Here is a 72,089-nt window from a genome sequence, read left to right as displayed (position 1 = left end):
ATGAGTACACAAATTATTACTGACATTAATAAACAAGCAATAGTCAAGGTACAATGAAAAAGATTAACAAGCAAGATTTAATTTAAATATTTGTGATCAAAGAAGATAAAATCTGCCTATAAAGGAATCTGGAGTTTAGGCAATGAGGGAATCCTTGTGAATTACTTTTTCCTTCCCATTACACTTTGTAAAACAAAGATGTTTGCTTGGAATCAGCATATCTGAAGTGTAGGCTGACCTTTCCTATTTATTAGCTAATACGATTAAGTTCATGTCATAAATTTCTATAAGCTTTAGTTTCTTGATGTGCAAAAAAGGGGTGATAATACCCCAAAGGAGTGAAATAATCTAATCATGCGAAAATGCTTTTAAGTGATGGAAAGTGCTTTAAAATGTAAATGTTGCTCTCTGATAAATTCAAGCTATTATAGTAATGCTTAATGTCTTACCACTTCCACAAACTATATGCATATGATAGGAGGTTTCAATGCCATAACAGGAAATAAAGACAGACACTGATCATTTTAGGCCCTATAAGACAGGGCGGGATAAGAACACAGAGTATCTCAGAATAAGGAAGATCTTTCTGGCATTTCTGACATAGAAATGTAATTTTCAAAACAACAGAGAAGAAATGGTGAGATGATATTGTAAAAATATTTTAAAATCAAATTATTAAAGCAATAATTTTTGAAAAATAATTAAAATAATAGTTTAAAGGAAATCCAATGTTACAAAAACAAGCCCACAAAGACATTTATTGCAAATTATCTTCATTTCCTTTTTTTTTTTCTTTTTCAAAGCAACAACAGAATGAGTAAGGTTTGCTTTAATGCCTTTTAATATGATGCTAGGATATTTTCTTCAGGATAAGTTAACTAAGAGCCAACAATGTATATGTTATACATGTATTTACGTGCAAGCGTATTCATAAGTAAAGCACAAATATAAGTAACAGAGAAGTATAAGGTAGAGATCTCATCTCTTTCTAGTCTTTCCATGATTAACTCTGGTTCACTCTGGGTGGCTTTACTGTCAGTTGGCCATGACTAGTGTACTTATTTCTTGGTCTTTGCATTAGTTCCTTCTGTTTGGAACAGTCTTCCCTCACATCTCCATGTGGCATACTTCCTCACCTCTACTAAGTCTGTATTTGAGCGTCATCTTTTTAGGTAAATTCACAAGGGCTGGTCCATTTAAATTGTCACTTTCTACCATCATATTCTCAGCCTCCCTAACACTGCTAATTTTTTTGCCCCTCAGACTAAATACTTTGAAATATTTTATATAACTTACTTTTAAAATTTTGTCCTGTCCAACTAGAATGCAAATTCTATTACAAAAAAAAAATTGTATCTTTTGTGCATTGATCTATCTATCCCAGAACCTGTATCTTGCTGTAACATACTAAGCGCATACTGTAACCTATAACATACTAAGCGCTCAATAATATTTTTGAATGAATGAATGAATCAATCATGGAGCTTTCGGTATATCATGATTTAAGATGATACTTCAGGGACACCTGTGTCGCTCAGGGGTTGAGTCTGTCTTTGGCTTGGGGCATGATCCTGGGATTGAGTCCCCCATCAGGCTCCCTTCAGGGAACCTGCTTCTCCCTCTGCCTGTATCTTTACCTCTCTCTCTGTGTCTTTTCATGAATAAGTAAATAAAATATTTAAAAAGAAATAAGATGATACTTCATGTTCTTATTCTCTTGTCCTTATCACTCCAGCTACTGAAGACAACTTCTTTTTCTCTGACTACAAAGGATCTTTCAGTTGGGGTAATAATAAAAATCTCTGAGATGTGAAATGTTTGCAGTTGCCAAAGGCACAGAAGAATCCAATTAGAGTTAATCTGGAGTCCTGATATATAGCTAACCTGAAGTCTCCCTCCAACCTCTTTAGATTAAGTGTTATTAAATATCAATAATTATCTCATTCTCCACTATATTTAATTCTATAAACTAATATATTCTATGAGCTATATGGATATTGCTCCCTAATTAATTTCCAAATCCACTACCACTTATTTGGACATCATTTAAGGAAAAATTAAAATTTTATTTAAATTTATTTAAATAATACTTAAATTTTTATTATTATTTTTACTTTCTCCACTATATATCATACATAATAATGATATACTAATGGATGAATGAAAGGCAAGAGTCATCTCTGTGACCAGAGAGGGGAAAATACTATGACCCAAGATAGGGAACAGCTTCATTAAAAGATTTTTACAAACATTACCTTAAGGCCAAAGCAAAAACTCCAGCCAGTAAAGATAGCTTTCTCCAGCCAGAAATACCTCCCAGACTACTGTAGAGCTTTATTAAAAAGTACTCATTAGAGGTAAAGCAGTTCATTAAGGTAATTTTTGTCATCCTTTTTTTAACTTGATACATAATTATTCTTTATTGCATAATTATATCTCAGATTACAGAAAATTTTAGAAATATATTTACTTTTGCTTTTGTTTGGGAATCTTATCTTTTTTTATCAACAGAGTAATCACTCCTGAGCAGATCTGAAACAGTTATTGATGGTTAGTGTACGTTATATATCTTTGCTAATGAAGGCAATTAATCTATTACCACAGATGGGTTCACACTATCTTTCCTGCACAGACAGCACCTTCTTCTTTCTTGCCACATTTAAATCTTCATGACCTCATTTTTCATCCAGGATGATAATTTGTTAGCTACTGACTGCTTTAAGAACCAATCTACCATCCACCCTCTCTATTAGGATTTACGCATAAGTCTCCTCAGTGCAGAGAGGACTGACACAGGAACTGAAGAGTTGTAGGCACTGTACCCATCAATGGACTGACGGCCTGGACTCTGCATCAACATTGAAGAGGAGCGGAATTAACCACCTGATTCTTTATCCTCCAGAACGTCATCCGGCTGAGGGAAAATGATTTTCCTTGCTTTGTTCATTGAACTTTCTAATTAAAGAAACTTCTCTAATCCTTTTCCTCAAACTGATTGAGCTTGACTTTTCCAAGGAAAATTGCCACTGATTTCTCAGGAGATGGCAACTTTACACACTCTTTTCCCTGCTTGGTTTTATCTGTCTCTGGCAATTGCAGTTCTGATCTATCAGTTCCCATGCCCAAGCTATTAGCTGACTGAGCCCAACTCTCAGTGAAGTATATGGGGCTAAGTGAAGTCGTGTTATTTTTTGAATGAAAAGTAAAATGTGTTGAAGCATACTGAATATGCATCCCTCATGTGTAAAACTTGCCAAAATTGTTCCTACTTAAAGCTTAAGTACATATGAGGTTTGCAGTGTCATTATCAAACCTAAAAATGTTTAGCATTTCAATGAATGCTACCAATCAATAAGTATTGAAAATAATTAAAACGAAAGCTTTCTTAGGAAAGCCATTGAGGTTTAATTAAAAGACCTAATGAATGAAGATGTATTCAAATACATGGAACACATGTGATCTTGATTACATATCATAGAATTAAAATAGAGATTCATGCTTAAGAGCATGGACTCTCAACAGAATATTTGGAATCAAATTCTGGTTTTGTGACTCACTAGTTATATGGTCATGAATAAGCTAATTAATCATCCTATGCCTTGTTTTTCTCAAATGTCAGATGGGTCCGGTGGAGGACAGCTGAAAACTGTCCATGTTCAGAAGCAGACAAGTACTCTGGAAACCACATGATTGTTTTCCTCGAGCCATAGCATTAATACTCAGCAACTGCATGAGTCATATGTTAAGGTGAATAAGAAATGTTTAGTGCATGCACTATGTGAGGGTGGATAATAAAACTGAGTTGTAAATAAGAGGCTGTGAGTTTATGCTTAAATGCACAATCAGGGCATAAGAGGCCCCCAATTAACTGTACCCAGAACTGAGAGAAAGATATTTGGCCAGTTATTTAGAGAAATTTTAAAAATATATTTTCACATCATAAAGTTTATTGCCCAATTTACTAAGAGAATAAAGATGCCTACCTATCATCAACTAAAGGCAATGATAAATGGAACAGGCTTTTAAAATTTGAGTTTAAGTTTTGTTCTTAAAAAGCAATATGCATCAATGATATTAAGTGTCAGACCAGTTTACCACGAAATCAGCCAGAATCCCAATGGTTGACTCAGTCCACACACTGAAACCTTGTCTTCCTAGAATACTGAATATATTCCCTTTCTTTTATTTTCTACTAATCTGAGGCACTGTTATTACTGCAAGTGTAGCAACCAACTACCCTATTTCTAAGGCTATTTCTTCTAGTTTTTCTGTAATGATTTCTCTTCCAATAATCTAAAATAGAATTAGAGCTAATGCAGGTATAGTCTGTATTACGGACTTTGTTCCTAAAGCCATGGGATTAATACTTGTACAAGACTCTAGCCATCATCATGTGTGTTAAATGAGATCATAGGTACAACATATTTAGCATAGTGCCTGGCTCTTTTTAAACACAAGTTACCCATCATCATCATCATCATCATCATCATCTTTATCATGATGATCATCACTATGCTCTAGGCACAGCTCATATGCCAGGGAACATAGAATGAACTAGATCGATTGGACATTGGCCACAGGGAGTTTATATTTTATTGGGGAAGACAAAAAACAAACATGTTAAAAATAAATACAGGTTGAAAGTAAATACACAGAAAAAAACTCAGAATGTGATAAATACTGTGAAGAAAATGAACATGACAGTGAGCTACAGCAGAGCTGGAGGTCACTAATTTAGAAGGACAATTAGACAAGATCTCTGAGGCAGTGCTGGAATTCAAATGTTAAAGAGCAAACAGGACTTCAAAAAACTCAAAAGAAGGACAACTTTACAAATTTGAAACCACAAAGGAAAAAGAATTGAGGCTGGAAAAAGCATGACTTACATGAAGAGAAATAACCCCAGCATGTACAAAGCACAGGAAATGAAGAAGATTCAATAAGAGGCTGCATGGGGAAGCAGAATCAAGATAATATGAAATATCAGTAAGGAAAAGAGTTACCATGCCATCTTGGTACAAATGGAAAGCCACTGAATAATTTTAAATAAAGATGTGTTATGCTTAGATTTATTATTATTATTTTTTTAATGATCAAGACCACTCTGGGGAGCAAAGGGCCAAAGGAGGAAACAGTGGAGACCACTTTGAGCGCTGCAGCTGAGATCATCTGCAATTTTGAAAATAAATTACTATTTGAGAATGCAAGAGACTGTGCTAGAGCTGTGGGAAGAATAGGAAGGCAGATCTACCTACTAAGAGTATGCTTCAGTCATCTGGGGGAGATGTAACAGCAACCGAAGCAAAAGCAATAGAAATAAAGAGAAATCAGTGAGTTTGGGGGCGGGGCATCTAGAGTGGAGGAACAAGGGATATTTTACCATTAATTAGAAGTCAGAAGTGAAGAAGAAAGGGTCAAAATTTGCCTTCAAGTTCTAGCTTAGGCAACCAACTAAATTTCAAGGCCACCCATTGATACCATGTACCATATATACACTATGACAAGCTGGGTTTATTGAAAGATTGTGTATGTGTGTAGTGGATGAATAATCAAATAGATATGTCCAGTAGGCAGTTGGGTAAATGGAGCTGAACCTGCAGAGACAAGTTCGAGTTAAAATATATATATATATATATGGCACCATACGATTTCACTTATTTTTTTTAATTTTTATTTATTTATGATAGTCACAGAGAGAGAGAGAGAGAGAGAGAGAGGCAGAGACATAGGCAGAGGGAGAAGCAGGCTCCATGCACCGGGAGCCCGATGTGGGATTCGATCCCGGGTCTCCAGGATTGCGCCCTGGGCCAAAGGCAGGCGTCAAACCGCTGCGCCACCCAGGGATCCCCCGATTTCACTTATATATGGAATTTAAGAAACAAAACAGATGAACATATGGAAGAAGGAAAAAAAGAGAAAGAGGGAAACAAATCATAAGAGACATTTAATGACAGAGAACAAACTGAGGGTTGATGAAGGGAGGGAGGGAGATGAGGGGTGGGCAGATGGGTGATGGGGATTAATGAAGGTACTTGCTATGATAAGCCCTGGGAGTTGTATATAAGAGATGAATCATAGAATTCTACTCCTGATATGAAAATTGCACTGTATACTAACTAAAGAGAATTTAAGTAAAATTTTGAAGGAAGAAAATTAAAATAAAGATCACACAGTCAGCTTTCTTCAACATTATCATTATGATTATAGAATTATTTAAATTAAAAAATATATACGGTATGTATGTGTGTGTATCTACTCCAATCTGAGTAGATTCTGATCATAGCACTGTAACCAGGTCCCAGAGGTTCCCCACCATCTAAGAAAATAACCCTTTAGAAAATTCAGAGTTCCATGAGGGCAAGGTAGCAAACACAGTGGTGGTGAGTAGTGGGGTGAGGAGAGAAACTTAGGGACTATTTAGCAACTGATACAAGATAATTTCAGTGATTTCTTAACTTGTTCATTCTTACTGGAACACATCACCTGAATGTTATTCCTGTTAATTATGTTAAGAACATCAGCATAATAAAAATGGCAACCTAAGCCATAGTTGTGGTTGAGACCTATTGGCATCAAATAAGAAATTTCTCTTATGCTTAGCAACAGTCTTCCATGGTTTACTGGAGAATCGCTGTACCTATTTTTCTTCATTAGCATAGAAAGGTCCAGACCAACCTAGCATAATAAGAATGAAAAGCTGCCCTATACCAGAGCTTCAAAAGACACCATGCAAGTAACAGGGATAAATTGATGTCATGATTAATCGCGCAACAAGAATCCATACTACAAGAAAGGATGCCTGGGTGGCTCAGCAGTTGAGTGTCTGCCTCCGGCTCAGGGCCTGATCCCAGGATCTGGGATAGAGTCCCACATCAGGCTCCCTGTGAGGAGCCTGCTTCTCCCTCTGCCTATGTCTAGGTTGGTGTCTAGATACTCTAGAAAACCAAGAGGGAACTTACTTTCCTCCCAACCTCCCTGTTTCCTCCACCCTAGTCAGTGGAAACCACAGGCTGAAGCTAGATTTTTCAGCTCCACCCAGAACACAATGGGATGCCAGCCTTCTTGGAAGTGATCTCAGAGCAGGCCTAGCAGGCCTTTACACACAGCTCAGCAGCAACAAAGCCATGCCTCTCTATCCACATCCACACTGCGAGCACTCTTCCTCAGCTCCCAGCCTGGTACTACCAGCTGAGCCCTGCCTGTCACCCCTAGCCAGTCCCTTTCCCCTCATCAGAAACTTTCATCCCTACCTGGCAGTAATGAAGCAACACCTTCTTGACAACCAGAGCTGGGTCACAGGAGGCTTGCCCCAAACCAATTTAAATAAGATCCCAAGTCTCACCATATAATTCCCCAAATGTTCCAGGGTTCAGCTGAAAAATCACTCATCAGACCAAGAACCACAAAAATCTCAAGTTAAATGAGAAATGACAACCAACAAATGCCCATAATGAGTTGACACCAATGTTAAAATTATTTGACAAACACTTTAAATCAACCATAATAAATATTAAAATGCTTCGATAAGCAACTGCAAATAGATTTGACTAAAACAAGTGAATACAAAATACAAACGCAGTAGAAACTAGAATATATTCAGAAAAAACAAATGGTGTTTTTGGAATTGAAAAATGTGGGACACCTGGGTGGCTCAGCAGTTGAGTATCTGCCTTTGGCTCAGGGTGTGATCCTTAGATCCAGCATCAAGTCCCACGTCGGGCTCCCTGCATGGAGCCTGCTTCTCCCTCTGTCTGTGTCTCTGCCTCTCTCTCTCTCTCTCTCTCTCTCTCTCTCTCTGTCTCTCTCATGAATAAATTCAAAAAAAATGTTTTTAAAAAATGTGATCTTCAAAATAAAAATCTCAGTTCATGGGCTTGACAGCAAAATGGAGAACAGAGAGGGAAAACAATCAATGAGTGTGAATTATCAGTGGAAGGGAAACAGCCAGTGTGAACAATGAAAGCAAGCCAAAAAATTAAAAGAACCTCAAAAAATACTATATTCATAGATATGGATAAGAAGGGGTAGTAAGAGAGATATTTTTGATGTGACAATAGTTTTCCATTTCAACTGAACTTATGACCATGAGTATGAATCTATAATTATTTCAAAACAAAAGTTTTTAAAAAGAGAAAAATACAGACATTTCTAGTCTTTTTAAAGGAAAAATTGAAGTGATTATCGATATATTTGGGTTTATTTCTAAAACTGTATTTCCAGCTGTCTCCTGGTTATTTTTGTTTTTGTTTTTTTTTCTATTTCTCTCCCTCCCATCTTTAAGATTTACTGACTTTTTCTTCATTTCTTATTCTTTATTATTTCCAAGTTATTAAATTTAGATTTATGCTGCTAACCATTATATTTTCTATTTTACATGCCTCTTAACTAACAAAGTAATACACTTAGGAAGGGTTCCATAATTCCCACAAAATATTAAAGGGCCTCTGAATACTTTTATCCTGATGCATAGGCTACTTTGTCCAATGTTTTAATTCTAGCCCTCTTTATTTCACAAGTAAGTTATTAATTTTTGCCAGGCAATGTTGGTCTATACTATTTATTTGTATTTATCAATAGCTCCCCTCACCCTTTCTTCCATTCTAGGCCTTCTATTTGATATAATATTTTTTCCAGGTATGTTGCTCTTCAGAAATTTCTGTTAGTCTGTGTCTGTTGATAATAAACTCTAGGTTTTTGTTTTCCTGAAAATATTTTTATTTCTCTTTAACAACTGGAAAGCATTCATTCTGAGTATTGAATTCTAGGTTGACAGTTACATGATCTCAGCACATAGAAGAAATTATTCCAGTACCTTCTGTCTCCTATTACTGCTGTTGATTATAAACTGGTTATCAGTTACTGCTATTTTATTTGCTCTGTTGGTCTTCTTTGGCAGCTTTAAAAATGTTATTTCTAGTTGATATTCTGCTGTTTAACTATGATATGTCTAGGTGGAGGTTTATTTTTATGTGTCCTATTTAGCTTCCTGGATTTCCAGAATATCAGGGTTATTGTTAATCAAAACTTTTGGAAAATTCTAAGCAATTCTGTTTTCAAATACTTTTTCCACACTGCCTCCTTCTATTCACACCAAGATGAAAGCAGCCAAGTTTCCTGTTCTTTTCTCATTCACGCCTTAAGGCCAAAATCTAGCTTTGATACTCACTTACCTTCCATGGTTTGCTTCACTGAGAGGTATGGAAATTCCTTATAAATACACTAGTTAATAATATTCTTAGATTTTTTTTCTGAATTTTAACTAATATTTTTTACTAAATGTACTAATCACACTGCCAGAATTAAGATCGATATTATGTGTTTTTTTCCATGTGTTTTATGCAATAAATTAAGTACTGTAATTGAGAATTGAGACATTGAATAAGGCCTTACTAAGGGACTCAGCATGACAGCACATGGAAGATGGTAGGTACTTAGCTTATAAAATGAAAATAAAAAATGCTGAGCTGGGAAATATTGATGGGGAAAATCACTTTCCTAAATTTCAAATAAATTTTAAACAATATATTCATTTATTTTAGGGGCATCTGGGTAGCTCAGTCAGCTAAGCGACTGCCTTTGGCTCAGATCATGATTCCAGGGTCCTGGGATCAAGCCCTGCATGAGGCTCCCAGCTCAGCGAGGAGCTTCCCCACCCCTTGCCCCTCCACTTGTGTTCTCTTGCTTGCTCTGTGCTCTCTCTCTCTCTCTTAAAGATCTGTTAAATCTTTGCTAAAAAGATTATTTCTTTTAGAGAGACACACAGAGAGAAGGGAGGGGAGGGAAAGGAGGGGCAAAAGAAGAGGGGGAGCCTTAAGCAGACTCCTTGCTGAGTGCAGAGCCCAAGGAGGACTGGATCCCACAGCCCTGAGATCATGATGCAAGTGGAAACCAACTGCCGGAAGCCCAACTGACTGCCACCCAGGCATCCCAAATTCCAAATAATCTTATTAAATAATTTGATTCAACAGTTAATTCAGTTTTGACTTGAGGTATCTTTACTTAACGTTTTACCTATTTTATATAAAGGGAAATGTTCTAAACATGTTATTTACCCTTTTTCATCTCTAGTTATAATTTTTCTTTGAAGCTTATGTGATTCTAATGAGTCTATTAGCTATACATAAAAGATTTATACAGCCCACACTTGAGGGAAATGGTATTTCACAAAAGTATGAATATTAGGAGGCAGGATCATGGGGCCACCTTCAAGTCTGTCTGCCACAATGTTAATTATACATTAATTGCTACTATTATTATTTACATCTCTGAAAGAAATAGAGAGAGGCTATATCCTTATGTAAAAATGCTTCCTTATCATTTTTGAAATGCAAGTCTGAGATAAATGCACACAGGCAGATCAAGCCAAAGCTGTGGTTCCCAGAATAATACCACTTATCTTACAGGAGATAATGGTCAAATGATTGAATCCATCTGAATTCTTCTCTTTTTATGACAATAGTATGGCTTGATTGAAAGTTAGTTATGGTTAAGAATCATGACAGAGAGAACAATTCTATAATAATTTGTTTTTAATATAGAGATAAATTAAAAAATGAAAATTCATTGTCAGCTTTTCATACTGTTAAACAGCTAGTATTCAAATATTTCTGCCCAAGACTGTATTTAATGAAATCAAAACAATATGGGTATGACAAGAAGGTGTTAAGATTAGGTTTTCATATGACTAAGTTATGACTATTATCTAGCTTAGATCTATTGTAAAATGCCATTTATTATAAGCTATACTCTGGTGTAGCAGGGTGCAAAAATGAAAAAAGTTTTTAGAATCAGTCCTGTACAGTACCTAGAAAACTCTCCCTACTGAAATGATTTTAATATGTATCTATTTTATTTAAAATAATATAAATTATATAAAAAATTCTTTCCTTAGCTAGTAATATGGTTTTCTTTATAGAAAATGGCTACATCTACTAGAATTTCACAAATATTACTAATATATTTATGTAAAGGGTTAATATCTATATATCAAAAATCTAATTTTGCTCCCAAGGGTCTGCAAAAATCCACTATGAGAAGAAAGACACTCTAAGAAGAAATCTGAGAAATCAATCTGTAACACTACACACCATAATTCATCATTCCTACACATTGGTCCTCATTCCAGTAAAGTGATGAAGCAACAAAATTAGTCCATAAATGAGAATAAGGATATCTGGAAAAAGGAGTTGGAATCATCATTGATGAAGTATTTCCTACCAAACCAGGAGTAAGGTCATCTATAAATAAAATGTCAATTATGGAAGGGACATTATAGTCTTCCATAATCCAATGATGGAGAATTGCCTACTCTTGAGGAAACTAGTTCTCTTATCAGGGATTCAAAGTGCTCCCTGTTAATATGAGCAAAGAGTGCTTTTAAGTGATTAATACTCCAATGCCCTATAGGTGTTACTCCTCTATACATCAGAAGTGGGTAATAACTCACCAGGACTTTCTTACTATAAGCACATTGAAAAGAAGAAAACAGAGTTAAGGGACCCTATAGTGAAAAAATGTCCAATATATTAATGAAAACAAAGTGTCTTCTGACAGCGCATTTAACTGAATAAAACCAAAATTTTTCACTCATACAAAATGGATGTTTGAAGATTATAATTATCCTATTAGTCCAAATCAGAAGACAAACAACATAAAAATTAGAAAATTTGTCTTTGAACCATTAACTAATTATTGATTTGGCATAAGTGAACAGGCTCTCCATGTAACCATTCTTTTTCTAATGAATATAAAACATAGACATATGGTCAGGCATATAATTTATTTCCTACCTTTTAATTTTTCTCTTTAAATGTTATAGTCTAATATTTTGCCTAATTTTTCCTCCACATATTTTTGTATTTAAAACAAAATGTTGAACTTCAACAGGAAACTACACCTCAGAAACATTATTTGACAATTCCCCTTTGACCCACACCCTCAATACAGGGTTGGCTAGAGTCAGCACTTGATTTTGTCAACTTTTTAGTTGTTGCCAATTATGAAAAATGAGATTTAATATTCAGTTACAGAAAACAATTCCCAGTCAACACTATGAATATATTTGAAAATATGGTTCATGTTAGGAATGAATCAAAAATGAAATATTTGGCTAAGAGTTTTCATATCTTGTCAGATTCTCCATGTCCTTTACCCAAAAAATATGCTTATATGTGTCAACATTAAAAAAAGGAATATAAAAAAAAACCTCAGTAACCTCAGGCTAATTAGCACAAGTGACAGAAAACAGATTGTTCAATTATGACATGACATAGGACTGTGCTGAAACAAGATTAATTAGAAAATACTTCAAATCAAATGAGTTAGCTCTACATAAAAGGAAAACACGACAAGCAAATGTAGAAAAGAATATAGAACCGTAGCCTCATACTCTTTTCAGTTATTTTCCCACTTTGCTTATGGTTGTGCATTGTCAGTCTTATGCTGGTTCTTTTTTCATATCTATATTCTAAATGTGAATGTTCTTTGCAATTCTGTTTGGAGCCTTTTTTTCTTTCACAATCCACCATACATTGACCTTGGCCATCTTACTCATGCCCATTGTTTCCTGTGTATATTTACCTCAGAAATAATTTTCTATTTCATTTATCTTCTCCCCCACTGGTACCAGCTAAATATATACCCTCCTCATCATATGCATGGACTATTGCTTCCTGACTCCAAGCTTTCTCTCTCTCATCCACCCCCAGATCTGCTATTAAAGTAATTTTGCCACAATGTAAATGTTAAGTCATCATCATCCTGCTTCAAACCAATTAGTGGTTTGCCATTAATTATAGGACAAAGCCTAACTTCCTTAGCAAGGCATAAACACCCTTTATGAACTGGTAACTTCCTGCATCTCTGCCCTCAGCTCCGATCATTTTTTTTCTTCCTACATTCCTAATCCAACCCTACTGAATGACTTTTAGCTGCCCATATTTGTGGTGCCTCTGTGAGAATGGAACGCGCGGGCAGTATGTGGTGGTAGAAATGCTTTCCTTCTTTGTCTGCTTGGTCAGTTCCATTTTTTGAAACCTTGTCCACATGATTCCCCCTCTACAAAGTCTTCCATTCCCTCCTACAAACACAGAACATAACAATCTCTTCTATTAGTTCTACAACATGTACATCTCTCATTCTCATTGTACATGAAACACTTAATTGTAACTGTGTACACATGTGTTCTTTTCTGTTATAGACTATTAAGGAAAAATAGCACATATTTCATCTTTTTTATCTTCAACTCATAGCAGAGTGCTTAAAACACAATAATGCATAATGGCCAGTTTATATATGGAACAAAGGAACTGATGTATGCACTTCCAAAAAGGGATTTGAAATGAACAGCAATTTTCCAATGTGAGAATCATTCTTGAGAACAGGTTCAAAGCTTATTTTTTTTTCTTTAAATTTGAAGCCTTGGAGAAAAACTTATAGCGTCTGATGGAGAAAATATATTAGTAGCTAAACCTTTCATTTTAAAAGAATGTCAAATTCTCGTGGAGTATAAAAATATATCCCTAAGAAAGACAAACCTCCTCTACTCTGTAATGTAGTGAGTTAGTTTCTCCCCACTAATCAGCATCAATACAGTAAAGGATATCTCAGCACTTTTGTAATGAGGCAGCTGTTCGTAAATACTTACAACACGATTATATTAGCTCACATTGGAAAAATGTTCAAAACATCTATTCTGTGCGAATCAGCTATTATTAACTTACAACACAGCACTAAATTAAGCATATGTGTGCACATTTAACACCTTCACACACATACCTGAGTTAATTCCTGAGTTTGGATATCCGTACCTGAGTTAATTTTTGTGAGATATAAGAAGTGGTTATATTAAAGCAGTCCCGCTGCAAAGAATAGCTCTTACATTTTTGCAATGCATAGGCTTGTGCAGTTTAACAGTGACAGCATATCAAGTATTCCAGAAGGAGAGTAAATGACTCCCAGCCTCGCCCCCAACACACACTCAGATGAAGACTGAGAGAATGGTCTGTATTTGGAATGACTACCATATTCTATAGCCTGATCCTAAGCTTTTATGGTCTGGCATTTTGATTTGCTATCTACATCCATTCTAGTAAGCTCTCAGGTATTGAATCAGGCTAATCGACATTACCAAAGAACAGGGGCACTTGGATGACTCAGTCAGTTAAGCGTCTACCTTTGGCTCAGGTCATGATCTCAGGGTCCAGGGATCTAGCCCTCCATCTGGCTCCCTGTCCAGTGGAGTGTCTGCTTCTCCTCCTGCCTCTCCTTCTCCCAGCCCCTGGCCCCACTTATGCTCTCTCCTAAATAAATAAATAAATAAATAAATAAATAAATAAATAAATAAAATAGTTTTTTAAAACAACAACAATAAAAGATTACCAAAGAACAGTGTATACCCAAGAATGCAAATTTACTGCAGGCTGTGTCTTTCTAGTGGTTTGAGTTCTCATTTCTTCTCAAGAGACAGCCTTCCTGAGCCATGCACCTGGAATGTTCAGTTAGAAATCCTAAATTTACTTGGTAAATACCTTCTCCATCCATAAAGCAATGAGAAGATTCCAACTCAAAACAAAACTCTTGAGCCATATTCTCCTAGGTCTAAAAATTTAATTGTTCATTCTATCTCCCCCTTGGTACTTCAAACTTCCACTCTCTTTGCTGCCATCCAGTTTTTCAGCTCCATCCTGGGTCCCTCCTCTCTGCCTGGCTCCTCCAACACAGTCATTCTGTGTCCTTCAAACACCCAGATGGTTCCATACAAAACAGTTTGCCTGAAATTAACCCTCACCACCCTTCTTCCCCACACTGAACACAACAGAATAGAAAGCTTGTGTTATATTCACTCGGTGATATACTATGTAGAGATAAGAATGAACCATCTACAACTATATGAAACAACATGGATGAAATCTAACAAATATAATGTTACATGAAAACACAAAAAAAAGCTACATTAATGCCCCTGACATTAAATACTCATCTGCCAGCAGCTATGAACTTGTCTTTCTTGTCTGGAAATGGCTAATATGGTGCAAAGTCCAGGTTATGGGATAAGAATAGGGCAGATAATGTGAAGGCTCTATGATATTTTCTCTTCAGAGTATTATATAAATCTTTAATTGTTAAGAAAATGTGTCCTTGAGAGCCAATGTTTTTCCCTTCAAATTTCATCAAATTTCTAATTCTAAGCTCTTTCATTTGCTTATTTGAGATTCAACAGACTATCTCTCCTCTCTTAATGAGCCTTTAACTCTGCTAGGCCACAACAAACACACTTTGGGTTTTTCATTGATCAGAAATAACTGGTCCTGAGTCTTCGTTCCCCAAGATTTATATTTTAATCTCCTTATTTACATGAGTATTCTCTGTTTTTTTCAACCTCATATTTAAAATAATTTTCCCCATCATAGGGATTAATCTTATCCATGTTGTGTTCTTAGTTCCTGATAAATGTCTCCCTATAGGACAAAGGGAAGGCTGGGATGCTGGGCCCAGCCTGTGTGGGTGTTCTGGGCAATATGGCACAACACTGGAAGTCCAAGAGCAGCTGTTAATACAGAATGTGAGCGAAGAGACATCTGGTAGAGAAAGCAAAAAAATAAACCTAGCAGACTGTCCAACTATAGCATCATTTCAAAGATTTAAGAAAAGAAGGTAAAAGCAGTTATAATTTATTAAATGATATCAAAGTTGATTTTCTAGCAGTTCATACTATCCAGCCAGAGAAATTTTTCAAAATAATGAGTATTTCCTTCTAAAAAAAAAAAAGAGTTCATAATCTCCTGCAACATGCCTATTTTACCTATTTACCTTAGGAGGTAAATATTTTTTTTATTATTATTATTGTGTACCTCTGTGTCATTCCATGGTGGGAAAGATGGCAACAGATACAACCAGCCCGTAATTCAGAGCCAGATTACACTAAGAAACATCCTTTCATAAAGAATTATGTCCTGAACTATCATGATCTTCTATTCTAGGGTCTAAAGAAGAGAACTAATAAGAAGAAATAAAACCAGATATTTCTGGTTTTTTAAATGTTGTTATTGAATAATTGAAGTGTCTTTAAGGAGACATTAATAAAGAATAATTGAATTTACTGAAATGCACATGTGGATTAGGAATTATTGCAACAGGCAGTCTATAAATGAGAGCCAGAATTCATCTCTCAAATTTTCTGTAATCGGTCTAACATATTTTGGCTTAATTACTTATTAAACTTCATAAATGTACTTACTCTCTTGTATTACCACACTACTTTCCTCATCTCCTAAATTTTCTCATTTTCCAGATAACTTAGCTAACTTACTCACTTTTAGGAGTTTCCGTAACACAGAATGAGTATATAAACAATATAAATACAATATATATGTTTTATAACATACTTATTATATATAACCTGTTTAAAATACATTTATATATGTCATATATGTCACAATATAAACTAAACAATATAAATATAAAGGCTGTTTGGTTTATAAAAATTAAATTTTTATACTCTGACTGGCATTATGCTAGGTACCAGTTTTGAATGACATATACAAGCCAATTATGTTTAGCTTTTTAAATGACTTTTTTTCTGTTGTGTGGTTTTTCACGTATACAAGGTACACAGACAACTGTACTATAAATTTCAGTATACATAAAAAATATTCATAATTTAATCTTTTAAAGGTAAATCATAAAATATTACCATCAATTCTCCATTTAAAATCCTAGTCCAAAGAAATTAGCTTAAGATAAATAAGCATATTTTGTTGAAATGTGAAATAATTGAAAATATTTCTCTTATTCTTATGACTGTAGATGTTATATTTTCTTTGTACAAAAATGACTGCTCATCTTTGAAATAAAAATATATTAAAAAAATTCCTTTCACATGAATACTATTGGAACATGTTATAACACAACTCCCAGACAAGTTGCATAATAGGTAACATTTTGAAAGACAAAAGCAAAAGCTAAAGACAGATTAAAAATAAATTACAAATAATAGCTTAACTTCAAGGACCAGGAAATAAAAAAGCATAAACAGAATAAGACAAAGGCAGAAAACTCAATTAAAAAAATGGGCAAAAGAGCTCAACAGATAATTCTAAAAGAGGATATCCAAATGGCCAACAAGCAAATAGAAATATGCACAGTTTTACTAGTTACTGAGGAAATGCCAATTAAAATTTCAGAGCAAGACCATCACACATTCACCATAATAGGTCAATGAAAAGATGAAAAAAATACCAAGAGCTGCGGTGAATATGAATCAATGTATGCCCTCCTATTGGGTTTAACTTGGTAAGCCCACTTTGGAAAGTGGTTTAGCAACATCTACTAGAGCTAACTATGTGTAAAGCTAAGTCAATGGCCTAGATCATCATCTACATTGTACTCAAGAGCAATGTGTACTTTCATTTACCAAAAGATATCCACTAAACATACCTACCAGTAATACATTTGTAATTACAAAAAAACAAACATAATAGAGAGCATGTTTTACATTCACTCAATGATATACCAAAAAGAGATAAGAATGAACAATCTACAATTGTATGAAACAACATGGATGAAGTCTAACAAACATAAAGTTACATGAAAACGTAAAAAAGCTACATTATGGTGCTGGGAAAATTGGACATCCACATGCAGAAGAATGAAACTAGACCACTCTCTTTCACCATACACAAAGATAAAGTCATAATGGATGAAAGATCTAAATGTGAGACAAGATTCCATCAAAATCCTAGAGGAGAACACAGGCAACACCCTTTTTGAACTCAGCCACAGTAACTTCTTGCAAGATACATCCACGAAGGCAAAAGAAGCAAAAGCAAAAATGAACTATTGGGACTTCATCCAGATAAGAAGCTTTTGCACAGCAAAGGATACAGTCAACAAAACTCAAAGACAACCTACAGAATGGGAGAAGATATTTGCAAATGACGTATCAGATAAAGGGCTAGTTTCCAAGATCTATAAAGAACTTCTTAAACTCAACAGCAAAGAAACAAACAATCCAATCATGAAATGGGCAAAAGACATGAAGAGAAATCTCACAGAGGAAGACATAGACATGGCCAACACGCACATGAGAAAATGCTCTGCATCACTTGCCATCAGGGACATACAAATCAAAACCACAATGAGATCCCACCTCACACCAGTGAGAATGGGGAAAATTAACAAGACAGGAAACCACAAATGTTGGAGAGGATGTGGAGAGAAGGGAACCCTCTTATACTGTTGGTTGGAATGTGAACTGGTGCAGCCACTCTGGAAAACTGTGTGGAGGTTCCTCAAAGAGTTAAAAATAGACCTGCCCTACGACCCAGCAATTGCACTGTTGGGGATTTACTCCAAAGATTCAGATGCAATGAAACGTCGGGACACCTGCACCCTGATGTTTCTAGCAGCCATGTCCACAATAGCCAAACTGTGAAAGGAGCCTTGGTGTCCATCGAAAGATGACTGGATAAAGAAGATGTGGTTTCTGTATACAATGGAATATTACTCAGCCATTAGAAACGACAAATACCCACCATTTGCTTCAACGTGGATGGAACTGGAGGGTATTATGCTGAGTGAAGTAAGTCAATCGGAGAAGGACAAACAGTGTATGTTCTCACTCATTTGGGGAATATGAATAATAGTGAAAGGGAATATAAGGGAAGGGAGAAGAAATGTGTGGGAAATATCAGAAAGGGAGACAGAACATAAAGATTCCTAACTCTGGGAAACGAACTAGGGGTGGTGGAAGGGGAGGAGGGCGGGGGGTGGGGGTGAATGGTGACGGGCACTGGGGGGGGCACTTGATAGGATGAACACTGGGTGTTATTCTGTATGTTGGTAAATTGAACACCAATAAAAAACAAATTTATTAAAAAAAAAGCTACATTATGTTATTTGTACAAAAGTAGGCCAAACTATGTTGTGTTATTGGGGTGGTTTTTTTCTCCCTTTTTTTGTTTCAAGTTTTTATGTATATTCTAGTTAGCTAACATATAGGGTATAAGTTATGTTATTGTAAGTCAGGTTGGAGTTCATCTTTGGCCAGAATTGGTGAGGGAGGAACAATAGATCTAGAAAATTTTGTAAGACAGACATAGGGCGTATGTATTTCAATGGTAAAACATATAGAAGAAAGCTAAGTACTGCTACATGGGGATATGTTACATTTTTTCCCACTTTTCTGTATGTTTAAGACTTCTTTTAACTTTTAGAAAAGCTTTGGTATTTCAAATTACAGCAATGTTTGCTATGGAATCAAAGAAAATTCCAAAGAATGAGTTATAATAGCAGTGATTGGGATCCTTACTTGTAGTACGTCAACAGGGAATAGTGAATAAGAGTCCTATGTTTTTGTTTTGTTTTGTTTTGGTTTTCTATTATAGTAAAGTAAAAAGGACTCCAAAATGATGTCAGTGATTGAGCATTTGCCTTTGGCTCACAGCGTCACCCTGGGGCCCTGGGATTGAGTCCTGCATTGGGCTCCCCACAGGCAGACTGCTTCTTCCTCTGCCTGTGTCCCTGCCTCTCTCTGTGTATTTCTTAAGGATAAATAAATAAAGTCTTTTTTAAAAAATTATGTGAGCTTCAGATCTCAAACTAAAAAAACAAAGGAAAGTTTACACTTTTTTGCATCTTGGCTTTCATCTAGTTATCAAAGAAATTTTTGCTCCCTCAGCAGTGCAATGTTTACAAGGACTTCAGATTTGCCTCAGGAAATTCTCTAGGGTCCTTTAATTCTTGACTAGTAATATATTTTCAAAATAGTATTTTGTTTATTTAAGCATATATTTATCAATTACCATATTTTAAATCTGTTTAACTAGGCTTTTATGCTTTTATTTTTTTTTTTCATTTCTTTAACAAGCTTCTCCTAAACCTTTGCCATACATCCCGCACAATGATGGACATAGTGCCACTGGTAAGTGAAATCCACATGCCCCTGATGCTCAGGTAATTCAGTGATTCTCATACTTTAGCACAGGAATCTCCTAAAGTCTTTCTAAAACATGGACTGCTGGGCTGTGTCTTCACAATTTTTCATGTGGTAGGTCTGTGGTCCCAAAATCTGTATTTCTAAGAGGTGGCCAGATGACTTCCACTATTTTTAAATTTAAATCTTGTATTACAAATGTTGGTTTTAATAGCTCTTTTCTCTTTTTTCAAATCTCCTGTTATTTAAATAATTTCTTTTTTTCTCCTTAAATTAGTGTTTGTTTTTAAATTTCTTCCATGATAAGTTATGTCTCCTTTTAAAACACACTGTTTTTGTTTCAGTTGCTTTTGTGTGCTTGAAATGATTTTTTTCTATGCCATCCTAACCACGGTGAATAATTCTTTAAGTGTACTGTTGGATTCAATTTCCTAGTGTCTTGTTGAGAACTACTCACCATGATTAAGTGAAATTTAATACTGGGCTGCAAGGGTGATTCAACATTTGTAAATCAATCAACATGATGCACCATATTAATAAAAGAAAGGATAAGAACTATATGACCGTCTCAATACATGCAGAAAAAAGCATGTGAAAAAGTGCAGCATCCATTCTTAATAAAAACCCTCCACAAAGTAGGGATAAAGGGGACATATCTCAACATGATAAAGGCCATATACAGAAGACCAGCAATGGGGAAAAATGGAGAGCTTTTCCTTTGGGGTCAAGAAAAGACAGGGATGTCCCCTCTCACCACTGTTATTTGACATAGTGCTAGAAATCCTAGCTTCAGCAGTCAGACAACAAAAAGAAATAAAAAGCATCCAAATTACCAAGGAAGAACTAAAACTCCCACTATTCACAGATGACATGATATTCTATGTAGAAAACTGGAAAGACTCCACCAGAAACTTGCTAGGACTCATACATGAATTCAGCAAAGTCACAGGATATAAAAAACAAGATAAAGAAACATGTGACATTTCTATACACAAATAATAAAGCAGCAGAAAGGGAAATCAATGAATCAATCCCATTTACAAGTGTACCCCAAACTATAAGACGCTTAGGACTAAACCTAATCAAAGATGTAAAAGATATATGTCATCCTAATATTCTTTATTTTATATTAATTTCTTTCAAATTTGACAAAAATCTCAAGCCTTCTCCCCCCACACATTTTTAACTCCCCAATTTTATAAAAATCTCCAAGTGTGAGAGGTAGAGGAGCCAGGCAAACTTTAAAGAGGGGAATATGGAGGCCTTCTCTGGCTGCCTCCCCATGCCTCCCCACAATTACCCTTGCAGACCTCCTTCCCATTCCAGTTTCCACATTCCCATTATAGGTGGCTCTCCAAAGAACACAAGACTCAAAGAATCAGTCGCAATCATAAATCCCACGATACCAAAGAACTATTTGATTTGGTGGACCAATATTGCTGTATCCGTCCTCCTGTGATGTGCAGGTCCTAATATCCATTATCTTCCAAAGAGGCAATAACAGACTAAAAACAAATTATACAGATTACATGACAAGGATCAAAGCATGGAAGCTCAGATACAGAGGTTAGCATAACGTCCTGATTTAACTCTAATGAGAAATACTTTGATCTTGAAATTCACCAGAAAAGATAACGTAGCTTGTCTAACCTAACCTAATAGCAGCCTGCTTCTCAGCAACAAAAATATAGCAATATTTGAGATAGCTAAATAGGGGCAGCTTGGGTGGCTCATGGTTTAGCACCGCCTTCAGCCTAGGGTGTGACCCTGAAGACCCAGGATCAAGTCCCACCATTGGGCTCCCTGCATGGAGGATGCTTCTCCCTCTGCCTGTCTCTCTCTCTCTCTCTCTCTCTCTCTCTCCCTCTCTCTGTCATCTCATAAATAAATAAAGAAATCTTAAAAAAAATAATAAAATAAAATAGCTAAATAAACTATAACATATTACTAAATTATCACTTTGGTTTCTGACCTCTAAAGTAAGCAGTTTTGGACAAGTGTACAATGCCACCGCCAGTAGGTTGCCCTCACTATTCCAACATTGCTCTGGCCTATGCCCACCATGGTGGTCATTTCCTAATGGATGTCAAGGAAACAGACTCACTTAGCGTTTACAAAGTACTTTATGTAAATTGGTATGCAATCACTTTAAATGAGCATTTTAAGGTCTGTACTGTAAATGGCCTGACTCAAAGCAATTGTAACTATTTTTATGCTGGCTATTTCTTTTTATAGTTGGTTAATTAAAACCTTCTGCTGAAGATGGCTTTGAACTACTCATGAAAATCCTTTCCTGGGCTCAAAACAGAAAGAAACATCTGAGCAAAAGCCCTAAATTACTCATTCTTCAAGGGCAATCTATATTTGTTTTTTATAAGCCATTTTGCCATATGTTTCTTTTTTCTTATCAATTTCATCAGTCAAGGATTTTGTTCTTTGCTTTTATAAACTGTTTTGATTAAATTTTATGATATAATCCAATAATCAAAATGATAATGTCCAAAATTTTAATTCAAATCATTTTCTTCACTCATGACCTAGGTTGGAAAATAAAAAACAAAAACAAAAACCTAGGGCAGCCCGGGTGACTCAGCGGTTTAGCGCCGCCCTCAGCCCAGGGTATGATCCTGGAGACCCAGAATCGAGTCCCACATCGGGCTCCCTGCATGGAGCCTGCTTCTCCCTCTGCCTGTGTCTCTGCCTCTCTGTGTCACTCGTGAATAAATAAATAAAATCTTTAAAAATCACACACACAAAAGAAAACAAAAACAAAAACAAAAACCCATACAATAGCAATAAAAAACCCTTTTAGTTTAAATTTCCCCTTCCCTCCATTCCTCTCCAGTCTTCTCCTTTCTTCCCTTGTTCCCGAGTAAGTATTCAAGACTGTAAATAAATAAATAAATAACATAAATTTGGAATTATAAAATTTAAACATCAACCTGATAACTTTGTGTCTATTCTTGCTCTATGCAACCCGGTCAAAAAGCTTTTCTTTTTTTCCAAATGTGGAGAAAAACCCACATCACATAAATTTACCTTCTCAACATTTTAAAGTTTTCGGTTCAGTAATGTTAACTGTATTCACAATAAATAACTAGAACTTTCTCTCCTTGACAATCTGAAACTCTACACCCATTAAGCAACAACACCCCATTTCTTCCTTCCCTGGCCCCTGGAAACAACCATTCTACTTTGCTACTATGAATTTGATTATTTCAGGTACATTTTTGTTTTCAGGTACCTTTCATAAGTGGAAACATACAGTCTTTGTCTTTTTTTAACTGGCTCATTTCATTTGGGGTAATGTCTTCAAGGTTTATCTATGTTGTAGTAAGTGACAAGATTCCCTCCTTTTTAAAGCCTAATATTCCACTGAATGAATATACCACATTTTTTATCCATACATCTGCCAATGGACATCTAGGTTGCTTCCAATTTGGGGCTCTTGTGAATAATGCTGTGCTATTTCTAGGTGCGCAAATATCTCTTCAAAATTATCTGCTTCCAATTCACTTGGATATTTACCTAAGATGAACTTGCTGGGTCATACACTAATTCTGTTTTTAATTGTTTGAGGAACGATCCTGCTGCTGTACATAGAGGCTACACCATTTTACATTCTCATCAATAGCACAACTGATTTTCCCACATCTTCACCAGAACATGCTAATTTTTGTTCTTTTGTTAATGATCCTCTTAATGGATATGAAGTGATTTCTCATTGCAGTTTTGATTTGCATTTCTCTAGGGAATGGTGATGTGGAGCATCCCTTCATTTGTTTGCCAGTCATTTGCTCATCTCCTTTAGAGAAGTGTCTATTCAAGTCCTTTGTCTATTTTTAACTGGGTTGTTTTTTGTTGTTGAGTTCTAGGAGTTCTTTATATATTCTGGTATTAATACCTAAACAGATATGTAACTTGCAAATATTTTCTCCCACACCATGTGGTGCCCAGTCGCTCTGTCATTTCCTCTAACGTACCCAAGTTTAATGTAAAATCTAATTTTACTTTTGTTGCTTGTGCTTTGCTGTCATATTCAAGAAATCATTGCCAAATCCACTATCCTAACGCTTTTCCCATGTTTTCTTCTGAGAGTTATATAGTTTTACACTATACATATAGGTCTTTAATCCACTTTGAACTAATTGTGTATTTGTTTTATTTATTTATTCATGAGAGACACACAAAGACAGGCAGAGACACAGGCAGAGGACTGTGTGTCTCCCTGCAGGGAGCCCTATGCGGGACTTGATCCCAGGACCCCTGCATCATGACCTGAGCCAAAGGCAGTTGCTCAACCTCTGACCACCCAGGTGCCCCTAATTATGTATTCTACAAGAATCCAATTCATTCATCTCAAGATAAATATCAATTTTCCCAACACTGTTGAAGGGATTTTCTTTCTGCATCGTGTGATCTTGGCACCCTTGCCAGGTAACATAGGATAGTCCACACAAGGGTTTATTTCTGGACTTTATCCCATTGGACTATATGTCTATCTTGATGTCAGGATCAGACTGTTTTAATTACTATATATTTATAATGTGTTTTGGAATAAGGAAGCATGAGGTCTCTTTTTTTTCTTTTCCAGATTATTTTGCTTATTCCAGTCCTCAACTCTTAATCCCTAGTCTATAGATTCTCCTGTGCTCACTTGGGTACAAGAAGAAAAGGGATTTAATTTTGTTTGCTATCATGAAGTTTATTTCTAAGTTTACAACAGTATGACCGAGAACTTGTCACTGCATGTAATGTCTGAAGCACAGTGTTTGGTATGAGTTAGCTAACTTCGGCATCTACTATGGATGATTAATTAAACTCTTGCCTCCTGGGTGGCAATTCTTTAGGGCAAGATGGCTCACTTCCTAGTAGTGGCTTGGAAAAGGTTCCTGGCAAACCATGAAAGAGATTTTGGATCAAAATCCTTTGATTTCTTTCTCATGGCTCTTCCTATAGTGTGGAAAACTTCTCCAAAAATCTCAGTCTCACGGTAAGATACAGCTTCTCACAAGATGGTTGATGAGAGAAAGATGTAGACTGCAACAAAAAAGGCCTCTGTGTGCTTAAAGTACATTCTTCTTGTAAGACAGGGCTATGTGGCAGTGGCAGGCATGTTGCTTCTATAGAAAACAAGGATGCTTTATGAAGGAGCAGAAGGCTCTATCAAGACCCGTTTCACAATTGCTGCATAGTCTTCACCCCAGTATTTTCTCTTTCCTTCCCTCCTGATTCAGGGCTAGCAATAGACTATTGGTTCCTTGTTTTAGTTTTAATTGTAACTTCATTTAAAGACCTTATTACCTTTCTCTAACAATGACCTTGATTAGGGCTTCCACAACTACTGTGAAAGAATTTTTAAGTATGAATCTCACCAGGAAACTGTCAGGGGCTGGGAGGGTAAATGGATCATCACTCCTGTACTCACAGAAGAGCTCTCAATCTCTGGATCTTTTATTTCTCTCTTTTCAGCACTCAGAGGAACTATTATCCTTATTCTCAACTGTACAGTAAAACTTGTAAGCAAACTTATTTTTAAAGTATACACCCATTGTGCTCTACCTAATAAATATTCAAGCTTATTTTGAATGATAATAAGTATTTGTCGGCATTATAGCACTGCATTAAAACTACATTTTTAAATCAGCATCTTCACCAGGCCAGAAGGATACACAGCTCTCCTGTACTCTGAGTGGTTATTCACTAGCATCTTCAAAAATATAAATACATTTCTTCATGCTAATTTACTCTACTGTGAATATAGAAGTAACAATTACACTGAGACTATATTAAGCCAAATAAAATGTGTTACTGATAAATACAAAACATGCCGGCGCAGAATTTTTTGTCTGCTTTTGAAACAAATTGTTTATTTTCCCATAGCAAACTAGCTTAATTTTTACTACAAACATAACTATGACCTCAGCAACTATGTTGACTCAATAACTGTGGCAAAGAAATTCAAATTTTTATCAAGTATGATTGTGGAGTTTTATTAAATTATTTCTTGATAGCAAAAGAATTGGCCCTTACAAATAATCTACTCACATAAGTGACTGTAAGAATGAGCCTTTATTGCCAGAAAATGGGTCTGTCGTGTTTGTGAGTAGGCCACGCTGCTCTTAGAGCATCTTCAGGGAATCAGCAGCTAAACCCATATCATCTCTCATTTACCAGAATGTGCATGGCAGGTTTCACATGACAATTAAAACACATTATAGATGCTTTTTGCCAAATGTTACTAAGCTTTCATCAAAGTGAAGATCTAGACTCAAAGAATAGCTTTCCAGCTACTCACATATGGCATGAATTCATAGTCTCTACCAAATCCAAGATGGCCCTGGAAGGAGATAGAGTAAATGTCAAAGATCCTTGGGTTCCCGCCAAGCTTGGTTCCCCTCCTTGAGCTTTGAAGTTTGGAATCAGTCTGAATTGTAAGGGGAATTTTTTTTTTTTTTCAAGATTATCCTTTTCAACTTGGCCTAGGTTGAGAAAAGGGATTATTACTTCCTTGAAGACAAAAGCTTTTGCCAGCTGCCAACACTAGCTTATTATAAACTTTGAGTAGAAAGTCAGAAAAGTTGCTGTACAATTCAGGAAAGGGGATGCTATTTCCTGCTTATCTTCTGAGAACAATGGTATCCAGCCACACAGGGTAAAGACTGACAAAAAGAGACAAGGGCTGCTCTTTATATATTTAAACAGATTATTTAAAATGTTTCAGAGAAAAAAAGGAGAGTAGACAACTCTGTTCCTATGTATTAAGTCCTAAATTGTTTAGTCATTTAGCTCCTTTCAGAGAGGCATCTTAGGAGTGAGGGGAATGCAACATCATGTCCCGTGAAGTTTAATATATTCATACAATTTAAATACATAACAAGCATTAAAAATAGATTTTTTTAAATTATGCTCATTTTGGGGATAAAGAAACTAAGGCATGGGGTTGGGGTGGGGAAGAGGAGGTATCTGCTGCTCCAGCAGTAAAAAAGCAGCTAGACTAACATTTGAGCCCTGCTCTCTATAATGCTAAAAACATGCTTTTCTGGCTCTACTAGAGATCCTAATTTGATACTCTGAAGGCCAGAAATGATCCGCAGACTGTTTTGCTTGGCATAATGATTTGAAACACTTTAGAATTGTATGCCAAACCTTTAAAAAAAAAAAAAAACTTAAGATTTTACAGAAAAACTGAAAATGCTGGCATTTCTCCTTGTGAACAACCGACTGGGGCTCAACAGTGGCTGCATTCCTTCGCCAGGGCATGGCTTCCCCACAGATACCCTGATTTCTCTCGCATCCTTCTCACTGGTATTTAGAGGTTTTATTTTACAGCACTTTTTTTTCTTTAAAATACTGTTAGGGACTGAATTGTGCCCCTTCCCAAATTCCCTTACCAAATCCTTAATCTCCAAAGAGACTATATTCATAGACAGGGTCTTTAAGAAGGTATTTAAGGTTACAAGAAGTCACGGAGTGGGGCTCAAAATCCTGTAAGACTAGTGTCATGATAAAAAGAGGAAGAGGCCCCAGAGCTTTCTCTCTCTGCCCAGTATGGAGAGGCCAGGTATGCATCAGCAGGAAGAAGACTGCAGAGAGTCAGAAAGAAAAGTCTCACCAGAAACCACCTCTGTTGGTACCTTGATCTTGAACCTCTAGCTCCTCGACTGGAAGATAATAAATGTTGGCTGCTTCAGCCACCTATTCTGGGGTATGACCCTCAGTCTGACAGGCTGATCAATCTATTCCGTCACGTTCAGCCTTCCTCACTCATTTCATTCCTGTGATGGGCCTGGCTCCCTTTATCTGATTTTGCCACATGATGGTTTTTCATCCTGCCATAGAGAAAATACCCAGAGTTATACTGATTTTAATATTCTCATTTTAGGGGATCCCTGGGTGGCGCAGCAGTTTGGCGCCTGCCTTTGGCCCAGGGCGCGATCCTGGAGACCTGGGATCGAATCCCACGTTGGGCTCCCGGTGCATGGAGCCTGCTTCTCCCTCTGCCTGTGTCTCTGCCTCTCTCTCTCTCTCTCTCTCTCTCTCTCTCTCTCTCTCTCTCTCTGTGACTATCATAAATAAATTTGAAAAATAAAAAATTTAAAAAAAAAATTAAAAACTTTAAAAAAATATTCTCATTTTAACTTGGGGTTCATCAGATTATTTGAAATTTTTGGAGGACCAAGATGCAGATTTATCAGAAAATGATAGCGTAGAAGAGTTTGCTGTAAAATATCCTGGTAAGTACATCTGAGGCAATATATTTAAAGAGGTAGTCCCAGCAGAGAAAAAAAAAAAGGTTGACACAATAGTAAGATTGTATTCATGGCAAAGTGTGCACAAGATATTTAGGAGGATGTTCACTATAGTAATTAAGCAGAGAAAGTGGCTTAAACTTTTCTATAAATTATGAATTATTTACAAAGGGCATGTGCCATTTGGACATGATCACAAACTATTTATGGCCTGTTTACCTCCGTATCCCCAGGGCCTTCACAATGTAAGTGCTCGATGAATACTTGTGAAGAGGATGAATGGATTTTCCAGACCCAGAACAGCTCCAGTAAATAGACTAAATCCGACAGACCTGGTTTCATTCCCAAGTCCTTCAGTAACTCTGCAATGTTAAGTAACTCCCTAAACTTAGCCCAGACTTATTTTTACTTTAAGTTAGTCAAATGAAAGGATTAAATTCACATTTTCCCTATGGACAAATACGCTTAAGATCCCAGGGCAGAGATTAACTTAAAAGCTTGTTCACAGGGGACACCTTGGCTCAGTGGTTGAGCATCTGCCTTTGGGTCAGGTCGTGATCCTGGGGTCCTGGGATCAAGTCTCACATCAGGCTCCCCATAGGGAGCCTACTTCTCCCTCTGCCTGTGTCTCTGCCTGTCTTTCTGTGTCTCTCATGAATAAATAAATATAAAATCTTAAAAGTTAACCAAAACTCAAAAAACTTGTAAATGGGATTGTTCTAATAAATAGCAAGTTTATTCTTCAAACAGTGGATAACAGTTCCTTGAGCCAAGGCAGTGATGTAACCTATCACCTATTCTTTAAATACATGTAAGGGCAAAAGGTTGGAAAGGAACTGATGTAATAGAACTGGGTTTTTTAAAAAATATTTTATTTATTTTTTATTTCTCTGTTTCTTCTGAGAGAAACAGAAAGAGAAAGAGAGGCAGAGACACAGGCAGAGGGAGAAGTAGGCTCCACGCAGGGATCCCAACGTGGGGCTTGATCCTGGGGTGGGCTGAAGGCAGGCACTTAACCACTGAGCCACCCAGGTGTCCCCAGAACCGGGTTTCTACAGAGGAAACATTCATTCCAATCAATCAGTGAAAAACAATTTTTACTATGCTTTCATTTAAGAAAATCTTTTTTGAAATTTCACCCATAACTAAATGTTGAAGGAAAATTTACAAATACACGAATGTATTGTTAGTGGACTCTGATTTGTTTGTTTGTTTGTTTTGGACTCTGATTTTGAAACATAAGTCGAGGGAATGAATAAAAGTCATTTTATATACTAGATGAACTCTGAAAATTAACTGCTGCAGTGCATTCTACATAATCTTAAAGAGTGTAGTTGTAGAAGCATCTAATTTATTCTCTGGGAGCAGTTATGCAGTAGAGACATTAAATTTGTTTAAATAGTTTACCAACATATTTTTGATAATATTATACCAAATTAATCACAGTAATGTCTTTTTTAATAAGTTAATGTACTTGCCATGATTTCAAATTCTATAATTGCATAGAAATCACCCACCTTCCTTTATTCATACCTGATTCTTGTTTTTTTCACTTGTTGTCCTTTGACAGAAATAGTTTTGTTTTTTTTTAAGATTTTATTTATTTATTCATGAGAGACACAGAAAGAGAGAGAGAGAGGCAGAGAGAGAAGCAGGCTCCATGCAGGGAGCCCAATGTGGGACTTGATCCTGGGTCTCGTGGACCAGGCCACAGGCCAAAAGCAGCACTAAGCCGCTGAGCCACCCAGGCTGCCCCAGAAATAGTTTTTTAAACAATAATTATACGGATAAATGATACTGATTAACTAACCATATTTAAGAAGAGAAAATAAAATGAAAGCCCATTCACTTCATTAACCTCTTTACATTCAAAAAATTCTATCATGTCTGAAAGAAATGTTTGATAAGAGATAGGACTTTCAAACTGAGAGGTCATTAGAAAATTCTGGAAATATTTTTTAAGAACACAAAACACAGGCATCTCCAAACATGTAAACCCATAGAAAAATTCAAATTACCACTTCATGAATTTATACTACATCTGACATGCGGGCTCTATTATTTCTAGAAAATATATTTAATCATCTATTTATATATGATTTTATATATGATTAAATATATATTAAATTATATTAAATCATATTTAATCATAAAGTATATTTTACTCATATTAGTATGAATGTAGATTATTTTTAGCCTCTTCTCTACCAACAAACACCATACTCAGCCCACTTCCAAATTTTACTGAATAGCTAGACACTGAGAAATATATGTGTTGATGTGTTTGCTTTTTTTATGTGTATATCTACAGACTAGTGTGTACTTGCTCATATTACACTGCACTGAAAATATGGGAGGTTCTTTTTTTTTTTCCAATGTTTGAACTCTCCATCACTCCTCTTCTAGGATGAAACTCCTCTTATCATCCTTAAAAGTCATACAATAAATGTTCAGTATATTTTTATTGATCACCAACCCTGTGCCAGATAATTTTTACTACACACTCAAGATTAATAGATAAGAAAGGTATGATCCCTTTCCTGTGAAATTTACCATTAATGGAGAAAAAAATAAGGTATTATCAGTATTATTAGAATTAAAAATAAATGAGCAAAAGAGAGCAGTGGGGTGTCATGGGAATGTATAGTAAGTAAGTCAATTTAGCTTACTTTAGAGAGTCAAGGAGGACCTAAAGGAATAACATGTTTAAGATGTGACTTAAATAATTAGTACCATGGAACCAGGCAATGATGGGGGAAAAACATTTTGGACAGAGTAAGAAGCCTAACTCTGCAAGAAGTCCTGTAGGGTAGAGAGGGAAAGTGTGAGGCTGCAGATAATGCTGAGACAAAAACAGAGTCCTTGGGCAAAAAGAAGACATGGAAAAATGAGAGAAGACTTAAAAGCAGCTATGCAATATGTAAAAGATAATAGGATTCCTTCCCAAAAGTAATTTACAATTTTTGTATGAGAATGTATCACATATGCACAGCATAAAAAAATACATTTGTAGGTCAAGACGATAAGAAGTGAAATAAATGGAATCACATACTAGAGACTGTATATAGCCTAACAAAAAAATTCAGAGGACTTTGATTATCTTCCATTTCAAAGCCAATAATGAAGTTATCTTTAATAACTGGCTTTATCTCTCTTATTTTACATTCTACAGAAATAGAAAGCAAATTAGGTAAAAGGCATTTGAAGAGTTTGAAAAAGAAAAAATATAAACTCGTGACAAAAATTAAGATAAACAATACACCATAAGCAAGTATAAATATGGTTTAGCATTAAAAATAAGAGACTGAAGAGTCAAGATTTCAATTTTTTCAAATAGTTCCTTAAAAAGAAGGATTCAAAAAGTTATTTATGTTCACTGAAGACAGTTGAGGAAATAGCCATTTTAGGTCAAAGGGGTTTCTTGGGAATGGGCCATGTTATATTTATCTACCAAGTTTTCCTTCTTAATGGCTAAAGTCCAATTAATGTAACACATTATTAATGTAACTGAGTGCCGAGTGTTAACATATGTTCTTATTTTCCTGTCTGAGGTGCTAAATTCTGTTAATTCTGTTATCACACCTACGCACACACACGCCCTTCTTAACCATGTCAAATTCCACCATAGTAAGATTGTACACTACACTGTATGTTTTAAGCTGGGATTTCTGGAGGGAGAGCTATTATACATTTTTAAATGTTTGGATGGTTCAGGCTCCTTCTTCATCTGAGATGAAACAAGTAAGCCAAGGGGTCAGGTGGGGGTTTATCAGAATGTCAATTTCTGGTGGCTAGCTCACATTAGTTCAATAGTAATCAGACCTTTTCTTTTACATATTGCTACAGAACTACAGTTGATAAAAGTTTGGATTTTTTCCCAGAAATGACTGTGAGAGCAAAGGCAGTAGAAACAACTGTGGTTTTGTTCTGCTTGAGCATGACCCCATCTCAGTTTTTGTAAATACTGAAATGATGAGCCAAATCAGAAAATCCTGTGCTATTTAAAGTTTGGCCAATGACTCACAAATGCCTGATGAGGGATTTTTCTTACCAAACCTGGCCACCACCCAGAACCCAGATGGAAAATGTTGGAGAGGCTGTGCTTCCTTTCTACGCCTAGCAATGAAAGTGGAAAAGGTAAGGAAAGGGGTGCCTGCGTGGCTCAGTCAGTTAAGTGTCTGGCTTGATTTTGGCTCAGGTCATGATCTCAGGGCCCTGAGATAGAGCCCCATGTCAAGCTCTCCACTGGACAGGAAGCGTGCTTAAGATTTTCTCCCTCCCTCCCTATGTTCCTCCCTCACTCCATGTGCACATTCTCTCTCTCTCTCTCTCTCTCTCTCTCTCTCTCTCTCTCTCTCTCTCTCATTCTCTCTCACTCTAAGAAAAATAGAAGAAAAGGTAAGGAGAATTTCAGAAATGTTTTTGATGTGTTAGGAATCAAGCAACCCAGCAGGTGTTCTGCATCTACAAAGATGCGGGTCCAAATCTTCCCATCTTCTGTCTGTCGCAACAGCACTAAACAGATTTGAAAAATAAAAAAAAAAGAATATCTGTTTATAAGTACTCCCAAATACTGCATAAACATTGATTTGAAGGTTGTAAATAGTAGCACTGGACTATACAGACTTTTTCTCTTGGCAATATTTCGATGAAGTCTTTTATGTCTCAGCAGTTAGTGCCGATCATTGCTTAAATATTGCAAAAGGGATGTGTCAAAGCACTTTCCATAATGGGCATTACACTAAAAAAGCAACTTTCGTAGCACTGTTTTTCCTCTGGAAAAGGACACTGAAACACAGTTATGCAATGTAACCTTACAACAGACAGAAAATACTTTCATGAGCCAGCTAAATTGGTTTGGGGATGGGCTTTTATTGAAAAAAAAAAGGGGGGTTAATTTGGTCTGATTTTAAAAGATTCTAAATTTTTGTTTCCCTTGGGAGACAAGGGAGGACTTAATCAATTTTTTGGCATATATCCTGTGAAGCAAATACTATTGGTGCCCTGCTCATATCTCCCCAACTGCCTCCATGTGCCACATGGAGCCAATATCTTATCTGGATCCAGTAACATTGTTGCCCACACAACAAGCCAGACTTGCCAAAAAGTTACATCCCAAAACAGCCCCACACAATGAGGGAGCTTAGTCTTGAATATAAATTAATCATCCCTAATTGAGATAATTTTGAGATGTCTTCCACACACCTGTCAGAGACTTCAGAGAACATTGACAATCAGCTGCCCAGTCAATAACACACTCTTCATTAGCTTTGCCAGAACTCTCTAACAGTATTTCCTGAGAGTTCTTGCCAATGACCCACATCCAGACTGTTCTACTGGGGTCTGACACTGGAGGAACCCAAACCAATATACTCCCAGGATTGTTAAATATGACCCATAGTCTCATGGTATTTCCAAGGTAATATTCTAGAGCCGTATTACTATAATTAAGAGATCTGTGGTAATTTCTTTTTAAATCTCAATTGCTAAGACAAAAACTTACTTAAGATAGATACACCAAACGGTCTTCACTGGGACTGGCTTAAGTAAGGACAAGATTTACCTCACCTCAAAGCAAAATTTTGCGTCCAAGGACAACAACATACAACAAACAGTCCATCACCTCCTTTTGTGAGTCCCAAAACTTGTTTTATTGTTTTCCTTTTTGTTCTAGCTGTTTCTCTAATTACACCTTTGCATGTTGATAGAAAACATACTTCCCTATAATGTATGGAAAACAATGTCAGGAAAGTGAGTCTGGGCAGACAGGAAAAGTCTAGTGGTAACTGAAAATACGACCAACATAAAATCACTAACAGTGAAAATGTGAGGTATTACAGATACAATTTGTGAGCACCCTTCACCCATGTGAAAAAAAAAAAAAAGGTGTCCAATATAAGGAGCATCAGTTCAAATACAACAAAAATGGTAGTAGGTGAACAGAAGAAAGCAACCTGAGAATCATCAGCACAAATTTCCTTAAATATCCTTATATTTCCTTAAATTCTGAGTCCTTATGATAAAATCTGTTTGGTCCTCATGATTCCATTCCATAATTACACCATGTAATGTTGAAGTTCGACATTAGAGAGATTTTGCTAAAGTTTAAATTTTGAGTATAGATCATCAATTAAAGGATGCAGAAATTAGACCAGATCCTAAAGGCATAGTTTATATCTTTGAAGCCCTTGGGCAAATTATTTCATATGACATCAGACAACAGAGAAACGGTTTCTCTCAGAACTTGATCTCATCACCTGCTTTGCCAAATACATTTATGTACATATGTCAGTATGTATGTAGGTATTTATCTTTGTATTTCTAGAAAACGAATTGGCAGAGAAGAAACAGAAAATGCAATCATAAAATGCAAAACCTGAAACATTTTAAGACCTAAAATGAAAAGTATTTGATAATTCCCCAAATCAATATTCAACTTTGAAAAATTCTGCTTTCCTGATATGCTACACTGAACACATCCCCATCAATGTAATTAAGTCACAAGGCACCTGCTAATACTGGACTTGCCATAACATGCCCAGGAAGAAAAGGCTGAAAAGACTCTCAGTGGTTTCAGTAATTGTTGAACCACCTGTGCGGCCAAATAATGTAAAAATTCTGATCCGTTCATTACACAGAAAGTTGCTTCATTTCAGAAAAAGCTATTTCTGAAGGGATATTCTTGTTCCTCACTTCCACCTATTGGAAATTCTCAAAAACCCAAAAAATAGCAATATCGAAAGCTAAGAATTATAGGGAATAATGTTTTAAAATAAAAGCAGTGCAACACTTAAAATGTTATTTCATATTTCCTCACACATCAAACATCCAATTAGACAGTCGAGGACTGTGTTATTTCATAAAATGAATTACAGCAGTTCACAGGGTATGGAAGTCATCTGTGTACAGCTGATGGAAGTCACCTCCCCCCTACTTTGCATTCTTACATGTACCTGGGCTTATTATAGCTTCCTTATCAGTTTCGAGAAATTGTCTTCCACAACCTTTAAGGTGGTTAAGGTTGCAGAATGTAAACGTAGACTTTCAATTTTCACCCATGCCAGGCTTTAGATATTTTAGTGATCCTCACCTCCGAGTATAAAATCCTTCCTCAGTATCTTGCACCCTACTGGAATTTCAAGAAATTGAAAAGCTCTATTACTTCATCCAAATTTGGAATACACTAGATTGCATCCGTCCCAGGATAGGTCTGAATCTACAATAATGGGAATCAGATGATTTTGTTGATGCATCATTCAGACCTGGTGTATCTGATGATCCCATCTCCCAGTTAGAATTGCATTTGTTCACCATTTTCCCCAGATACTATTAACATTTTTTGACAGGGCTCTTGTTAGCATAACAAGAGCATAACCATGGGACTAACTAACATCATTCTCTAGTACTCAGCATAAATATTTCTTTCTACTAGTGCCTGCAAATGTCTCCCTACAAGTGTCTTAGATATATTTGCTACGGTCATCTCACCTTGGGGTCCTCTATTTCTTCCCTGCCTTCATATCTGTAGCTATTGTCCTTCTGACTCTAATTTAAAAATATATCCAAAACACATCCATCCATTCTTCCTCCACCATCGCCCATGCTACCATCAGTTCCCACCAGGACTATGCCCAGTATTTTCTGTTTCCTCGTTTTGCTGTTCTACAGTCCATTTTCCACATAGCAGACAATGAACTTTAAATATATATGAATAATCATAACATTTTGCTAAGTATCACCCCACAATGGCTTCCTACTGGACCTGGGCCGGGGGGCGGGGGTGGGGGGAAGCTCCCTACTGTCATCTACCATATGGTACATGATCTCTCCTCTACCATTCAGTCATAATTTCAAATGTCTCACACTTACTTTATTTTAATCATATACTTCTATTTTGCTCCTGTTTTCCAAGCATCCTAAAATCATTTTGCCAATAATTATGTTCTCTAAATACACCCCTAACTGAAATGTTACTTCCCCAAATTCTTCGTTGTTTTCTTTATATTATTCAGGTCTTTGAATAATTATTTCTCTGAAAGGAGAAGTCTGAATGTTACTTCTCCAGAAAAATATTAGATTTCACTATCTCCTGCAGCCACTCAGTATTGCTCAGTCACTTGAAATACATTATTTACATTATTTTACAATGGCTGATATTATAAAAAGTTATTCATTAAATAATTATCCATAGTGACATGGACAGGGTGAACAATCTTAAGGTCTAATCTTAGCACATAGATCGGTTTTGGACCATAACAGGTTTCCGTAAAAATATGTTGAATGAATGGATGATTTTATGAATGAATGGCACTTATATAATAACATGTATATATGCACAAGAATGAACTATAATGGTACTTAACAAATACGCTATGAAAAAATCTGATTTTAGGAATCTATGTATGTTTTTACAAAGATTATAGTATGCCTATTTTCCCTTTATCTTTATCAGTTAATTAAGTATGTCTCTTTTGTATGCCAATATACAGTGTGGAAATAAATATCAGTGAGGATGGCCTGTTGAGTGGACCATGACTACCACAGAATTTATGCTGACGATGAACATGTCACTAGTGAAGGCGGGCGTGCAAATACATAAAAGTTTTTACACAAATATTGAGCTAAAGGATATTGACCTATGAAAAGTAGTTAGAAATATTCTCCATAATACAGAATTAGGAATATTACTTTAATGAATAACTCTAAAGAATGACTAAAATGTACAGCAGAACGGTTACCACTGAAAAGTAAGTTGGTGAGACAAAAGAGAAATTTTAGTAAGGGTGAAATTTGGAGAACAAAAGGTTTAGTATAATATGATTTCTATTTGAAAACTCACAAGGAAATTATAGTAAATGCCAAGGTAAACATAACTCAAGAAAATTATAGTAAATATAAAGGGATTGGGGTGGGTAGAAAGAAATGTCTGAGGCTCACCTTTTAAATTCGCAAGAGTGGCTCCTTCTGGTAAGAGGAGTGGGATTGGGATAATCATCAAGACATAGAGTTTGGAGCTTTTTACTGCTTTGCATAAAAAATGTATTCATGTATTACACATGATATTTCAAAAATAAAATACTAAGAGGGATGTGTGCATTTAGTCCTACAAATCTGGGAAGGCAATTTTTGAAAAATCGTACATAGCAGCTGGCAATGCAATAACTATTTTTCCCTTTTGTCAGTACAGATGGGATTTATAGAATATGACCCCTGTCTTTAATCAAAGGAAGCCAAAGTTAGTGTACTGTATTAAGGCTGACCCCACAATAGAACTGGAAAAACTGAAAAACACTCTTTAGAAACCATTCTGAACCTCTCTCAGTAGGTCAACCTCTCTCATCTACTTAGAGAGATACTTCTAGTTTGTTTCATGTCTCATGAGACTCTGCCGCTCTGATGATTTAATGGATTTAGACCATGGGAAGGTTGTGAATAGATCCTAGTTTTGGCCACTATCCTTGCTCCAGAGAAAGTCAGGATCAGGGTCAGGACGCTTCCGTCATTTGCTGTCATTAGACTGTTCTCACAGGTCTATGGTCCATAGGAACAAGCCTTCTCTTTCTACGCCATTATTAAGCAGGTCATTACAGGAGACAAAAATTGGGGCTAGTAGTAGATAAGGATACTCAATTGAAGACTTCTTTATAAAGACAGGTTCCAGAAAGAAGCTAAACAGCTACTAGCGTAGTAGGTCCATCTCCATGTAGACAGTAGTAGATGTGAATTCTTCCTGAAGAAAAGCATCCTCAGTTTAAGTAACCAGAATTCTCACAAAGAAGAAAAAGTAGAGTAAATCAAAAACAAAGTCAGTATTTTTTTATTATAGAAAAAATTTAAAATACAGGGAGAAAGATACATAAAACCTAACTGTTAAGCCCACTATTCAGAAATAATTCATAACTCTATTTGGATTAATCCCTTTACTATTTTTCTATGATTGTGTGCATGTCAATTTTTTTTCACTTCCAAATGTGGAAACATATTTAATAACTTTTAATCTCTTTTTATATAGTAACAAATAATTAAGGTTTATTTTCTACAAATCATTTCAAGCATAATCATTTTAAAAGATGAGATAAAATTTACAAACATTATACAGCACAAAGCTTAAGTATTTGATGAATTTTGACAATTACCTATGGCATGAGAAATTAAGAAACATAGTATTTCCATCGCTCCAAAAAGTTCTCTCATGCCTTTATCCATTCAATATCAAGTTTACCAGAGGTAACCACTTTCCTATTTCTACTACTAGGTTAATTTTGCTTATAGTTGGGCTTCAAATACAGGAGATTATACAGTATCTATTCTTTTACTCAACATAATACTTAGAGGTTTATGCATGTTTCTTGAGTGTGTTACTTTATTCCTTTTAAATTTTGAATAATATTTCACTTATAAGACAATTTGCTCATTCATTTTCCTTTTAGTAGGTACTTCTATTATCTCCAATATTGAAATACAATGAGTTGCTTATATAAATATTCCTATACAAGTCATTTTGTGGACTTTTGTTTAAATATTTTGTTTACATATTTATTCATTAGAGACACAGAGAAAGAGACAGAGACAGAGGCAGAGGGAGAAGCAGGCTCCATGTGGGGAGCCTGATGTGTGACTTGATCCCAGGACTCCAGGATCACACCCTGAGCCAGATGCTCAACCACTGAGCCAACCAGGCATCCCTGGACTTTTGTTTTTATATCATTTTTATCATTATCTAGGAGTGGAACTTCTGGGTCATGGGGTGGATGCACAATTTAACTTTCTAGGAAACAAAGAGTTTTTCAAATAGCTCGTGCCATTTTATATTTCCATGTATGAAAATTTTCAGTTACTGTAAAACATTACTAATAGTTTTATTGTTAATGAATAGAATCTGTGGTATTTTCATTATTTTTTCTTTATTCATTCTACTGGGTATAAAATTAAATCTCATTACGGTTCTAATTTGTATTATCCTGATGACTAAGAATGTTCAACATATTGTGATTAACTATTTTGTTGTTGTTGTTGTTGTTAAGTGTCCAATTATTTAGCCACTTTTTAATGGTTCAATTGTCTTCTTACTTGATTTGTACACGACTAGGATATAACTCCTTTCTGATATATATGTCATTACAAAAACATGTTCTAGCCCACAGCTTGCCCATTCATTTTATGTTTTCTTTAATAGGAAGTATTTTAAATTTAGATGAAATCCAATTTACATGTTCTTCCTGGTTAGTGTATAGTTTGTCCTGTCTACAAGATCTTTTCTACAAGTTGCAAAAAGATTCTCCACTCTGTCCTCTAGAAGTTATGATTCTACCTGTTACATTTAGGTCTAAAATAATTGTTCATTTCTGTTGACTTTTTTTGCTTGTTTTTTTATTTTTTATTTTTATGAATATGTAGTTGTTTGGACATGATTTGTTATTTTTTTTCCACTGAAATAACTTGACCTTTGTCAAAAATCATTTTATGATATGGTTACTCTCAAGATTCTTTACTATGTGTTATTAATATACTCATCTATATTTACGCCAATTCCACATTGTCTTCATTACTATCAAATGTATATTTGGAAGTCAAATTTGGGTTGTTATAAGAGAATCCCATAGACTGAGTGGCTAAAACATCACTTATTTCTCCCAGTTCTGGAGGCTCAAATTTGGAGATCAGGATGCCATAATGGTCAACTTCTAGGTTAAGGGTCTCTTCCTGATTGACAGATGACTGCATTATCACTGTGTCCTCACATGACAGAGTTCTCATGCTTCTTGCTGTATTTTTTTTTTAAAGATTTACTTGAGAGAGGGAACAGAGGAAGGGTCAGAGGAGAGAGAGAGAATCCCAAGCTGACTTCCCATTGAGCTTGAGCCTGACGCAGGGCTCCATCCCATAACTCTGATATCATGTCCTAAGCAGAAATCAAGACTCCGACGCACAACCAACTGAGCCACCCAGACGCCCCTCTCTTCCTCTTTTTATATGACTATTTTAATGACTTATCTCATCATTAGGGCCTGACCTTAATAACTTCCCAAAAGCCCCATCTCCAAATACTCCCACTGGGGAGTATGGTGAAACCATATGAATTTGATAGTGAATAGAGACACAGATATTCAGCCTATAGCGGTATTCATAATTGTTTTGGCTTAAGTCATTGAATTGCCATGCAAATTTCAAAAATAACTTATTAATTTCTTCTAAAACCTTTTGTTATTAATAATTTGCTAGACTCTATTATCTATTCAGATTTTTTACAAATCTCTAGATTTAGTAAAAAGGTGACCTCAAGAAAATATTGAGTCTTTCAATTAAAATTGCATATTTCTGCATTTATTTAAATCTTTAATTTCTTTCTGCATCGTTTTGTCATTTTCAATGTAGATGTCTTGCACAATTTTCATTACATACCTTACTCTTTAATATATTGATATTCTGATGCTATGTTAAAAGTATTTTTCCAGCTTAATGTTCAATATCACATTGCTATTACAAAAAACATAATTATTTCTGCATAAACTTGTTCAAGTTGCTTACTAATTCTAGCAGTAGTTTCTAGACACAGTGCCATTTACAGATAAACCTCTTTACTTCTTCTTCCAGTTATTTGTATTGGATACTTATCTGTCTGAAGTTAACATCACTTCTAGTAGATGTTGAAAAGAAGTGATGAAATCAGATATTATCTTTTTATTAATCTTAGAGGGAATAATTTAATCTTTCTTTATGTAAAGTAAGAGGCTATTGCAATTTTTTGGTAGATATCCATTATCAGATTAAGAAAATATTCTGTTTGTTGAGAGCTTTTGTAATGAATGGGTGTTGAATTTTGACCAATGGCTTTTCTACATTCTACATTTTCTACATTGAGATAATTAGAACATTTTTAGGTTTTATTTGGTAATGTACTATACTGATTCTTTTTTCTTTTTAATGTTAAAACAACCATGCATTTCTAGCATAAAAACATTCCTTACCTTGTAGGATATATTACCTTTTCATAGTTTGTTTTTTTTTTTAGAATACATAAGTGTTTTTGTTAAGTATTTTGGTGTTCATACGCAAGAGAGTTTTTTCCTATATTTTCTGAAGTACACTATGTAAGATTGGTTTTATTTCTTTGCTAAATGATGGTACAATTTCTTATTAAATTTACATGTGTGTGTGTAAGAGACAACAAATATTCCTGCTACAGGGACTCAAGCAAGGATGACTTCTTCTGGAGAAGTAGAAGAAAATAATGTATACCTCTGGGAAAGGTATAGCGGAACTACTTGTGTCCCAGACACAGGCAATGATACATGATGCTGGTGGTAGGGTAAATGCAAAAACCCTCTACCCCTGGCAGAAGGTCAGAAAAGCTTGCTGGGTATAGGATGCTGTACTGATTGCAAGCAGAGATTTGCAGGTGCAACCTTGGGGCAAGAGTTAATAAACTCTCCCTTATCTAAGACATAAGAAAGCAGGGCAGATTTCTGAGAAAGCCTCATCCTGACATCCAAGAGTACAAAGTTTGTCTAGGATTTAGGTGTGTAAGAACAACAGAGATCTGCTCCTGCCTTTATTATAAGCCTAGGAATAACTAGCAGAAGTAATCTACCACTGGGGAATCAAAATGAGCAGAGATAGGACTCTAAGGACTCTCTCTAGAACAAGTGAAGAGGAATAGCAGAAATCTTAGGGAGGAATAAGAAATGGGAGAAAACCCTCTAGCTATCCAGGTCCTATATTAAAGTATCCAGAGCCTTCTCCTGGAGGAATATGAAAACCATGGTATCAAGGCAGCAATAATAGCAATAATAAATCCAAACTCAGTTCAACTTATAGATTAAGTCAATCACCTATACTCAGTCCTCAGAGATAGAGAAACATGACCATCCCTTGAGAAAAACAGAATTTATCTTTTTTTTTCACTGTTATTCTACACGATAGCTGTGATTCAATCAAAACTTACAAGACACACTTTTTAAAAGTAGAAGTGGACATAACCCATTCTTAAGAGAGAAAGGAATAAATGGAACCAGACTTAGAAGTGACCCAGATATTTTTAGCTATCAAACAGGAAATGAAAACCAACTATAATATATGAAATATCTGAGTGGAAAAGGTTAACAGACATTAACATATAGGGTATTTTAGTGGAAAGGTATAATATATAAAAAAGAACCAAATGGGACTGTTATAAATAAAAAAAAAATAGGATACCTATATCAAACAATTAGTTTGATGGACATAATGTCATTAGAAATCTAAATTCAGGATCCCTGGGTGGCGCAGCAGTTTAGCGCCTGCCTTTGGCCCAGGGCGCGATCCTGGAGACCCGGGATCGAATCCCACGTCGGGCTCCCGGTGCATGGAGCCTGCTTCTCCCTCTGCCTGTGTCTCTCCCTCTCTCTCTCTCACTGTGTGCCTATCATAAATAAATAAAAATTTAAAAAAAAGAAATCCAAATTCAAGCAACAAAGAGTAAAATGATTTAAAAAGAAAAATAGAAAAAGCATCCAGGAACTGTGGAATTAATAAAATGGTCTAAATTTTATGTGAATTAAGTTCAAGAATGACAAAAGAAAGAAAAGGGGGCAGAACAGATACTGAAGAAGTAATAGCTGAGAAATTTCCAAAAATAAAGACAAACAACAAAATATAGATACTAACAGCATAAAGAAACCCTAGCAGAATAAGCAACAATAATAACAAAAGCACATAACATGATCAAAAAAATGTTTTAAATAAAAGAGCAAAGTGTGTAGGCATCTAGAAAAAAAATACATACAGAAGAACAAATGTAATTACAGCACACATCTTCTGAGAAACAATTCATAATATCAAGGGGAAAAAATAAACCCAGAATTCTATACCCAGTGAAATATATTTCAAAAACAAAACAACTACCATTTCAGAAAAACAGAAGCAGAGAATTTATTGCTAGGAGACTTGATGTACAAGAAAGACTGTAGGCAGTTCTATAATAGAAGTTTGTCATTATATGAAAATTTGGATGGAGAAAAAGGAATGAAAAGCATAGAAATTGCAAAAATCAATATAAAGACATTTTTCTGATTTCATACTACTGTATACAATAAGTTATTATCTACGGAAAATGCTAACAACTTATGTTGCAATTTATAAGATATACTTATATGTGTATATAAGTATATACATGTTTTTTTAAAATAGCATAAATAATGGGAGGGAAGATTTGGAAGCCCATTGTTTTAAGTTTCATACACTTTACGTGAGTAGTATAATATTACTTGAAAGGAAACTATATAAGTTAAATATATATTTTATAAATACTAGGATATAAAGAGAAATGAAATTAATTAACCAATACAAAATGAAATGAAATAAAAAGTAATCCAAATGAAGGTCAAAAAAAGAAGTCAAAGAAAGAAGAAAAGGATATGGGACATAGAGAACGTATCTAACAAGATGAGTATTTAAATCACATCACTTCAACAATTCATTAAATAGTAATTATGAAATTAAAAAGTGGATGATCAAATTTCAAAAAGAAAAAAATATGGCATGTGTGTAAGAAACCACCATTAAATATCAATATATAGATAGGTTACATGTAGGAAATTGGGGAAAAATACACCATGCAACATTAATCAAAGAAAGCTGGCTGACTGTTATACTAGAAAAAATACATTGCAGAATAAGAAATATTGCCATGAGTACAGGAACTCAGCAAATAATTTTAAAGTAGTCAGTTTATCAAGAAAACACAATCCTAGATATGTATCACCTACTAATAGCACTTCAAATTACACAAAGCACATATTGTTAAACTAAAAGGAAAAATGAGAAAGCCTACAAGTATTAGAGACTCCTCACTTCTCCCTCACTAATCAATAGAAGAAAAAAGAAAATCAGTAAGGATTTAGAAGACATGAACTTTCAACCAACTTGGCCAATCTGGAATTTACAGTATGTTCTACTCAATATCAGAAAGTCCATTTTTTTCCATGTAAACATGGTAGACTGCCCAGATAAACCACTTTCTGGGTAATAAAACAGATATCACCAAAGAACAGAAATCTTACAAAGTCTGCTTTCACTATTGAAAGTAAATTAGAGGAGTTCCTGAGTGTTTCATTTGGTTGCACGTCCAACTCACGTTTTTGGCTCAAGTCATGATCTTATGGGATCAAGCTCCGTGTCCACCTACTTAACTAAGCATAATTATTTTAAAAATAAGAACAGGTGAAACTAGCTTTTCTGCCACAATATGTATGTAAAGGTGAGGATTTCCAGAAAAGTAATAAATAGCAGGGAAATAAATATACATAAATCCTATGTGTCTCAACAAAAATGATAAGAGAGAAAAATTGAAGAAATTGTTTTTACTCTTCCTTACCTAATATATAATTTGAACGCATTTCAAAATTTTTCTCCAGCTGTAGTGTTAGAAAATATTGAGATGTCATGAGTGTTACAATTGATCAATCCTGTATTTGAGAAGAAAGCGGCCACTATAGCTATCTAACTCAGATATCTCTCTTTCCTAAAAAAACAAATAAATATAATTCCCTTTCTTAACTCTAATTCTTCTTTCTCAATTCTTTAAAAAATACAGAGATGAGAAGTCCAATTATGTATTTTTCTCCTAAATGAAATTGTTCTTTTATTGGCAACCGGCTGTTGGTTCTGAAGTTTATGAATCCTCTTTGGACACATGTATCCTGGAAATGGATTCTGCCTAGAGCAATAGGATTCATCAGGAGGTAGGAAAACCTTGAAATAAATGTTCCTTTCATCTCTGCTCATTTTTACTCTTGGATTTTAGGTTTTTTTCATCAATGATAATTAAAATTGTATCACATTCTACATCTGCACCACTTGATTGCTATATGTTCAAAATTGTATATATTGTGAAGCCTTACTAAACTACATGTTATGTATTTATAAATATTTTGAAATTGATGTTTAAATATAAAAAAGATCTAAATGTAGTTTATTTCTTATGTCTATTGATAGTAGGTAGTAATTAACTTTGAATTAATCATCACACACAATGCAGCCTTGTAAATATACCACACGCCTTAAATAAAGATTAAAGAAATAAAAATAGCTTTACTATTTTCTCTTTAATACTGATGAAAATCTAAGCACATAATACAGAATTTCTGTATTGAAAAAAATAAGATTTTAAAGATTACTTATTTCTAAAAGACATTCTAAAAATCCAGCTATGTAGGGCTTAAGAAACCTCTTCTCAACTATGTTAATCAAGAAAAAAATTTCTTTTTCTTAGACTTCACATTCTTAGATGAATTATATGATGTTAATTCCAGGGCAAGGCTGGAGGGTGAGACAGGAGAGTCTCTGCTACTTTGAAGATATCTCTTCCAAGCTATTCCATGAAGTCTCAGTTGCCTGCAGATAATATAGCTATTCAGTATCCCTTAAAAGGGCTTTCTCATCCCATCTTTTTCTGTCTCTGAAAATTATTTTCAACTGTTAAATATACTAAAAAAAAAACTAACAAAAGAAGAAACATTTGCTAGTTAAAAGGAATTTAGTGCATAGTTTAATTCCCACACACAATGCAAACATCAAAGGTCTTAAATAGATAGTCCTTAACTTCTAAATTAGTACATAAGACAGGAACCCTTACCACCTGATTCCTAACTTAATGTCCATAGTCTCACATCAAACCGAGAGATCTGGCTCTTATAAACCCACCCACATCAGGGAATTTGGTTATTTGTACCTTCTTTCTCTAGAAGGGCTACTCCTATGGTCTGAATGTGTACCCCCAAAATTCATAAGCTGAAATCGTAATCCCCAAATCGATGATATTAAGATGTGGTACTTTGAGAAGCTAATCAAGTCACGAGGAATGAGTACTCACGATTGCAGTGAGTTCCCTTAGGTAAGAAGCTGTACAGAGTTCTGGAGCCCAACCCACAAGAGCAGGACTCACTGAAGAGATTCACCTATTCTTGATACCTCTCACCATAAAGCAACTTTGCCACCTCTCAATAAACCTACTGCAGGTTAGGATTCACACGAATGGAACTGTCCTTGAGCAAAGTGTGACACTAGAAGAGCTCCTGATTTTTTTGTTTTTTTGTTTTTTGTTTTTACTGTGCTATTCTAATATATAAAACATATTGGTTATTAGATTTCACATCTAAAAGAACAAAATGCAAAACAAAACAACTTTTAAAAATTAAGCCAGGTACTTCAAAACCCTAAGATCCTGTTTAAATGCTTTTCAAAATAATAGGTACTATTCATGTGTCCTTTGTAGTTAATTTTGTTACCGTTACACTTACATGTATATTTTACTTTTCAATTATATATTTAATTTAGAGGGAAAATAGATTTCTAATAAAACAAAAAACTGTGCATTACGATGCTGTAAAAAAAAATTCATCTCAGTGACTGCATCTGCATGAAATAGCACTCTGGTTGAAAAGAAAAAAAAAAAGGTTGTAGAGGGTAGACATAAACAACATGACTTTTGGGGCCAGACAGGTGTGCATTTTACTTCTGACCTGAAATTAAGTGGAGGATCTCGAGGCAGTGGCTTATCTCTAAGAGCCTGCATTTCCACAACTGCAAACAGGATATGGAGATTGATATTCCTAACTAACAAGATGGTGCTCAGCAATAAACACGGCCAAACTCTCAGTATACACTAAGACCTACAGGACAGTTATTACTGTTCTTCAAGTGGGAGAAACCTGAAAGTTGTTCCAACTCCCCTTCCTGATTTTACACTCATTTATAAACAAGGAAAAACATTTGGAGTTACTTGCAAGAGAGGGATGAAGCCGAAAGTTCTAGAAGCCTCTCCACACAAGTTAACAGAACATTTTATAACCTTTTCAAGTAGCAGAATCCTTTTATTTTCTATTTCACATAATACATCCTTGAAAAGTAGTGCCATTTTCTCTCAATCTAAACACTAAAAGCTCAGTTTTCTTTCTAAAATTGTAGCTAAAGGAAAATAAAAGTTTTTTTTTTCTGAACTTTTCATCCAAACAGTCCTGTCCTATAGCTTCTATGTAAATAACATTCTTGCCATTATAACGTTTCATGTAAAACAATCCGAATCATAGGATAATCGTTACTTGGTGTATCACCCTGGAAATGTAATAGTTGTAAAGAGCGAAGAATGCATTAGAAAGCCATTGAGTTTAATTGCATTCTTGGGAATGCTTTGTTGTGCTGGCAGTTGGTTTTTTGTATGGAAAAAAAAAAAAGTCAAGGTCTGAGATATAATTTTCAGTTGCCACTAACATTGTAGAGTAATTCTATGGCTAGCCTTCAAATACTAAGTAATATTTTCAAATGAAGAGGCTTTGGGATGTATCTTCCTAAATCGCTGAGGATTTTGCCCTGCAATGATGGTCCAGAGTTTAATTTTTGCTGTTGCTGTTTTTCTTCCATCCCTCCACATCACTTAGAGTGGAGAGCAAATGGCACTCCTGGGTAGGAGTCATGGATATGTTGACCTTTCCAAATAATTTTGAAATCAGAAATCTGAAGAGACTATAAACAAACTGTATTGAACTTCAGTGATGTACATAAAAGATCTGTGTCGGAGGGGCGAAGAACATCAACCCAACATATGTTTCATGATTATTTTAGGTTGATTATTTTTAAGAGACTGCATACCCAGGAGCCCCCAAAATTAAGTAAAAGTTACATTTTGTAAGACATTTATAAGAGAAATCTCCATTTGTATGGGTGTCTCTAAGTACCAGGAAAAGAGGATGACTCTAAATCTCTAGAAACTCTTACCAATGGAGAAGTCATGGATTAAAATCTTCATAACATGCCCTATGACCCAGCAATTGCACTGCTGGGGATTTACCCCAAAGATACAGATGCAGTGAAACACCGGAACACCTGCACTCCAAAGTTTCTAGCAGCAATGTCCACAAGAGCCAACTGTGGAAGGAGCCTCAGTGTCCATGGAAAGATGAATGGATAAAGAAGATGTGCTCTAAGTATACAATGGAAGATTCCTCGGCCATCAGAAACGATGAATACCCACCATTTGCTTCAACGTGGACAGAACTGGAGGGTATCCTGTTGAGTAAAGTAAGTAAATAAGAGAAGGACAAACATTATATGGTCTCATTCATTCAGGGAATACAAAAAATAGTGAAGGGGAATAAAGGGAAAAGGGGAGAAGATGAGTGAAAATATCAGTGAGGGTGACAGAACATGAGAGACTCCTAACTGGGAAACAAACAAGGGGTAGTGGAAGGGGAGGTGGGTGGGGGGTTGTTGTGACTGGGTGACAGGCACTGAAGTGGGCGCTTGATGGGTTGAGCACTGGGTGATATGCTGTATGTTGGCAAATTGAACTCCAATTAAAAAAAATTGAATTAAATTAAATCTACATAACAACCTTACCCTTGTTTCCTGTGCTTTGTCTGAAATCTCCCATAACTGGCTCCTCACTCCCCAGCATCTTCTTTTATCTTTAGCCAGAGATGTCTTTAATGTGGTAGCTTGGGCCATTTAGGAGTTACTCCATTTTCCTGGGTATTTCCCATGTGCAGAGAGGTACAAGTGTTGTTAAACTTCTGCTTGTTTTTCTCCTGTTAACCTGTCTTTTATTACAGGGAGATCTTAACGAAGAATTTAGAAAAGTAAAAGGAAAATTATTTTTCCTTCCTTAACAGTGTATGTGTGTGTGTGTGTGTGTGTGTGTGTGTGTGTGTATATATATATATATATATATATATATACATATATATATATATATATATATATTTATATATATATAAAGATAACTATAGCCTAAAAAGAACTAAGATTTCCTTTGGTTATATGGCATTAATGTGGCATCTGTCTCCTAAAAGCTTGAGGCATTCTTTAATAACCAACCATTATTCAACATGCTACTTTGAGGAAAAGAGAAGAGAATGTTACACTTAAGAGCCATGGAACTAAGATTCTGAGCAGTTATACGTATTGTCCCAGGTGACAATAAACAAAGAAACCAACCTAGGTGAAGGCAGATCAAAACTTAACACAGTCCACTAGAGTCCAAACCTATGACCTGTGCACACTGTGCTTCAAATTGTATTCATGGGGGAAATAAGCCTAATGGGTACCAGCTTTAAAGGGAGAAGAAAAATAATAATATCCCAAGTCATAATATCCAATGAATAATAACTTTAAAAAACTTGCCCCAGAATTTATGATTCTTAGGGAAAGCAGGAAGAGCTTCTTCTAACCTATCTGTTCATAAAACAGAAAAAGCAGTAATGAATAATTCTATTTGATGGATATATATTCACCTTTTCCTTTTGTCAGATACTGTGCAAGGCATTACCAGGAATACATTAATGTCACTATAGCAGTAGGGTTTTGCAATGGAAGACTGGCATGGCCTTGACCAAGACATGACCTTTATGTTCCTCTCGGCTTCACTAAACATTAGACAGAGTTTTGTCCTGACTAAAGGCCTCTGATCACTCTTCTCTTAGAGCATTTGCTTTAGAAAGCTTGTAATTGGAAATTTTTTTTCTGCCCCTTTGAAATGTAGATAAATCTTTACCCAGCCTCTTGCCAGTTTTACAACTAAGGAATATCTTTTTCAAAGACTGGGGAGCCATCTCTTTGAAATGTAATCATCTAATAAAATAGAGCCCCTATCTGTGAGAGGATAGGAGCCTTGGATAAACACTAACTAGCAAATACAGAGGCCTTAATCACATTGACCAGTGGTGTCCCTAACATCCTCTACTACTTTCCACTGGTTCACCCCAACTAAAGGAAAGCCTCTCACCTTTTGTCTGAATGGAGTTGAGTAATTTATTCCTTGACCGTTTTACAGATAGGCTGATAAAGAGAAATTGGACAGTAGGAAGAATTCCATAGTCGTCAAAGACTGAAAGGTTAACATTTGTGATCATGTGCATGAAGACGACTAGTTAGGAATTATGAGTCTCAGGTTACAAAATGCACCTGGATCTCTACTTGATAGTAGGGTATAGATGACAGCCCTACAGTTTCTATCCCATGCATCTCTTGGAGCCTACATGGTTTGTAAATAGAGTTGGATGTTACCCATTTACCATGGGTTATTGTGGAACGGATCTTGAAGAAGGGTCCAAAACTAATGTTCAGAGAATGTCAGTAAAGAGTAAGTGACAAGAGATTGGAGGGAGAAAGAAATGAAATGATGCATCAGGAAATAGCAAACAAACTTAATTTAAATAGACCACAAATTTCAATTTGGGGAAAATCAAGAAATAAAGGTGATTTGGTTACAGAGAGCTGTTATTACAAAAGCTTAAACACACAGTTTATCTTACAGGGTTCTTTGAAAGGAAGTAATTTTTAATAATAAATTTGAAAAAAGAAATAATAATAAATTTGAAGACCGAAGTTTGTATTAAGACAATCCAAATATTGTAAAGTTGAGTTTTAGAGCAAGTGTTTTTGCTTTTTCTTCTTAACATCAAAAAATAACTGGTCATCAAATGACTGAATTATTTAAAAACATTTTCATAGTATGTTTCATACATTAAAACATTTGATGTGGTTATATCATGCAATACTTAAATATTTAAATCTATACTGTTATTCTCTATCTCTTCATAAAGATTACCATACATTTGTTAACATCTACAAAAAGCAGCATATATTTTTATTTACACCATGACTTCTTCTGCAGGTATGATATTATTCACTCTGCTCACTAATCAGCTCCATATTAAAAAATTTAAGGACATTTTTTCAGTCACAAGGCATCCCTGCAATATTGGACACTATTAACTCTCTCCTTCATGATATTTTCTCCTTGCTTTGCATTTAGACACTAAACAATCACCATTTTCATTCGAACACTTTCTTCTTCTGTCTCTAAAAGTACTTTAAAAATTTGCATTAATTTTCTTTCTAGGCTTTTTTTCCTTTCAAAACCTCATCACCTCAATATTCATCTCTGCAACCCTGTCAAAGTAAGTGTGAGATACATCACTAGCATTCCTAAGGCCAAGTGTCTAGATAGACCTATGGTTGTTCAGTATAGACTCAAAGGCAGCTAATAGAAACAGAGTAGATCCTTGGGATATAGGCATATGAAAATATTGACTACTATGCCATTTTTTTTCAACAAACATTTTATAAAAGGCTGCAGTCAGTAGATCATGAATATATACTAATAAGATAGAGTACTCACATTCTAGTAAGAAGAAAGCAAGCAAAGCAAAAGAGTGAACTAATATTGCAGCAAACCTACCATTTGTCAAAAATTCTTCATGGTCTGAGAATTACGATCTCTTCCTGTCATATGAAACAAAATGCAAATAAATCAAAGAATCTCAAATTTTCACATTCTCCTACATACTACACTGCAAAATCAGGATAATAATCTAAGTATAACCATCATGACGTCCAAATTCTTTCTTCATTTCCTTGTGCAAAAGAAATTAATCAGAACGCAACAAGTGCAGCCCTGGTGGCTCAGTGGTTTAGCGCCACCTTCAGCTCAGGGCCTGATCCTGGAAACCCGGGATCGAGTCCCATGTTGGGCTCCCTGCATGGAGCAGCCTGCTTCTCCCTCTACCTGTGTCTCTGCCTTTCTCTCTCTCTCTCTCCCATAAATAAATAAAATCTTTAAAAAAAAATGCTACAGGGATCCCTGGGTGGCGCAGCGGTTTGGCGCCTGCCTTTGGCCCAGGGCGCGATCCTGGAGATCCGGGATCGAATCCCACGTCGGGCTCCCGGTGCATGGAGCCTGCTTCTCCCTCTGCCTGTGTCTCTGCCTCTCTCTCTCTCTCTCTGTGACTATCATAAGTAAAAAAAAAAAAAAATGCTACAACAAGAAGCCAGAAGATGATGTCAGCAAAATAATGGAATAGGAGGTCTCAGCCCTTACCCCTTACAAAAACACTGATTTGGCAGTCATTCCTGATAAAAGTACATTTGTGGGAGCTGTGGGATCCAACTAGGAGATTGTAATATCCTGGCGGAACCCAAGAACAGTGACTTCAAGACAGCAGGCCTGTTCCCTGGTAGCCCACAAGATGAACACAGATCTGAGTGCAGATGTGATAGAGAAGCAGCCTTATGACTCAGCTTTAGTCCTGCTGCATCATATCCCAGAGACAGTCTCTTCTACCCATGTACCTGGCTGGCGCTACACCATCCAACAAAATGAACAAAATGAAAAGGTAAGAATTACTGAATGGTAGAAAATATTTGCAGAGCACATATCTGGTATAGATTAACATCCAAAATACTTAAGAAATTCCTACAACTCAATAGGAGAAGAATAACCCAATTAAAAAGGGGCAAAGGAGGGAAGCCTGGGTGGCTCAGCAGTTAAGCATCTGCCTCCAAGCTCAGGTTGTAATCCTGGAGACCCGGGATCAAGTCCCACGTCAGGCTCCCAGCATGGAGTCTGCTTCTCCCTCTGCCTGTGTCTGTGCCTTTCTCTCTATCTTTCATGAATAAATAAATTAAAAAAAATTTAAAAAGGGGGCAAAGGACTTTATTTCTCCAAGTTAGATACCCAAATGGCTAGTAGGTACATAAAAAGGTGCTTAGCATCACTAATCATTAGGGGAATGCAAATCAAAACCACAATAAGATATCACCTTATACTTATCAAGATAGGTATTATCAGAGAACAAAATATACGAGATGCTGGTGAGGATGTGGATAAAAGAATACTGGTTTATATTGTTGATGGGAATTTAAATTATAATAGTCATTACAAAAAAGAATATGAAACTTCCTCAAAAAATTAAAAATAGTACTACTATATATTCTAACAATCCCACTTTCTGTGTGTGTGTCCAAAGGAATTGAATTCTGGGCCTCAAGATGGACTTTTTTTAAATAGCACTGACTATTTTTTTTAAGTTTTTATTTATTTATTTATTCATGAGAGACACAGAGAGAAAGAGAGAGGCAGAGACACAGGCAGAGGGAGAAGCAGCCTCCATTCAGGGAACCCATTGTGGGACCTGATCCCGGGTCTCCAGGACCATGTCCTGGGCCAAAGGCAAACGCTCAACCGCTGAGCCACCCAGGTGTCCCAAACAATGACTTTAAAACAAGAGAGAGATTAATACTACTTGACCTCATGTGTGGAATCTAAGTAAAACTCATAGAAGCAGAGAGTAGAATTGTGGCTACCAGAGGCTAAGGCCCAGAATAATGAGGAGGTGATGGTCAGAGAGTACAAAATTCAGTTAGACAAGGTAAGTTTTGGACATTTCCTATGCAACATAGGGTCTGTAGTTAATAACACTTAATTGCACACTTAAAACTTGTTAAGCAGACAGATCTTATGCTAGGTTCTCTTATCACAAAGAAAAAAAACCCAAGGGGGAATAGAAGGACATGTTGGGAGGTTATTGATAATTTTATGGCATTGATACAGATAATGTTTTCACAGGCATAGATTAATTTCTAAACTCATTACATTGTATATGTTATATAGTGACAGCTTTTTTGTTCATCATACCTCAATGAAGTGATTTAAAAAAAAAAAAAAACACCCAAGAATCCAGTCACTAGACGGTGTTTGTCAAGAAGCAAAAAACGAAACAAAACAATACATGCAACATACAGCAGAAACACATACCATAGAAAGGAAAGAAGAAATGCATGTGTATATGAATCATGGCAAGTCATTCTCCAGCCCAACTAGATCTTGTTGTATGTTTTCTCTGTGCTTCAAAGTGAATAAATCATCTAAGGGGGTATTTGTTTGTTTGTTTGTTTGTTTTAAACATTTATTCATCTGAGAGAGAGAGAGCGAGAAAGGGAGAGCACGACCAGGGGCGAAGGGCAGAGCCAGAGCCAGAGCCAGATGCAGGCTCCCCGCTGAGCAGGGACTCAATCCCAGAAACTCAGACCATGACCAGACCCAAAGGCAGATGTTTAACCAACTGAGACACCTGGAGGTGTTTTTAAAACATAAGTGATCCAGCTACCCCATTCCCCACCCCCGTCCCCTTCCGCAACTCTTTGTTCGTTTCCCAAAGTTAGGAGTCTCTCATGGTTTGTCTCCCTCTCTAATTTTTCCCACTCAGTTCCCCTCCTTTTCCTTATAATCCCTTTCACTATTTCTTACATTCCACATATGAGTGAAACCATATGATGATTATCCTCTCATTGACTTATTTCACTCAGCCTAATACCCTCCAGTTCTATCCACATCAAAGTAAATGGTGGTATAAGCACTGGGTGTTATGCTATATGTTGGCAAATTGAAATTAAATTGAAAAAAATAAAATAATAAAGCATTGTGGTCTGAAAAAAAATTAAAAAATATGTAAATAAACATCAATTGACATGCAGGTTGAAGGTAAATAGTGTTGGGTTGGGTAAAGAGAAAGCGTAGGTGTTTTACTATGACTCTATGATATGAAGATGGACACAGTTTTACAGATCAGTTTGGGACAAATGTGTGTACTATATTTTCTTTTTTAAAGTATTCTAAAAGAACACTGAAAATGTTATTTCGTATCAATACTTTATGAATAAAAAAATTTCAGTAGTAAGACTATAATCTTAGTTTTTATAATAAGTGACAAATATTGAGGGAAAAATCAGAATGGCAATACTATAAATGCTAAAGCTCTGGCTGTCATATTTCAGTTCCTCCTCATTTTGCAAAAGTAATAAGAAAAATTGTGAGAGTACTTCCTTTTCTAAGCAGTTTAGAATAATATTATTTAGCATGGATAGCACTATCATTTATTTAGTATCAATATTAATGATTTGGAATGGGAGTAAAATTACAGTAATGAAATTCATAGCTGATACTAAGTCTTCAGCTGTTAGGACTGCCAAAAAGAGATAAATATATAAAATGACTTGGATTGCTTAAAACTCTGCTTTATAAATTGCAATGGGAGTTTTAACAGGCACTTCGACTTAGGGGAACAAGCATTAGATATTTCTAGTGGGGAATGAAACTCTGAATTGGAGAGTATCATTTATAAACCAATAACCCAACTAAGGGAAGATTAGCTCGTTTCTCTTGAATAATATTTTGTTGGTCTTACACTGTTTGTAAAGGAAAACTGTAACTTACCCTTTTAAATATAAGTCACTCATAGTATTGTTCATGAAACTTCACCACCAGAACCAGCCTGTTCCTTCAAATGTATGAATTGTTTTTAATCATTCCAAATGACTTAAAGTTTAATGATTTTTTCCTACGAAGCAATGTGATCCACTCTCTGCTATCATCAATAATGGCAATGGCTACCCTCATGAGGGTGTTAAATCAAACTACATAGATAATGCCATAGAAGCCATGTTTGCACATATATGGGATGCCCTTTGCTTAAGTTTCAACCAGGAGAAGAGAGTCTTTTCAATAAATCCAAAATAACGTAATTATCTCAGCTAATGAACCAAAAGGTTGATCAAATGTATTAAGGCAAAATACACTGTATCTTGGGTAATATATGGTAGGTATTCAGCAGAGAACATTAAAACAAAGAAAAATTCTTTAAAACAGTAGAAGATGATTTTTTTAATAAATTAATTTTTATTGGTGTTCAATTTACCAACATACAGAATAACACCCAGTGCTCATCCCGTCAAGTGTCCCCCTCCGTGCCCGTCACCCATTCACCCCCACCCCCCGCCCTCCTCCCCTTCCACCACCCCTAGTTCATTTCCCAGAGTTAGAAGTCTTTATGTTCTGTCTCCCTTTCTGATATCTCCCACACATTTCTTCTCCCTTCCCTTATATTCCCCTTCACTATTATTCATATTCCCCAAATGAATGAGAACATACACTGTTTGTCCTTCTCCGATTGACTTACTTCACTCAGCATAATAGAAGATGATTTTTTAAAGATCTTTAAAGTTTTATTTTTAAGTAAGCTCTAACATCCATTGTGGGGCTCAAACTCACAACCCAAAGATTAAGCATCATAGGCTCTACTGACTGAGCCAGCCAGGCACCCCAAGGAAGATTTCTTTTTAAAACTTCCAAATTTATGGATAAAACTATTTTCTGAGGTCAGGACTTCAGTTAGAGAGGCTAACATATTAAAGATAAATATATATGTATATGTATATGTATATGTATATGTATATGTATATGTATATCATCATCGCAAATCCACCATAACAAGAGCCACGATTCATTAAGAGCCAACGAAGTGCAGGGCATTCCAATATGTACTTTATTTATGCTACATCATGTGATCTTACTTTTGTACATCACGTAAAGAAACAAGGACTCAGGAGGGGTGAAGAGGCTAACGTAGAATAATCAGCAAGTGTCAGAGTCCACGCACAGTCAATGGAGGCAGCTAACCTTGCCTCCAAATTTGGGGATCTTGTATCCAGTAGGGTAACTACCTATGAAAGATTAGGACAATTTAAACCGATGTAGAGAAAATGATACTGAGAGCAAACCAGAGTAAAGTAAATTCTGGAGTAGTTGGATATAAATTTTCACCAGTGTGTACTGAGGAATTTAAAATTTATATCAGAAATCCAATGAAATATTTATAGTACCTTGTATATAACTGGAATATGTTAACTTTACTAAAATGGCTATAAAATTTTGGGTCATTTATTGCTGTTTTCATGTGTTTTCCTTCTTAACCCATGAGTAGAGGAATACTCTAAATATGTGTAGGTTCCAACAAGAGATATATGATCAGGGTCTTCACATGGCTATTAGAGACAAAATTTCTAAACCCCTAAATACTATACAAAGTAGCTCAAGTTCCAGATCTGTGACTTAGTATGGTATATGGCTTTCTGAGTGGTCTACATAATACCAAAGTAGATGAGAAGGTATTTAAGCAATGGAAACACTCTCAATATCATATAGTCATTCTTACTCTTGCTGAAGAGTTTTTATGAAGAATTATAATTATTTACAGCAAAACAGAAATTAAATTTTCCTTCTAAAAATAACATTGTAGGGATGTTTGGATGGCTCAGCGGTTGAGCTTCTACCTTTGGCTCAAGTCATGATCCTGGGGTCCTGGGATCGAGTCCCACACCAGGCTTCCTGCAAGGAGCCTGTTCCTCCCTCTGCCTGTGTCTCTGCCTCTCTCTCTCTGTGTGTGTGTGTGTGTGTGTGTTTCTCATGATTAAAATCTTAAAAAAAAAACTAAAAATAAATAAAAATGAAATTGTAAACACATGGGTATAAAGAAAGCATTCTAAGTAGAAAACATGTCTTAAGTTCTCTTAAATTCTGATAAACCAGTTTTTTTTTTTTAAGCAAAAATTCTCTGGCCACCAGTTATGGACAAAGCTAAGGAAGGTCAAAACAGAACAGTGTGGGAATGAATGGTAGTTTTGTTGCTAGGGAAGAGATAGTGCCTTGTAGGGAAATGGAGGAGAAAATTAGCTCCTTTGTCCTATATGAAAGAAGAGAGAGGCATAGAAGGATTAAAGAAAAAAGTTCCTATTAACTATGTTCAAAATTGAAAAGAAATGCCCCTCTAAAGTGTTACCTTCCTGCTGAAACAATGCTTCATTAAGAATGATTTATTTCTAAAGTTTCTGTTTGTTCCACAACACATTTCTGTCACAAGTGGCCCTGATAACTCCTTTGTAAAGACTGTTTTGGTTTTAAAAAAACAATTCAATAGGACTAATAGCCAATTTCATTTCAAAATTGTAAAAAGTTCAAAATAAAGCACGGTATTATAGGAGACTCATGAATGTGTCCTATAGAACGTATGGAGCATGCAATTTGAGAGCTTCCTATTTTTGACAAAAATTTCAATAAAAAGCTAAAATGATGTGATATGAATCCACTGTCCAATGGTAATGTAAAGTAGTATGAAAGAGGGGTAACAGTGCCTGTTTCAGCGAGTCTTCCTTCTATTGCAGGTAAATAATGCAATAAATCAACATGCTGACGTGGGCTAAGAAAAAAAATCAAATTACCAGAAAGCATAGTAGAAAACAGTCTGAATCTTTCAGAGCTGCCATAACAAAATACCATAGGCTAGCTGGCTTAAACAGAGATATTCATTTTCTTACAGTTCTGGAGGCTGGAAAGCCCAAGACCAAGGTCCTGCAGAATTGGTTTACTGGCTAGGACTCTCTACCTGACTTGTAGAACACTGACTTTTGCTGTGTGTCCTCACATGGCTTTTCCTGGGTACATGCACATAGGGAGCAAGTTCTGGTATCTCTTCCTCTTTGAAGGACCCCTTGAAGGTGGGGCTCTTCATGGAAGCCCCACCTTCATATCTTGATCTAAACCTAATAACCTCCCAAAACCCTCACCTCTAAATGCCATCATATTAGATGTGAAAGCTTCAAAACATGAATTTTGGGGAGACACAAACATCCAGTCCCTGACAGAAAAGAACTTCTTAATCTACAATTGTATATTCCTGGGATCCATTGTCAAATTAGTAAATTAAAATTGTTGCTGCTAGGGTCTGGGAATTTTAATACATTCTCCTACATTTTTCTTATGTATATTGAATCATAGCTTTAGAGAAGAGAAATAACTGTCACGTGCTATGGAAAGAGCTTTATTGTTTATGTATAAACTACCGGCTCTCCCCACCCCTCCCAAAACTAACTTAAAAAAAAAATGTCATTATACCAATGGCTGACCTATTTTCCAAAGAGTTTGAATGCCTGGTTATCATACTCTGTTTTAAAGCTAGCTAATAAATCACTTAAGTACTTAATTGGATATAGAGTATATTTTACATTTTCAGAGAAATTTAACAGTCTCTAACTTCAAAAAGACTGCATAGATACGGGGAACCATTTATAAGGTACACAGACAATGGAGTTCCTACAGAGAATAAACTGAATGAAATACAAGGTGTTCTATGTAACAGAATTTGGGGTCAGTGCTTTCCATTATTACGAGAGAGATCATATCACAATACCATGAAATCTCATTATCTTGACTGGTCAGGATGATTGTGTATGTATTACTAACTTGAATATTCTACGAAGTTTTAGTGAAAACCATCGAATTTCAGATGCTATTTAAATTGCCTAAATAATGTTTTGCTTGTCAGAATAGGAGGGTAGACCAAAATAAAACACTTTCAACAGCATGGAAATGTTGACAATTTAAATGAGACACAACCAAGAAGGTAAATTTGAGTCAAGAAAAAGGGATTGGGAGAGGAGAGGACAGGAAAAGGAAAAAAGGAAAAGCATTTGATCTTCCCGGCGAAAGACCTGAAGAAAGAGAATATTGCAGACATGGTGTTCAATGCAATGGAAAATTGATGAAGGGCTTCAAGTAGGCAAAGATGGGTCAGCGTGACAGATGAAGAAGCCAGCTTTGACAGTAATAGCTAGACAGATGAAAAGTACTCAATCCTGGAAATGGGAAATCAAGTGAAAATGAAGTACTAGCAGCCAAGCTGAAGATAATCAAGTCTATTTTATAGCGAGAAAAAAATATAAAGAGCAAAGTAGAGGAATGGGCTAGAAAGTAGAAAGCTCTGGTAATGTTTCCTTGGAGAACTGGCAAAAAGGAAGTGATCAAAAGATATTTTTTGAATGAACTAATTAATGATTTATTGAGTGACAATATATTTAATTCAACAAACATAGATTTAGTACGCACTACGCATCAAGTGAGTTTGTTGCTAGGGAAAACAGCAAAATGTTGTCAAAACTTCCTTATTTGCCACATTAGAGAGATGGTGATACTGCCAACTGTGAATAGAAATGTACATTTAATCTTCAAGCATTGAAATGTGGTTTTACTTTGACTTAATCCTAATGTCATCAACTGCTTGGAAAATATTTATTGTTGACTGCCAAAAAGAAGGCATTTTCAAGTGCAATTTCAAACCTTTCAAGCTTGCTAGCAAATTGAATGTTAAAGTCAATAGAATTTGCATTTATGAAGATTCATATGCATAGAAGTGAGTTTTTCAGAATGTTTCTATCTATCTCAACCCCTGGAAAATGAGAAAAATGAGACATTAAACTAACTCTTGCAGCTCACCTCCTCTGTCATTTATGACACCTGATTCTGTATCTTGCAAAATTAGAGTATAATGTCAGAAACCATTTGGTCGATGGCTGAAGAAAATATTAAATGATGCTGCTATTCACATACAAATGTCAGCACCAAATAATACAGCAAGCTTTGCTTCTAGATTTGTGTATTCCCTACCCAACAGCTTTATGAACCAGGAAAAAAAAAAAAAAGAGGGATGAAAGATTTGTTGCAATGAGTTTTAGGCATTGTTTAAGGCTTGCTTGCAATAAGGATGCCTTCTCCTTCTCCCTTGAGATGTCATAAAGTATTTTCAGCTCTCAAATGAGTTATTCAAGAAAAAGTAAATCCCTTGGAAATTATTTGAATTATCTATGTAAAAAAATAGCTATTTCTCATCCATAGTATTAGGGGAAAAAACCAATCTCTTTTAACACTGCTACTTCCACTTTGCTAGTGGAAATGAGTTCTTATAACAGTACCCCACACAATCCTGGCATATGCCTAGGGCAACTGATAACAAAGTTTTCCAAACAACAGTGCACCACTTCTAGGATGCACCTTTTTTTATGCTTTGAGGTCTCTGAAAGTTGAAATGCAAGAATTGTTGCTTTCTTGGTTATTACACAAAAGACAGTTTGCCTTGGATGTGATGAAAGGTAGTAAGCCTAATCATCATACCCAGCAGTAAATCCCCAACATACCTTAGAATTTGTGACCCAAAGAAAAATTTAAAACAGAGTATGAAAAAGGGAAGGTATCATTGTAAGACCTGTAAAGTTATTATTTAGGACGTGTCAGCCATATGATCAGTGGCACAATCTCTACTCAGTGAGCTTTTCGGTTGACCAGTAACCTGTTTCAAGTATCTACTTTCACCTTCACTGGGATGCAAACTTCTAAAGCCCATGAGACAGGTATAACTGCTCAGGCAATTGAACAGTTTGCTTCATTTGATGTTTGGGGGAAAAAAAAATAAATGCCTGACACTTTGTAAAGGTAGCAAGTTTAATTACCATTTCTAGAGCCACTGCAAATCACTTGTGTGACCATTCTATCTTAATTATACAGCAGAGTGAAAATGGTAGCACCGCCCAAGACAGAATGGGTGCTGTAAAACCTGCCAGAGGTGGAGATGAAATACTGAAGTGCGAAGCACCTTAATGGAGAAAACACTGGTTTGGGAATCCAAAAATGATTTCTGTTTAATCTCTCCATCGTTTCCTCACATGCTGAACACTCCCTTGGTTGTAAAATGGAAACGATTATGTTTTCAGGCTCTGTGAGGTAATACGCAAATAAAACAATCACAGTGTGTACCAGTTTTTGCTTCTTGGAAGGAAAAGATTATTTCAATGCAAATAAAAAGGAGGGGAACAGGATGATAAATAGATCAGAATTTCTACTTATTAGGGTAAATAGAAATATGATGGGATTTCTCAAGCTCCAAGTTATATTAAATGAACATTTTTGTTAAGCAAGAAATATTTGTGATTTTTGAGGCTTAATTTCCTACCAATTTTTTTGGGGGGAGGGGATTGTGGTTTTTATTATGTTCCTACTAAAAAATCCTGACTTTGCCACCTAGTACACTTGGTGCGCTGCTCACAGAACCATAAAGCAGGTGGCCACCAGATGCAGCACACCTCTAGGAAACAGAATCAGCACTTGGCAAATTTGTTTAGGCAGGTGGTCTATGAATCCAGGTGGTCTCCTAAGCAAGTTTCACTGTATTTTCAACCTCAGAAGATAAAAGCAGAAAAACCACAGGGAAAATATTCAGTATAACTGTATTTCAGGGGAAGAAAAGTAGGATTCTTGCAAAAAAAAAAAAACTTAAAAATTAAAAAAAAAACTTAAACATATACAAGGAGAGAGAGCTTAGGCATGTGTGAGCCTCAGTGGAACAGGGATGCAGAGACTTGGGTGTGGGTGTGGGCTCTGTGACCCCGGATCCATCACAAACTCCCAGAGCATCTGTTCTCCATTGTCTCAGACTGGAGAGAGCCCCAGTAATTACTTAGTTCAACATTCTCATTTCCAAGATGGGGAAACAGATTCAGAGAGAATGAAAGCTTTGCCAACAGTCCCATAGCCTGACAGGGATATAAACAGGCAGAAATTCAGTCCCAAATTCTTGCCACTATCGCAGCTACCCCTCCTTCCCTGAAAAATAATTTTACAAGTAGAATTACTGTGGACCAGTAGGTGACCTCTACCACTTCCTCCAACTCTAAAATTGCCTATTTCACAGTAAACTATAGTGAAGTCTTGAGAAGTTTTGAGGATTTTTTGGAAGATTTTATTCATTCATTCATGAGACACACAGAGAAAGAGGCAGAGACACAGGCAGAGGGAGAAGCAGGTTCCATACGGGGAGCCCAATGCAGGACTCGATCCCAGGACCCTGGGATCATGACCCAAGCCTAAGACAGATGCTCAACCACTGAGCCACCCAGGCATCCCTAAAAGTTTTAAGCATTTACAGAGCAAACAAATTTAAGCTAGCTAAACTAACAGACTAAATGAGGAAAAGCTGAAGGCAAACCCAAAATAGAAGAGAACATACCATGTGCTCTATCATCCCAAATCTCACTGTCAATCTTTAACATTTACTCTCAAGCATTTATATTCAAGATGATATTTTTCACTATTTACTCTCTCCATTTGCAAAAGAGATTGTGTTACAAACTTCCAGGAAACTGCAATAAAATCACATTAAGCTAAGTAATAAAATGCCATTATTAGAGTGACAAGAATCTTCACTACCTGAAGTTATAATGCTTGCTCCCCTACCAATGGGGATGTTGTGAGGATTAATGAGTTATTTAGAAAGTATTTTATGCATACGGAGAAAAGAGCCTCATAAATGCAAAAGAGAAGTAACAGTAGTTTATCTCCCCCATCTACGGAGGAAAGCCTGTCGAAACAGATGGACCTGGAATGTTCCCTTGAAATTGAGAAAACACTACCTGTGTTAAAGAAGCCTTACGAGAAAAGGCTTCTTGAGGGGGGGAAAAGTCCACCCCTGAAACTAGAGAGGTTTTGTTCGTTAAACTTCTCTCTGGGGTGACCACCTGTCCTGGCTAGTTTGAGGCTGAGGTGTTTTTTGGGATGCAGGACGTGCAGCACAGTTCCAGAGCAACCAGGGCACTTGGTCACCCTGTGTGCAGCAGTTTTCTTTCAGATTGTTGTCCTTTTTCCTACAGCACTGACAACCTCAGGGTCTAATACTGTCACTCAGGTTTTGAATTACTTGATCAACCTGGATGAAGACATGTTTCGGGGAAATGTTCAGACAAATGATTTAATGCGTAAAAGTGACCTTAATCCTTCTTGGCTGAGGCCAACGTAGCTCTAGAGGCATTCAGGTGAACCACGGAAACTGCAGTGACATTTCAGGGCAAACCCCACCACCTAGTTATCTGCTAACATTTCAGCCTTCCAGGTACTTCTAGTCTGTCTAATAAGTCTTAGCACAGTTTCCCACAATAGTGCTTTTGTGCTCTGTGGCTGAACCTCTGCTCCTCAAGGTTTGACCATTGAGAGGTATTTCCAAAGGTTTGCAACTCTGGAAGGTTTATCATGGGTTGCCCAATCTCAAAGGAGCTCCAATGCTCTAAGATGAGCCTGGATAGAGCATTTTCCAAAATGCATCTTATTTGTCAAGCACCATTCTCAATACTTTTTGGAAATACCCAAGTGCTTTTTTTTTTTTTTTCTATCATGGACCTCTCTTTGAACTCTTCCTTCCCTTCCCTTAATTTTTTTTTCTTCTTCTTCCTATAAAGCTTTAGTAAAAACTTAACAAAAATTTTCTATAAAAACTTAACAAAAATCTCTGGCATGTAAGAAGGAAAGGAAATATTTTGTCGAAAGCCTCATTTTAAAACACTGAATTTTCTTGCCATTATAAAGTGTATAGTTCTGAAAATATTAGTGACAAGCTTAGGAAGGATAAAATACTGGCTTTGCAAAAGCCAAAGTCATACAACGTAAAATTATTGTTGCAGACTGCATTACCAATTTCTTTTTCTTTCTTTCTTGTTTTCAATATACTAGAATGTCAGAAAAATGAAATGATTCCAGGCATTCTTACCCTCTGGCAGGTGCTGGAACCAGGATGAGAATAAACAATAGAAACAACATGTATCTATCCTTTACACTGTAGTCAACATTCTTCTAACTATGACACTGTAAAGAAAATACACTTTCTTTTGTCTCTTTTATGCATCTTGACTTTTCGGGTCAATTTGATAAATCACACATTGACAAAAAAAAGAGGAGAAATATACAAAGAGGTGATTCCATGGTGACCTTGTTTTGTACCAGGGGATCATACACAGCGGGGGGGGGGGGTAGTTATTCACTCAGCTACCGCTTTTCATTTTAGCTTATTAATGATCTATATAGAGTTATACGACTGCTTCCCTGCCTCTAGCCTCTCATGGGTTAATGCCTATTTGCCTACACTGCTGTTTTTCATTCTGTGGCGAAGCCTAAATAACAAACACCATCAAAAACCATCAAATCAGGTTACATGGAAAAGATACTCCCATATATATCCTACACCTCTTCCCAAATTTGCATTAGTTTTCTCAGCTCCCTGTGCATAGATACCTTTGTACTCGCCCTGATTATGTGATCACATGGAAACTGGCTTGAACATCTTCCTGCAGCTCCTAAATGAAGCCAGAGATTAAAATTGTGGCTGGATACCTAAAAATAGGAGCCCTTCTTGAAAACAAATGTAGTACTCCCATATTTCAATCATGAAAGTCAAAGAAAAACATGGATATTTATTTACAAAATGTGAACAAACATTAAAATATACCTCTGTAGAGGGAGAATTTCTTAAATAATAACAATGCTTCGATTTTAGACATCAAAGGCATTATAAGTTTAGGTGTTATTGTTTGCAATTCTGTGTCCATAAACGTTTGAAACTGACCATAGATACTTTATGGTACCTACTGTTTTCAGGGGGAAAAGGATAAGGAAGATATGAGTTTGAGAAGAGTCCTAATTCATCCCAAAATAGAGCGGATAAAGGAAATGGGCAGGTGTTTATGGGAGTTTGAAAAGAGAATGGATTTCATCTGGGGAGAATGAAGAAAATCTTCCTGCAAGTAGTATCATTTGATATGGAATTTGAAAGATAAGTAGAATTTCGACACTTGACATTGGGGCCACTTCTTCCCCCTTTTCTTTATTATAGACACTAATACGAAAATTACATTTTACTATCCAATCTGAATGGTAACCATGAAGTCATGAACACGTCCTCTTGAATATTTTTATCTATCCAACATGTGTTCATTAATTAGGTGATGCTGCTGGTGAAGACTCTCTGGGGTCAGATCCTGGCTCCTCCACTTATTAGCTGTGCAGCCCCGAGCACATTCCTTATATGTTTTCTGTCTCAGCTCCCATAGCTATAAAATGAGTATGATTTCAGTTTCTACCTACCTCACAGGGTTACTATTGATGTGAAATAAAACAAATAGAAAGCTTAAGGAAAGCCCAGAACATAATAAGTAATTTGTACAAGTCAGTTATTTGAACTGTGGCAGGAATAGGAACAAGACCAAAGCCTACAGAAGGGGGGGATTTATTTTTTAAAGGGTTTTATGTATTTATTTGACAGAGAGAGCACAAGTAGAGTGGCAGGCAAAGGGAGAGGGAGAAGTAGAAGCAGGCAGCCAATGGGAGGGCTCAATCCCAGGACCTGAGATCATGACCTGAGCTGAAGGCAGATGCTTAACTGATTGAGCCACCCAGGTGCCCCAGAAATGGGCAATTTAAATTAGGCTTAAAGAAGTGGGTGAGTTTGAATATAGGACAGGAAAACCCTAAGAGAACTGAGGATCATTGGCTTAGACACACAGTGTGAGTCATATTTTAAAAGACCACAGTTGCCAGAATAGGGAGTTCATTTTCAAGAATTGGAAATGGCAAACCAGGAATGTAAACTGTTATGTGGACTCAAACGGGAAAGCCATGGGATAATTATAGGAGCCTAGTTTAAAAATCATGAAAGCCCAGTTCCAGTAAGGAGGACCAGTGGAGTTCCAGTGGAGACTTGCATCTGCATCACTCTGCAACAGACTACAATGAGGGACCAAGGAGGTGGAGGGTCAGAAGAAAAATTAAAGTTTCATTTAGGAGTATAGCTGAGAACACCCTACATATAACAAGAAAGCTGAAGAGAGAAGACAGAGTAGAAAGGGGAGCAGCGACAGAGTTCCAAAATCACAAATCCCCTCTACAATACACCTCAGGCCTATTTACTTATGATTTAAGGAAAGAAAAGCCAATGTAATTTAATGGAGTCACCCAAACAGAGTGATTGAGCAAGATGTTGCCAAGCATAGAGAAAATAAAGTATATAATTAAAAATCCTGTTTTTAAAAACTGTGGAAAAAAGTGTAATGTGCAGTAAATGCAGTACATTTTTAATAGTTAACCTTAATTTGCTTATAGACAGCTGTGCACATGAGACTAACCTTAATAAGGAATTAGAAACATGAATTTCCATCATTGTCCTTATTCTGATCAATGTCAGAGCATTCCAAGAGAATCGGTATAATGAGCATGCAAACATGGCTTTCAATCCCTCAGAGAGAAGAACCTATAGAAGCAAAATATTTCAGTTCATTTCAAATAGTGTACTGCAAATTTTTCTTCCCTTTGTAGCTGGGGATTTACTACTGAGGTTTTAATTCTCACAGCTAATGTGATGTTCTTTACACATTGATTTTCCTCTGTTCTTCTTTCCCTCAACCCTATGCCTTTCACAATAGGTATGTCAATCAAGCTACACAAACAATTCTAATTTAAGAAGCAAATGTATCACCTTACGGATAGCAGGCAAGTCACAGAACTGAATAAACACCCAGTGAACCGGCTCAGGAAATAAGTGGGAACAAAGCAGGGTGATGACTAGGAAGCAGAAAACACCCCAGTTCTTACCAAAAGAGGAGTCGGACTAGGGTCCTGGCCCCAGCATCTCTTCCGTCAGACTCTTCCACTGCCCCACAGCCCTACACCAGCATGCCAAGTCCTTAGCAAGAGCCTCACCCTCCCTGCCAGCATCAAAAAAGAGGTAGGGCTCCTATTTCACTCTTTCTCTGGGCTAATTTCCATGTTAAAATGTTGGTCCTAAAAAAAATAAATAAATAATAAATATAAAATAAATAAAATAAAATAAAATAAAATATAAAATAAAATAAAATAAATAAAATAAAATAAAATATAAATAAATAAGTAAAATAAAATAAATAAAAATATAAATAAAATAAATAAATAAAATAAAATGTTGGTCCTCAAACCTTTCTTCAATATCTAAGTAAGCATCCATTTCTTTCCTAATTAAAAAAAAAAAAAACAACAGTGCAGAGATTTGTGATGGTACAGAGCAAGTGAGAGACAGACTAGTCCCTAAACTCCTGGAAGATGAGTTTGCTTTGTCCCTCTTGCCTGGCATTTGGTAGATATGTTACACTGGATATTATTCGTGTGTGTGTAGATATAAATGTGTATACAGATGTAAGTATCGATATATAATTTGGTCAACTAGTTAGTCCGTTCAGTCATTTCAAACAGAAAAGCTTAGCATGACATGATTAAACAGCAAAATCTTAGTTTTAGTATTTATAACGTAAGATTAATTAGTTACGGACTAAAGGAACCAGAGTAATTATTTTGCTTAAGCAAGGAGGACTCGTTGAAGTATTGCTTAGTCTGAAATTAATTCTATTCTACAGTCAAGGCAGTTTATACAAATTCCCACCATTGTTGAAAAGATGGGAATGACATTCATTCTTAGGCACATGCAGCAGGCATATTTCATGACGTGGACAGCGGAGAAGAAAGTCACCCCATTCGGTGGTAGCTGTGCAAGGATCTCCATGGTATTTATAAGAACAGCGTTAAGAGGGGCGCCTGGGTGGCACAATTGGTTAGGCAGCTGCCCTTGGCTCAGGTCATGGTCTTGGGGTCCTGGGATTGAGCCCCTGGTCAGGCTCCCTGTTGGTGGGGTGTCTGCTTCTCTCTCTGCCCTTCACCCTGCTCATGCTTGCTCTCTCTTTCTCCCTCTTGCTCTTTCTCAAATAAAATCTTAAAAAAATAAATTATTTAAAGAATGATATTAATGGAGCTAAAGAAAGTATAACACTTTCCAGTTATGACTTATAGAGTACTTATTTACACTACTACTTAATAGTTAAAGAAAATAATAATAAAGATATGGTCTAAAACAGGAAAACACTACTTTGAATAAAATTAATCTGGTTTCTTTGGAGTACATTTTATAGTCTTTAAAATGGTCAAGAAGTTATAGATATCCTAAAGCAAGATAAAATATCTTACAGTTTCCCAAACCCAACTCGGTTTCGACTCAGGTCATGATCTCAGCGTTTTGAGTGAGTCTCCACACTCAGCAAGGAGTCAGCTTGAGATTCCCTCTGGCCCTCCCCTTGCTCCCTCTCTCAAATAAATAAATAAATAAATAATTCTAAAAAAAGAAAGAAAGAAAGAAAGAAAGAAAGAAAGAAAGAAAGAAAGAAAGAGAAAGAGGAAAGAAAGAGAAAGAAAGAAACAAACAAACCCGAAGACCCAGATGATGACTCTCCATGCTATTCATATAAAATGAGAATATACACTAATATGAAGTTCTCTAGTAAATAAGAATTAAAAGGCAAAAATATGCCAGGCAAAGATCTATACACAAAAAGTATAGCTTGATCTTAGAGCATCTGTATATATAAGTATTTCCCTGCATTGTAAACAAAATGTGGATGGATCTATAATAGGGTAAGCTTAGATATTTTTTAAGTTGACTTAGCCCCTCTCGCTTTTGCTACAGCTGACCACAATTGGATGTATCAACTAAAATTAAAATGACCATGAATTTCTGTATGTGAGAACACATCAGACACAGACACTAGGCCTGGAAGGACATTGAGATAAACACTTCTCTATTTAGATAAATCACATGTTATGGTGGCACGATGGGGGGAAAAATATCCCCCAAGTGAATCTTGAGATATCAAAATGAAAATCCAAAGGCTTTGGGCAAGAATTTTCAAATTTTAACAACAAGAGGATTTTTTTATACACAATATGTAAATATTGCTAAGTCAATCAAAAAATTGTGCAACATGGAAATGTCATTTGTCTTTCATTTTAACACAAAACAGAAATGCTTTGATATGTTTGAGATTATTTTATCTTTTACTGTGAGAATAATTGCTCAAAAACAGGAGTATGTTTGAATTCCTTTGTAGCATAAAAAATATATTTTGATCAAGAAAGTTCAATTAATAGATATTGAAAGTTTATAAAATTATTTCACCATTAAAAATTAGGCCACCTTACTTTATATATATATATATATATGTTTCTATACAGTTCTTTAGCCATGATGAGAAAAGGAAAATCAGTACAGCAATGAAGTTAAGAAAACAAATTTCAAATAGCAGCAATGTAAAAGAATTTGATAAAGAAAGTTGAATTTAAGTAGTAGGAAGAATTTGGCCATAATTGGATTTAGTAAATGGGAAAAATACAGCATAAAGAATTCTTTTAACAGTATTTATTTTAAAAGTTTAACCAATGACTGAACCCAAAGGACTTTTATCTGTGGAAAAGCATGACTGCAAATACAGTCATTTATGTAACCAAAGAGGATGAAAGATATGAAAGGGAAATTAAATTTTCAATGAAGCAACTGCCAACCACTTTGCCATTTAAAATACAATGTAGTAGCAGATGTGCAAAGTATTTTTATTTCATTTTTGACCTTCAAGAGTCATACTATTTATTGATAATACTATATATGAAACTGAACAACACTAATAAGAACTGCTATAAATCTAATTTTATGAATATTTACGTGATCAGTCCTATTGGTTTTGCTGACTATATTATTAACATTTTTACTTGTACTTTGATCACTTTACAAAATATTACATTTCAAACATAATTAAAAATATTGGTGATATACATGTAGTTATATAAATTATAAAATCAATAAATTTAGAAAGAAAATAACATTGAAATTCTAATTTTATTAGAATGGCTTCTTCTCTTGCCTCCCAGTATTAGAAACCTGAGCATTATTCCAAGTGGAAGGTAATTACCACTTCTTTAATAGAACATCTCTAATCATTAACTCAGTACAATATTTTACTGACAGAGCATTTTCTAAATTATCTACAAGCACATGTAGGTATCATTTTCTACGGGCCAGTAGTTTATTATTTGTAACTTATTTGATATTTATAATAGTCCTCTAGGAAAGATACTTTATTCCTAATTTATAGATGAAGAAAACTAAACACCAAGAGCTTGTCCAAAGTCACACAGCTAACAGGTGGCAATCCCAGAAATTGACCTAAGTAATCAAGTTCAAGACTAAATTCTTGGGCAGCCCGGGTGGCTCAGTGGTTTAGTGCCACCTTCAGCCCAGGGCCTGATCCTGGAGTCCCAGGATCGAGTCCCACGTCAGGCTCCCTGCGTGGAGCCTGCTCCTCCCTCTGCCTGTGTCTCTGCCTCTCTCTCTCGTCTGTGTGTGTGTGTGACTCTCATGAATAAATAAATAAAATCTTAAAAAAAAAAAGGAAAAATCTATAGGAGAAAATTAAAAAAAAAAAGACTAAATTCTTAAGTATCATGTTTTGTGACCTTTCAATGATCAGGGTTATAATCCACGCATGATTTTAGGGTTTTGAAGTAAATTTAATCTTACTTCTAAGGATAAGTAACTTGTAGAAAAGGCACCATCACTTTTAAATTAAGAAAAGTATATATTAAATCTTAAAATGCCTATTACAGTCAACATTTTATGTGTCATATATATACATATATATATCATTATTTATCATGATGAAATATGGTTATGAACTGGAAATCTGAACTCATATCAATAGATTTCTAATTTGGAGGGGATGGGGAGGATGAACCATGTAAATATTGGGTGATCTTAATCAAGGTGTAGATTATCCTATAACTTATTTCCATATATATATAAAATGGAGATTTAAAAAATAATAGCTATACAGGTAAGATCATGCCACTAAGATTAAATATATGCTTGACTTTGGTTTCATTTTCAAATCATGTATAGATCAGCTGATACCAACACCAGAGAGATTCTTCAATTTGGGCTCATTCAAATCAAATATGATTAACCTGATGACTATAAAACCAGTATTTTATTTCATGAGCTTTTATTTTCCATAAGACAATGATTGGCATCCGGATAGAATACTTTTATTATTTTTAAAATATATTTATTTGAGAGAGAGCAAGCACAAGCATATGGGGGAGAAAGGCGGAGGGGGACGGAGAGAGACAATCAGACTCTGCGCTGAGCAAGAAGCCTGACTGAGGCTCAGTGTCAAGATCCTGAGACCACCACAACCTGAGATCATGATTTGAGCCAAAATCAAGAGTTGGTAGCTCAACAGAGTGACTCACCCAGGAACCCCTGGATGGAATACTTTTGAAAGACATTACCTGTAAGTAATAGACCTTTCTTCTCCATCACTTCCATGAGGCTATTGTCTCATGTTGTCTTCCAGAGCATAAATACAGAAATATAGGCTGGCCTGAGAGAGCTAGGATCAAATCATGGAGGGATAAAAATCAAGCCAGAGATACCAGAACAGGGACTGACCAGATTATCGCTAAGGAGGATGAAGACCACCAGTTCTAAGTTAGAAAATAAAACGTTGGAGGAAGCCAAATTGGTAATAAAGAAACATGATAGAGCAGGTATAAAGCCAGAAAACCTGAAGACATTTCATAGAATGGGAAGTACAAGATAAGTAGGGTAAATCTAACAATTGATCTTCATAGTCTTCCCTTTGAACATATCTGCTGTTAGACCCACAGTGGATCCTCCAAACCTCCATGGTAGGAGTAGAATTCTTTCAGGTTTTTGCTGGGTCATTTTGCCTTTTTCTGAGACATGCTTAGGAACCTGGAG

The sequence above is a fragment of the Nyctereutes procyonoides genome, unplaced genomic scaffold (assembly GCF_905146905.1).
Source record: "Nyctereutes procyonoides isolate TBG_1078 unplaced genomic scaffold, NYPRO_anot_genome, whole genome shotgun sequence".
In the NCBI taxonomy this organism is placed as follows: Eukaryota; Metazoa; Chordata; class Mammalia; order Carnivora; family Canidae; genus Nyctereutes; species Nyctereutes procyonoides.
The sequence above is the reverse complement of the archived record's forward strand: the minus strand, read 5'-3'. Positions refer to the sequence as shown.